At 36.2% G+C, this 72089-nt stretch overlaps 1 protein-coding gene across 1 annotated transcript; it reads left to right on the forward strand.

Annotated features, from left to right (window-relative positions):
• The first annotated feature begins 9027 nt into the window (after positions 1 to 9027).
• On the forward strand, positions 9028 to 36324 carry GPR37 (G protein-coupled receptor 37). The gene is made up of 2 exons (XM_074193790.1): positions 9028 to 10516; positions 35018 to 36324. The coding sequence occupies exons 1-2, from the start codon at positions 9494 to 9496 to the stop codon at positions 35834 to 35836; spliced, it is 1842 nt and encodes a 613-aa protein (XP_074049891.1). The 5' UTR covers positions 9028 to 9493; the 3' UTR covers positions 35837 to 36324.
• The last annotated feature ends 35765 nt before the right edge of the window (positions 36325 to 72089 follow it).

Raw genomic sequence — 72089 nt, forward strand, 5'->3', positions numbered from 1 at the left:
GATTAGTCAGAAGTCATTAGCAGAATAGCAGAGTATCCCTTAGCTGACTAATATGATAAAAATATCATTTTAGGAACGACTATTCCTCATTTCAAAATTTTCATTGAAACATAACATATTATGCATGACAATGAACAACAAAGTAGTTTTTAATCTGCATTTTCTTTAAGATTCCTTACCTACACTGTGTCTTTCAAATAAGATCTAAAATCATTAAATAAGTAGTTATTGTCTTCCTTCCTGTTTTAGTGACAATAAATCATTATGGGAATTCCTCATAGAACCAAGGTCTAAGGGTTTTCAGCTTTTCCATGTCCTAGGGAAAATAGTTTTCTATCAATTGGAAAACCCAGAATGCTAATCATTTGAAATTTTCTAATTAATGATTAAGTTAATGATAAAGTCAGTTCTTTCCCCTACATCATGTTGCTTTATTTGGCTCTTGCCATGATTAATGATAATGATCCACATGGAAGATGATCTATGGTAGGTTAGGAATAATAGTAATAATAATAATAATAACATTAATATCATTTATATATCTTTTTAAAGTTTGCAGATTGCTTTATAAAGATTATCTCATTTGATCCTCACAACAACCCTGGGAGTTAAGTATTATTATTAATCTCATTTCACAGATGAGGGATCTTAGGTAAGCAGTTAAAAAGATTTGCTCAGGGTCACATAGAGAGGAAGTGTGTATGGCAGAATTTGAACTTAGGTCTTCCTGACTACAAATTCAATCCTCTAACCATTTTATCTACTCTTAAACTCACACATTTCCAGATGTCTTAAGAATAGTTTCTATTAATAAAGTGAACTTGCTCCAATTTCTTCACAATCAGTTCTGGGACAGAAAATCAAGCTGCTTTTATTCAATGAAAAAAATTGTCTTGTCCATTAAACTTCTTCAAATGCCACTCCAGATTAAATGAAAAAAAAATCAACATTTTCCCAACACTTTCTTAAATTTAGACCATCAATAAAACAATAAATCAAGTCCTAATTTGTAGCATTTGCTAACTTCTGAGATATTAATACGAATGCTGAAATTTTAATAGTTAGCTTCCTTGAACTGGTTCAAGCTGGCTCCCACATACTCTTGCATAGAACTCTAAGGTATAAAAGAAGATTAGATAGATTTCTTCAATTCTATGCACAAAGTTCAATGATTGGACACTGTGCTAAGCATTGGGGATATAAGGATTAAAAAAGAAAAAACAATAGACCCTACCATCATTAATTATATTAATTAATTACATTAATAAAATAATAGTAACTCAAATTAAAAAAAATTATTAGTTTTTGTTTAGAACATTTTATAATTAATAGGCAAGTAAGATAAATTCTCACATTGTCCCTGGCTAAGAATATATATCTCATTCTACATCTTGAATTTATCCACCTCTCTATCAGAAGGTGATAGCATTGTTCATCATCATTCCTCCATGGTTGCCTCTTTGCAAAGTTGCTATTATTTATCATTATAATTTTTCTGGTTCTGTTCATATAACTCTTCATCAGTCCATACAAGTTTCCCAGTTTTTTTTTTCTGAAACTATCCCTTTCATTATCTCCCTATTCAGTAAAATCCAGTGGCTACCTATCACCTCTAGGATCAAAAGGAAATCTTCCTTTTGTCATTCAAAGACCTTCAAGAAGTTGCCCCAACCTAACTTTTCCAGTCCTCTTACCTCAAGTCATTTCTCCCCTGTCTTCCATTATTCTGAGATCCACATTTTTCCTGTCAAAAACTGGAATAAGACACTCCATTTCCTGGCTCACTGCATTAAACTGACTGTCCATTATGCCACCATTCTTTCTCCTCACCTCTGCCTACTGGCTGTTCTGGCTTCCTTCATGTTCCAGATAAAATCCAGATTAAAAAAGATAAGCATATGACTATGGAACTAATTAAGCAACCATAATTTTGAAAAGTCAGTTTTGCAAAAGATATTTTATTTTATATCCAAACATTCTCATATGAGAAAGTATATGGTGTACATGATGCAGAATAAACACAATATGGGAATTCCCTTTACCAAAGCAGAGATATGATTCTGGAACTTAGAATCTTAGAAAGTTGCCTGAAAAACTGAGATATTAAACAACTTTCCCATGATGACAAAGTTGACCAGAATTTGAAGAAACAGAATCTGAATCCATATTTCCACATTATTCCAAGGTTGGGCCTTCATTCACAATACCATACTGGTCTCTCATCAATTAAAAAATAATAATAATGATATGAGGAAACTGAAGCAAACAGGGTTAGGTGACTTGTCTAGGGTCATATGTTTCTGAGGCAGAACTTGAACTCAGGTCCATCCTCTTGACTCCAGGCCCAGTGCTCTATCTACTGTACCACCTAGCTGCTCTAGAGTCTGAAAGGACAGAATTCAAATTTGACCTCAGATCTTTACTAGCTATGTGATCTTTGACAAGTCCCTTAAGCCCTTCTGCCTCAGTTTTCTTATCTGTAGATGATAGCACCTACCTCCCAGGATTGTTGTAAGGATCATATTTATAAAGCTCTCTGAAAGCCTTAAAACATTATAAAAAATGCTAGTTATTAACTACCTCTTTATTTGTTCATTATTATTATTAGTTACCCTCACAAAGCTGATCAGGTCAACTAAAAGGGGTTTGTAGGATGATGGTTCACTAAGTTACCCCACCTTATAAAAATATTCAACAGTTTAGGTCAGAAAACAAACATAAACTTTTTCCTATATTGTAGCATGTATTAAACAGAGAAAGGTTGAGATGAAAACTAAAAGCAGCTAATCTTCAGGAGTTAGGATGATTATTCTGGATAAGCTTTTGTTGACTCTTTTGTTAACCATCCTTGGGGTAGAGTTTCACAGCTCTCATAAATCATTCCTTGTTTGGGCATCACTCAATCTTCAACTACTAATCAAAGGAATATTTCCAAAAAGTAAAGAAGACAAAGCTCAGATTTGTAGATCTAATTGATTTCCTTACTGTAGCCAAAAAATTAATAGGTCACCGAGAGAGCAAAATCAATGTTGCATTCCCATCTATAAAAACACTAACTGTTTTAGCTTCTTATTTCTTATATAGGAATACACTTTCATTTTTTATGGACACCAGAAGCTAAAATACACTCTAATCAATTTGATAATGATAGCTATATCTCTTTTAGCTAGATAGTGATAGCTATATATAATTTCATATTTTTTCACAAAAAAATGAACCTTTCTGTGTTGCAACTTGATTTACATCTGCTCTGATGGATTGTTTGTAGCAAATCATTCTTCTTTAAATATTTCATTTATTTATTTTTCCAACTATGAGCAAAGTTAGTTTTCAACAATCATCACTTTTTGCAAGACCCTAGTTTCACATTTTTCTCCCTCCCCTCTCTCCTCTCTCCCCCTGACAGAAAGCAATCTAATATAGGTTATACATGTCTAACTATGTTAAATATAAATCCATATTAATTATATTGTGAAAGAAGAATCAAACTGAAACAGTAAAAAAAAATTAGAGAGAAAAACCGTAATAGATAGGACAACTTGTTAAAAACTCAAGATAATAAGCTCTGGTCCAAATTTAAACTCCATAATTCCTTCTCTGGACATGGCTGGTATTTTCCATTACAAGTCCTTTAGAATTAGGACAAATCATTTTTAAAAGAACTGTTTTAAAACCTAGGTGTTTTGGTTAAAAGGTAAAACAATATTAGAAACAAGAGAGTAATTTTAGATGACTCTAAGAACTTTATTTATAGCATATTTGTAATTTGTTTCAAAATTTAAGAGAAGCAATTCTTACTTAGGCTTTGAAATATGCCCATATGATGAATATCTGAATCAATGAGAAAGCTTCATTTAAAAATGTCTTTTACTGGGATATGGTCTTCTTCTGGAGGATGTAGAGTGCTGAACTTGGAATCAGAAAAATCTGGATTCAAATCCTGATTGAGAAACTTGAAGTATATCTGTATGTCCATGCATGTCATTTGATTTCTGGATGTCTCAGACATCAGGCAATAGAAGCCATCTCCTAAATGGATGGAATTCTGACATCAACATCAGAAGTGTTTGACACTATTGACTTTTTGATGACTCATAGGGTTCTAGTTGCTTGAAAGTATCAAAGCTAATCCTTGACACTTGAAAATCCCAATGCTTTTTTTCTTAATGGATCTAAATCAAGAAACAAGTATATTTAATAAATTTGTTTGCTAAAGCAATACTTCTGCCATCTTCTTTTGGTAGATGGAGCTCCCAAAATGACTTACTTCAGGAATTCACTTGAGGTACCTTAAGAATTCCTTATGTGATACTTTATGCTTGCTGAACATTTTCACATTGTGCCATGTAATCCTCATAAGACTTCCCATAAGTGAAATTATTGGTATCACTGTTTTATTGGTGAACAAACTAATTTGTTAATATCACATGGTGAGCAAGTGGCAAAGCCTAGAATTTTACCCAGATCTTCTGACTAAAAGTTTGGGATTCCTTCCAAAATACTATGTCTCCTGAATGTGGAAAAGGTAACTTTCAGATAGTTTGTGAATGAATCTTCTTATACTAATATTGATTGTATGACAATGACTATGTTTTCTTCTGGCGTGAAATAGCAATTTACTTATGATATTTAATTAAAAAAAACAGATATCACCACTTTGATGTCTTTTCCAAAGCACTGACAGTTTTCCCATTAATTCAAATTAATTGTTTTGTTTTGTTTTCTCCACTGTGGTCACAAGCAGCATCATAACCTGGGGCAAATAGCATAAAATTTTCTTTGTGCAGTTGGCAAAATATATACACCTCATCCAGTTCTGTAACATCTGTAAGGCTATCGACAGGGGAGTTGTTGCAGGTGGAGATGCAAGTGGGATTAAGGACACTCCATCTAGTACTTTCCTATTTTAACTAATTACTTTCTAAATGATAAATCCAATTATTCCTGTGCTGCTGATATTCTTCAAGCATTGTTTATTTTTTAAATTCAAGGACCTTGAGGCAAAACTCCAATTACCCTAACCCAGTTAAGGAAGAAAAGAAACAAGTATTTTATGAATATCATCTTACTTGAATTTCACAATATCCTTGAGAATTAGGTGCTTTCATTATCCCTGTTTTAGAATTAACTGAGACAGAGATTAAATAATTTGCCCAGTGTCACACAACTAGTAAGTGTCCAAGGCTGAATTTGAACTCAGGTCTTCTCAATTTTAGGTTCAAAATTTTATCCACTGTGCCACCTGCCTGCCTTACAAGGATAGATGCTTAACACTTTGTTCCTGTTAAATAGCAATCTGTGAACTAAAAATGATTAAGAACAATAAAAACAAAGGCATAAAATGGAATATAAAAAACAGATAAATTCTTTCTAGAAACCCAATTTTAAAATTCTAATAAAAAATTGTGTCGTTGCTTGCATAGTCATTTTTCTTAGCTATATGAACTGGTGCAGTAGATAGAGCACTGGCCCTGTAGACAGGAGGATGGGAGTTTGAATCCAGCCTCAGATATTTACTAGCTGTGTGACCTTAGGCAAATCATTTATGCCGGATTGCCTCAAATCTGGAGTCATCTCCAGTCATCCTGATTCCTATCTGGCCATTGGAACCCAGATGATTCTGGAGGAGAAAGTGGGGCTTGTGACTTAGCATAGAACCTCCCTAACTCAAATCCAATTTATGTGCTTGTCATGGCATTACATCCCCTGACATGTTCTTCTTTGAGAACAATCATTATTATTGGCTATATAACTTAGATATTCTTTGAAAAATCAATGAATGGAATTAAAATATTTTTTAGGGAATCCACGTGTGAAGAAGACACTATTTTGGAAAAGAAGTCTGATTGCATTCACTCAAACCAAATTAATAGTCTCAAATTCCAATGTGATGACTTCTGTTCTTTAATATTATATTTCCTCTTCATCACAACAAATACTGAATGAGATATAATGAACTACATAGAAATACCAAGAAAGGTCATTATTTATATATGCTTTTTGTGTGTAGAATTCAATATTATGTATTACAAGCTCAATGAAATGCTGACATAGCTGAATTCATGTTCAAATCAGTCCTTATATTACGGATAAATGATGCTGATACAAATCAGACAGTGATTAGTCATATCCTTTTCTGATCCATATTTTTACAGAGGCACTCAAAGTAAGTAGAATGGGTATTGAATTTTATTTCCCCCATTTATGAGATAATGGTGAATCTATTCAATATATATGCCCACCATTAGGAGAAGCAATTTTTGATTATTTTTCAAGCTTAAATAAAATGTTTGATGTTATGTCTTTATTTGAAATAAGTTTACCAATTGGACCAAATTTTATCTCTTACTTTTCAAATATGATTTTCTATGATGTTCATACTCTTGGAAGTGCTTATATTTTATTTTTTGACAATTCTATGATTGCTTGGCAGACCAAAGCTCCAAACAGTGAATTGGAGAGTGTACCTGCCAATAGTCATGGAGATTTCCATTTTCTATTGTTTTTTTTTCAAGTTTGGGGAAATTCTCCCTCAAAATGCATGGACCCATCAAATCTCTAAGACATACAGTTGGGGACTATTTTCTGTGTCAATAAAAACAAAAAAGATAAAAGGGAATACAAATGACTCAAATCAATTGTCTAGGTAATTTTAAAATCCCAATAGAGGGGGAGGCTAGGTGGTGCAGTGGATAGAGCACTGGTCCTGGAGTCAGGAGTACCTGAGTTCAAATCTGGCCTCAGTCACTTAATAATTATCTAGCTGTGTGGTCTTGGGCAAGCCACTAAACCCCATTGCCTTCCAAAAAAAAAAAACCCTAAAAAAATAAAATCCCAACAGAGAAATGATGCACCATTTTGTGCAGATTTATACAGATTGCTGTGGAAGAAGCTAGTTCTGTAAGAATCAATGGGGATTTATTAAGTGCTTACTATTTTCCAGGTGGGCAGTCAGGTTGTATAGTGAATAGAGCACTGGACCTGGAGACAGGAAAATCTAAGTTCAAATCTGATTTCATATACTTTCTGACTATATGACCCTGGAAAAGTCATTTAACTGTTTGCCTCAGTTTCCTCATATGTAAAATGAGCTGGAGAAGGAAATGAGAAACCATCTCAATATCTTTGCCAAAAATACCCCCAAAAGTATCACAAAGAGTCAATCATAACACAAGAACAAGAAAATTGCCAGACACTTTCAGTTCATTATGTTTCTAGAATAATAGGATTCAGAGCTGGATTATATATGGATTTTGCATCATTTAAGCTATTCCCTTTTTTTCAGATGAATAAATGAAGGTCTAAACAGGTAAAAATTACTTGTTTAAAGTTCCCTAAGTAGTAAATAATTGAATATAGGTTCAGCCTTCAAATTCAGCCCCTCCTTCACTTTAATAACCTGTTTTTCTATGTCATAATATTAGAAAAGTGTTGCAGTTAAACAGTTGCCTAATTGTGAAGCTCTTCTCAAACCAGATGTGTTTAGTTAGGATAGAGAATGGAAAAGAGAGGATTTCCTTCCACCCCTTCCCCACCCCCATCTTGGCTTCAAGCATGAGAATAAGTATTCTATAATTAGAAAGACTAAAATTTGTACTTGTATGTGTAATAATTGTGTAATAATCTTGGGAGTGCCCTGCTTGCTGTTATTTTCACAGCTTTTCTTCAAATTCTGTCGCTTTGAGCATCTCTGCCTTCCTAGTTCACCTTCATTTCTTCTCTCTTTCCCTCCTTTGCCCAAAGACCAACCCATCGGATGCCTGTTCTATATGAGGTACGTAAGGGCACGTTCAGCATTGGAGAGAGAGAGAGAGGATCAGGGTGGGTAGGGAGAGAATTTGGCCAAAGTTTCCCCCTCCCCCACTTCCTATCCTCCGGTCTTAGTGGCTCATTTACTTCATTTGCTTCTTTCATCTAAGAATCTGTCATGTCTCATCTTTCTAATTACTGGGAAATTGAGGATCCAATAACAAAGGTTTTCTAAGGTGAACCAATTAACGGGGTTGTTTTCTATAGTCCCTACTTAGGGCAGCCCCAAGACATTTTCTTTGTAACTTTGTGGTCCTTCAAGCTCTTCTTTCAGTTGGGTGTCAAAGCGGGCAATGGAAACGTCAGATCCCGGTTCTTCCATCTTAAAGCAGAGACTGGCACGGGCTCGGATAATACAGGGCTGTGTGAATTTAGGATTGCTCGTGTATTATTGTTATTATTGCTGGCATCTGCTGGTCTGTTATTCGGGCCTGATGATTCCCTGAAGCCGCCTTGCTGAATAGACCGGGGCTGTTGCGTGGAGAGGCGGAGAACAGGGTGTGGGGAGGGAAGACTTTCCTGCAGAGCCTGGGGAAAGGAAAGCTTAGGAGCCTGGGGCGGCCTCTCTTTGGGGTCAAGGTAGCATCCCTTCTTCGAACAAGGACGCCGAACCCCCCCCCCCATTTTGCCCACGCGCGGCGGGGGGACGGGGCGGGGCTCCTCTCTCCCCACTGTCCACGAACAGATCCTCCTCGGAGCCCTCTTTGTGCGTCTCTCCGGCCCCCCGCCGCCGAGACTTTCCCCATTGTCCTTCTCGCTCCCGGGAGCCGGAGCCCCCTCCTCCGCGGCTTCCTTCAGCTCCGGGGAGAACCTGGGGCAGCGCGAGCCGCACCTTGCCCCTGGCGGCGGCGGGGCCTGGGCATGCTCAGTGGCCACGCCGGCCCGGGGCCGCTCGCCCGCGGGCACCTGGCTGCCGCCTCCCGCCGCTGGACAGCTCACCTGGCCCAGTCCTAGCCCCTGAACCCACCTTGGCATCTCCCCCTCCCCCACCAGCCACGCCGCGCCCGCCCCCCGAAAGTGGAAGCAGCCACAAAGGGTTGGATGTAGAGTGCGGACTCGGAGAGCCCCAAAGCGCGGGGGGCCGTGTGCGCTCTCACAGACACGCGCGGCGGCGGCGAGAGCGCGGCCCCCCTCCTCTCCTGCTCCCCCGGCCACGCACCGCCCCGGGCGGCCGGGGGTTCAGGCAGGGTCCCGCCGCCCCGCGCCGCCCCCCCACCCCGGCCAACTTGGGGCAACTTTGAGTCGGGCCGCGGGCCGCCCCGCGCCGGCACCCCCGGGCGGGCGGAGCTTCGCGGGCGGCTCCGCGCAGCCCGGCTCCCGGGAGAGGAAGGTGTCTGGGGGAGGGGGCCCGCTGTGCCCGGTCTCCCGAGAGCTCCGCTTGCCGGCGGGTAAAGCTCCGCCGTGAGGACGTAAATAGGCGGCGGGAGCCGGAGCAACTGTTACCAAGAAGGCGGTCACCCGGGAGGGAGGAGGGAAAGGGGAGGAGCGTGGGGGGCCGGGGCGGGGGGCTGGTGCCTCGCGCTCGGAGCATCGATGCTGGCAGCGGGCAGAGGCGGGCGGCGCAACTTTCCGGAGGTCGCCGCCTGTTGGCTTCGCCCCCCGCCCCCGGCCCGGGGATGAGCAGAAGCCGGACGCAGTAGCGTCGGGGGGTCGCAGCCTTCTCCCGCTGGGGGCCCGCGGGGACATGCGCCTGGCCCTCGGCGGGCGGCAGGTGCCGGTCCTGAGGAGCCCCGCCATGCGGCCCCCGGGCGCGCCCCTGGCCTGCGCCCCGCGCCTCCTGCTGCTGCTGCAGCTGGCGGCGGCCCCGGCCCTGGCCCTGGGGAACCGGAGCGGGCCGGGCGCGCCGGCCTTGCCCGAGCTGACCCCGGAGCCGCGCGGCTGGCAAGTTTGGGGGTCGGGAGACGCGTGGCAGAAAGTGTGGTCCAGCCACCCCGGGGGAGCAGCCGGCGCCAAAGCGCCCCGAGGGGAGGAGGAGGAGGAAGAGGAGGAGGAGGAAGAGGGGGATGCGTTCCTGGAGCCTTTCGGGGAGCCGCCCGGGGCGCGCGGGGCTGCCCCGCAGAGGCGGCCTGGCCTCTGGCTGGTCCCCCTCAGGGCGGCGCTGATTAAGCTGCCAGTGGCCCTGAGGCTCTCCTTGGAGGCGGGGGCAGAGAAGCGCGTGGAGCCGGGGGGCCGCCCCGAGCGGAGGGTCCCCGGAACCCCGGAGCCCTTTTCCAGGTGGAGGAGAGCGGGGAAGCCCCACGGTGAGCCCCTGAGCAGCCCCCCAGTCCCGGGGAGCGAGGCGCGGGCGCGGGCGCCGGAGCGGGAGCCGGAGCCGGGGCCGCCGGCGGCCGGGCAGCCTCTGCCCCTCAACGGCTCCTCCGGAGAGGCGCTCCAGGAGCGGAGCGGCCCCCGCGCGGGGAACGGCACCGGCCGGCGGCCCAAGCTCAAGAACCCCTTCTACCCGCTGACCCGAGAGTCCTACGGCGCCTACGCCGTCATGTGCCTGTCCGTGGTGATCTTCGGCACCGGCATCATCGGCAACCTGGCGGTGATGTGCATCGTGTGCCACAACTACTACATGCGGAGCATCTCCAACTCGCTCCTGGCCAACCTGGCCTTCTGGGATTTCCTCATCATCTTCTTCTGCCTGCCGCTGGTCATCTTCCACGAGCTCACCAAGAAGTGGCTGCTGGAGGACTTCTCCTGCAAGATCGTGCCCTATCTCGAGGTAACGGAGCCCCGTACGCCCCCCTCCCTCCCCTCTCTCTGCCTCACCTTCCCGCCTCTGCCTGCTCACGCACACCTTTGAACGCGCTTGCGGGGGGGGGGGGGGCTGCTGATAGCAGGTCTAGACCACCCTGCCTGGTACTTGTGTCCGCCCCTCGGAGCCGCTCCGCTGTGCAGCACTGGGCTCGGCGCCTGTGACAGCGAACACCTGCATTGGCGGCGACCGCAAGCTGCCTCTCCAGCCAGGTGGCTTGGACCATCTGAACCCAGCAGGACGAGGAAAGAAACTTTTGTCTCTATCCAGGTCCCCACCCCCTTATTTCCACAGAGAAAATGTGGAAAGATCTATTGTGTGACAATCGGAATCAACTGCTTCTTTCCAGTCCTTCTTAAGAACTAGAGTTGAGGCAAATGTTTTCTACAAAGGTAGAAATTGCTTTCATGTTAAAAACTTAAATCGATCTCCCGGTCTCCCGGGTCACCTAAGATGCTCTGCCTTCCTCCCCAAGGTGATGGAAGCTGCCCCTCTCTCTCTCTCTCTCTCACTTTCTTCCCTCTCCCCTCAATTTCACAGCCTTTTTTTTTGTGTGTGCCTTTAAGGAAACTAAGCTTAAAAGGAGACCTGGGTCACTGTGAGACAAGATACTTAGTAGAGTTTATGTCCAACTCTGCTACATGTAACATTGCGCTCCACACTGATGTTAAGGGCTAATTTGCTTTAAAAAAAATTCTTTGTAGCTGACAATTTATAACTGTGGCGATTTCAAAGTGGAAAACTTTGGGCATCTAAGCAGGAACATAACCACCAAAATAGAACAACAACAACAACAAAAACCCAAACCAAATCAAATCCCACAAAACTTTTCTTCCTTCTGCAGTTACTGTCTTGAATGTGATGGTTGGAATTTGCTTTAAAAATGGCCTCTCACTTAAACAACAGCCATTGGAAAGTGCCCAAGTGCTCCTCTGCCAGTTGTGCTCCCAGCCAGCTGGCCCCTGCTTTGCTCCATTCAGATTGTCCAATTCACTTAAGGAAGCTGAAGAATTGAAACCTGTAAATATTACAGTAGCCCGGGATTCTTGCTAGTAGCAGTGTCAGGATCCCCTTGGTACATTATTCCTCTTCCTAAGATAGAAGAGAAGTTTCCTCCTGTTTAAAAGAACTAAAAACAGGAGGCAGTAAATCGCATGCTCTATAAGTCTGACCAAAACAGATAAGAGTTGCACTCCATGCCTGTTAAATTAATTGTCAACCTTTCTTTACCTAAGGTCCAGGATTTCAGTTGTTGCCAGGGGGCAATTAGCTTAGAAGTACATGATTTATCTGGGAGATAGTTCATTTCTGAATTGTGATCAACTTGGATTAATTTAAAGCAGTTAGATATATGAGGAGGTTTGCTGGTTAACTTGTCAGGGTCCATTCTATGTCATGATTTCTCTAATTTTCTCTAGAATCAATATGGGCCTTATTGATTAAAAAGTAACCTGTTGAGTCAACAGAATAGTCCAAAAGTGAGGGAGGAACCTATTGGCCTGTCTTGGGCTAAACATTAAAGACTGGCATAAAACTAGAAACTGGTATGAACTGGGGAGAAAATTAGAAAAATGGAAAATAAAAACCTATAAAGGTAAAAGGGACACAACACAACCACCTAGTTAAGAATGGAGCTTTCAAAATAAAACAGGAGAAAACAAAACTCAAGGTTACAGAAAATAAGTCATAAGAGAATCATTTAGTCACTGGTGAAATTCTATTCTCCTATATTGTATATTTTAATCCACCATGTGAAAGGCACACATAGTAGATATCTATGCTTGTCTCTGGGACACTTTAAGAAACACAAGATAGTGTAGTGAATAGATAATTGGACTTCAAAAAGCTCCACACTGGAATTCTAATGGAAATAGTTATTAGCTAAATGACCCTGGGCAATTCACTTAACTTTTCTGACCTCATAGTTTCCTTGGCTTTAAACTGAGGATTTTGGACTCGATGATCTCTAATATCCATAATCCTATGATTATAGGATAGCATAACATAGTTCATAGCATTTGTGAGTATATTTTCACTTTACTCTTATTGAGCTTCTTTTGATTTCTAAATGTCTTCTTGGAGAAAGTGGGACTTTTAGAATCTGCTGCCAGTGTCTACTCTTCTGCCTCCTACAATGCTCTGTTTTTTATTTTTTCTCTCTCTCTTAAACAAAAATTGTTTCTTTTATCTCTTCAAGGAAATTAGACTGGAAGGAATCCTTAGTTCATTCTCAGATTTTTATAGTAAATATTATAATAATTCATGCTTCTATAGTTTCTGGGGAAACTGAGATCCAGAGAGAACATGGGTACTTAGTTTCATAGTTGGGATTCAAACTTCAGTCCTTTTGTATTTTGGTTTTATTTTATTTTATTTTATGTTTGTGTCTTTTCATTCTTTTGGTTTTCAATTGGTGATTTATCTTTCTCTTTGTTCCTCAAGGATCTTTTCTGTATGCAAGGTATTCCTGATTGCTACGCAGTCTTTACTCTTGACTAAAGATTTCTAAAATACATTTAATAGCAAGATTTTAAAATACTAAACTCTCTGAAGTTTTATTGAAATTCCTATAAGCAAGTGCAAGCAGTAGAATTACAACTCTTGAATGTCAGAGGAAGGTGCAATTCTGCCTCTAGGAGACACTAACATCTTCCCCTGAGATGATTTTTCTAACTTGTGGGATTCCTTTTATTGACTGATAAAAATCAAAAGTCTATATAGTAAAAGTTGTATCCAATATTTCTCATTTTTTTAACCTTCTCCCCCTCTTTCCCTTCTCTTTTCTAAGAATTGGAAAATTCTATAACACTGAAGAACATGACCCACTTAATCATAACAACTTCCTTGTAATCCACTGTTAAGTGTTTAGTCCACTAGTCCTCTAGTCTAATGGTTTTCGTTGTACTTCTCATAAACTGACAGAAATTAAGAAATGATCAATTCAGTAAAGCTCAGTGATTTGTATTGGTAATCTCCATTTCATTAATTTTTTAAATCAGTAAATGTTCAATCTCTTTAAATTATACTCTTCAATTTATCATAAAAATGAATTTATGAACAAACCAAGCCAGACAGTCTTGACTTTAGTTACTGGAATAGAGCATTTAGTTCAGTCAAACGCCCATTTGAAGTTTTCTTGAAGTGGTTTACCATTGTCTTCTCTAGTTCTTTTTAGAGATGAGGAAACTGAAGCAAATAAGGTTTAGTGCCTTCCTCAGGGCCATACAGCTAGTAAATGTCTGAAGTCAGATATGAACTTGGAAAGATGAGTCTTTCCTGACTCCAGGCTGGATACACTATCCAGTTTGCCACCTAGGTTCTCCTAGAATAGAACATTAGAGAAATAATTAATAGACCTTTCAAAAAGGAACATTATTAAGAGCCAGTAATATCAATATTTTTATCAATAACAGGTTATGCCAGACTATTTTTATATCCTTTTCTGATAAAGTTACTAAGCTAATACATTGGGGAAATGCTGTAGATACAGTTTACCTAGATTTTAGCAAAGTATTTAATAAGGTATCAAACTATTGTGACGAAAAACATAGATAATAATACCACTACATTTATTAAGAACTTGTTGAATGACTGAACACATAAGTGCTATAAAGTCAGCCTAGTAAGGACAGTGGATTTCTCAGGGATCAGTTGTTGACCTCTGGTTGTTCAACCTTTTTTAGTAATGACTTGACCGAAGGCATAGATGGCTTGACTTTAAGCATACTCACTACATTTGTAAATGATATAAGGCTGGAAAAAATGGCTAATGAATTGGGGAAGAGCATCAGGTTCCAAAAAGATCTAGACAGGTTAGTATACTGAATAGGTCTAATCGACTAAAATGAGATTCATTAAGGGTAAATATGCAATCTTATCTTTGGATTAGAATAAGGGAAGCATAGTTTGTAGGAATAATGAGGTGATAATTTCTCTATACTATGACCACTTAGAGTAAATCTGGATTAATAGTTCATTTCTGGATATCATAAAGGACTCTGGCAACCTGAAGAGTGTCCAGGGGAAGGCAATCTGGGGTGGGGGTCATTGAAGGACACTGAATTCATGTCTAATCCTGGAAAAGAGAAAGTTCAAGTAACTGAAGTAGCTGATTTCAAGTATTTGAAAGGCTACCACATTAGAAGAGAGATTAGATTTGTTCTTTTTGGTCCCAGAAATTTTGGTTATAAGTGACAAAAACGCAGATTTAAGTTTGAAGACAGGACAAATTCACAATTGGAACTATCCCAAAAGTGTTTTTTTTTTTAAATTTACTTCTGTAAGTAGTATATTTCACTTCTTACCTAGACTTTATTCACTGAATGGGTGTTGTTTCAGACAAACTGAGATCTTGGGAAAGACCTTAGCTTAAAAACATCTCCTACTGTATCCAGGGTCATCTCCAGTTGTTCTGACCTATGTCTTACCATTAGACTCTGATGACTCTGGAGGATAAAGTGAGGATGATGACTTTACACAGCTCTGCCTAACTTAAATTCAGTCAAGACATCACCTTATTGATGTCATTGGTTGTCTTTGAGAATGAAGGACAACCAACAGTAAAATAGAGACTGGCTTGTCAGGTGGGTTCTTGTGGGAATTATTTTTCAGGCATGGGTTTCCAAATGACCACTGAGATTCCTTCCAATTCTGAAATTCAGTGATTCTATGATAATCCATTTTGTATATTCCTAAACTATCAACATTACTTTAGATCTTTAAAGGGAACTAAAAATTATTTATAGCCTTTCCTCTGATATTTTCCCATGACTTTTTGTTCTACCTGCCATAGCTTAAAAATACCCAGAAATTGTAGAAGTCTTATTCATATTTTCACCTTCTATGTTTCACCTTTAATCAGCTAATTTGCTTTTTCTCGCTTGCATAAGTTTTGTCATTTGTATTATTTTCTGCTATATTTCCCTTGCCTGTTGCTTTTCTATTCTTAGTTCCTTTTTAGCATGTATTTCTCTTTTAGCTTTTCTGTCCAAGCATTTCCTAAATTTACTTTGTGTGTTTGTGTGTGTGTGTGTGTGTGTGTGTGATGCCTATAACCAAAAAATAGAGTATCTTGGAGAGGACTAACGAATTAATAGAATCCAAATTTTACTTAGACCATGTGCCCCTGGGAGTCTAAAGTCTAAAAAGCAATACTCCTCCACACTACTTCAACACTTTCTGGAATATTGGCTTTCAAAATCTCCTAAGATTGCTCTTGTATTTTTGGACAACTAATTATTAGGAAGTTTTTCCCTATGTTGTTACCATATTCTTCTTTATAACTCTCCCAGGTGTTTAATCCTACTCTTGGGAGCCAACCAGAATAATTGGCATTCATCTTATACCTAATGGCCCTTCAAATATTTGAAGACAGTGTTCAGGTTCCTCCTGTCTATTCTTTTCAAGGCCACTGTGTATCATGATTTTCGCATGTTTTATTATCCTTATAACCTTAGATATTCTCTAGTTTATCTTTATGCTTCCTAAAATGTGGCACATAGAACTGAAAATGGTATTACAGAAATGGTCGGTCTAGGTCACAATGCAATATTTTGATTTTTTTTCCTCTTCCAATTTACAAGTTAAAGTTTATTTATATAAATAGTGACCTCACTACATGATAACCTCTTGATTTTTTTATAAGTACCACATATCAAAATTCACTTTAGCTTGTCAAACCCTATTGTAACATCATTCATTTATAACTATCTACTGCTCCCATAAGGATGTTTTATCTGGGGTCTTGTGCAGCCAATTTAGTGGAGAATACCATTCCTTTCCCTCTTAGGGTATTTTTCATAAAATTACAGATTTAGAGCTAGATTTGGAATAGGAGCCATAGATTCCTCCCCTGAGGATTTATCTCTCTATATAGCATCTATATATCTCTCTATATATAGCATCTCTAAGAAGTCATTTAATCTAATCCATATATAAACCATAGAGATGAAGTGACTAAAATCACTAGGATTTTAACGTCTTTTAACTTTCAGTCTCATACGTTACAAAATTTGCAATATAACTTGACTTCTTTCTTCATAGTCTCCACTATATATAACTTGTGTATGCTTTTGCCACTCCTTTCCCTGGCTTCTGTAAACTCCTTAAAGATAGAGATTGCATCTGATGACTTATTTTGTTCTTTTTGGAAGCTAATTTCCTATGTAGTACAACACAGATATTCAGGTGACTAGGCGAGAATGGAAGCATTATCTAGCCTCCCCTCCATTTTTAAACCTATGATTATATGATCATTATCTAATGGATTAAAGAGAAAACCATCTAGTCCAAATGATAACTGATCAGAAATCTTCTCTAAAAGATCTCTAAAAGCTTAGATGTAGGGCTAGATGGAACTGCAGGCATCATCTAGAACATTTCCTTCATTAAAGCAAGAAAAAATAAATCTGGAGAGAATACACATGAGAGTAAGCCCTAAAGCTGAAATTTAATCCAAGATTTTTGACATCAAATTCACTTCTTCTAATGCTCTCATAGATGTTCAACTCCAAACATAATTTACCATGCTCATGGAGTTATATATTTAAAACTGGAATGAAAGTTTAGTCCAATTCAATTTTCTGAGTTAATAGATGAGAAGACTATGGGAGGAAATATGTATGTATTTATTTTTAATCGATTTATTATTATTTTATTCCATAGAACAATTAATTTAGTTGAGTGACCAGTGAACCACAAATATTATGGTTACTTTTGGAAACAGATTCATATTATTTTATAACCAGATCTTGAGCAGCAAGTAATATATAAAGTGAAATTGCCTTTGTTGTGTTGAGTATGATAATTTGTAAATATTTTAAGTTTTCAATTTAATCATATTATTACTTATCTATTTAGAATCCTTTTCATTTTTAGTGTACCAGTGAAAATGTGCTATTTTAACTTAATGAGTCAACATTTATTTTTGTGTATAAGATATAACTAAAATCCAAACAAGCTGCTAGCTAATACTCATAGTCAGCAGAGAAGAGTAATTAGCAAATGGATTCATTATACATCTGTTTACACTACTATTAACAACATCAATTAATTATAATTACCCTCTTGCTTATATTTTAATTATGAGCATTGCAAAAATTTTAATTTGAATTCTATAAACTTTATATTTCCCAGTGGAGTCTCTTCTCACCGGAAGTACTCAAACAGAGATTCTATGATTACTTGTTTGTGATCTTTTAGAGAAGATTTCTGATCAGTTATCATTTGGACTAGATGGTTTTCTCTTTAATCCATTAGATAATGATCATATAATCATAGGTTTAAAAATGGAGGGGAGGCTATTGAATGTAACCCCCTTTTACAAATGGGGATGCTTACTTAGAATAGCACAGCTAGCAAATGATTGAGGTGAGAGTCAAACCTAGGCTTTCTTTACTTCAAGTCTTGCTTTTTAATCCATTAAATAGTATTGCCTCATAGATTCTATGATTCTAGAACTTTTTGCCTTAATTTAAATTGTATACAGACCTCTTAATCTCTCAGATGAAATGGAAACAGGAATACAACTCTTCTAATTATTCTTCCCTGCTGTAGATATTAATTTTCAATTTTTAGTTCTAATACATTCTCACATACATACACACACACAAACACACACACACACACACACACACACACACACATATATATATTTATATGTGAATATTATGTGAAGTTGCAGTTGAATCATGTCTGACTCTATGAACTAATTTGGGGTTTCCTTAGAATAGATATTGGAGTGGTTTGCCATTTCCAGTTAATTTTAGAGATGAGGAAGTTGAGGCAAGCAAGGTTAAGTGGCTTGCTCAGGGTCATACAATTAGTAAGTCTCTGAAGCCAGATTTGGACTCAGGAAGAGATCTATTATGGTCTATCTACTTTATTACATATGTTTTATATATATTATGTGTGTATGCATTTGTAGAAATACACATATTTCATATTTAGATCTATACTTATTTATAAATTATCTCTATATAGCATCTATAAATATGTACTACGCCAAGCTAAAATGACATTGTAATATAAATAGATTATTATTAACAAACTTTGTAGATAATTTAAATGGTTTAAATACTCTCAATGCTGATATTACATTGAGAGAGGGAAAGGGAGGGAGAGAGAGAGAGAGAGAGAGAGAGAGAGAGAGAGAGAGAGAGAGAGAGAGAGAGAAATGAACATTGGCCATAAAATAAATCTGGATTTTGGCAAAAAAATTCAGGCATTCATTTGAATAAAACTATTATTTTTCAGCTTACCATTTTTGCCCTGCATTTATATACATTTATAGTAGTTTTCAATTGCTTGACATTGACTGTTTTACTTGTAGGACCTGGTTAGATTTTTATTTTTAGCTAAAACTTTAAGAACTAGAGATTAAATTTTGTACTCTGTAGTTTTATCATATAGAATCTGAAAGTAAGTCAGTGATCTTTATAGCCTACATATGTGTAGAGGAGATTATTTTATGACCCTGATTCATAAAATGTTCTTTATCTCTTCCCAGGTTCTTTGCACTTAGAATACTAGAGATTCAGTGATAAAATGGTGCATTAAAGGAAGCTTTAACTACAGGACTGTGCACCAGGCCATTAAAGAGGTTCTGTGTCCCTGGGTAGCAAACAATCTCACATTAAGATTGACTGCATGATGTTTATTGCAGAAATATTTGGCTATGTGTTGACTCAGTTTTTGCCAAATTAATATTTTTAATGTAATTGATTCACTGGCTAGATTCACATTTAAGACCTTGACCTTTCTGTTAATCTTTCTTACTGCAATTTAGAGCACATAACCATACAGATAGGTGATTAATAGTAGAGAATGGTCAACTGAGAAACCTGGGCTCAGGGAGAAATCTATGGCTTCTATTCCAAACATCCCATTCCACTCAAACTTTCAGGGTTTTGGGAAGTGATAATGATGGAAGAAGTAAAAGTTAGTCTAGGGGTCATTGGTCTTGGAAAAATATGCCAAGGCTGTCTTGAAACTATCTCACATTATCTCTTATAGGTATGGAGAAGGAATGAAAATAAGAAAGGACTAACCATGTTAGGGCAGACTTCAGGGGAATTCCAAATGAAAGTAATAGATTATAGTGCTAGTTTCCCCCCTCCCAGATTCTAGGAAGCTAGCTCATCAGGGATTTTGGCTTCCACTTATTGAAATTATGTGAATTATATAATGATAAGGAAAGAAGTAGAGCTGAGGCTGAAGCCTGCTCTCGAACTCATGCTGAGAGAATCAGTGGCATCACCAAAACCTTTAGAAATCTCCTCTCTTTTGGTGTAAAATGTTCCAATTATGAAATTCTTTGGAGAACTATTTTCTTGTTATCATTTAACTTACCTGTAAGTGGGAGTTGGTTCAACTATTTTAAGAAGTTTGAGGGAGTTTGAAATTTTCAAAAGTATATTTTATTTTGATTACTAAAGTTTATATACCCACCTTTGAAATAGCCAGAGAAGTCATGCATTAATTCATTAAGAACACAGTTGTTGAATCCCTACTAGGTCAGAGTACTAGAGTAGGTGTTGGGGTATGAAAATGCAAAGAAGACTAAGACACAGTTCAGTCTCTCATGGAACTATGCCTAATAGAAGGACAATTACTTCAGTAAGTAAAATACAAAGATGTTGGTTGATGAGTGCACAAGGCAGAGCTATGGTGTTATGTTAGACCATTCAGATGAGAGAAAAATTTACTTCTGTATGGTTTAAAGCAGACTAGGGTGGATTGAACATGAGACCTAGAGGTCAGGAAGTTCCAGTCTAGCCTCTGATATACATTGTGTAACCCTGGTCAAGACAGCCTCACAATGTCTCTTTAACACTCAAAGTTGGAGGACAATTCCCTTAGTATCTGCCTTGATAAAGGAGTTTCCTCAATGGAGATTCCCTGTACCAGTGAAATCACAGGTCCAATCAAAAAATCAATGGGCCAAACACTATACTAGGTAATGGTAATATAGTTTTTGTCCTTAAGAAGCTTATTTTTTTAATATGTGTGTGCATGTGTGTGTTTGTGTGTGTGTATACATATATATGTATATATATATATATATATATATATATAAAATCTATCTATCTATCCATATATGGATGTAGATATAGACATGTTCAAATATATTATTCCAGTTATTGATCTAAAAAAACCTTTAAATCTAGGGATGGAAGGGAATCACGAGATCTAGTTCAACCATTTTCATTTTAGGTGAATAGAGTAAGGTCTAGAGAAGGTCAATGATGAGAATGTTGAAGTTGAGATTTGAATGCAGCTATAGATCCTGAGATCTTTTGCTTACTCTATATCACACCAGAGATATTTACTCCTTTTTTAGAGGGAAAAACTGAGTCTCATATAGATGGCCCATATTCCAAAACTGTCTTTAGATTTAGACAAATTGTCATGATCTCTAAGGGTCTTAACCTACTAAGAAGTTCCCATGCTGCCTTAATGATCTGGGTAAGGGGGAAGGGATTGCAAAAGTAACTTCATCAGATTGTGCTAAGAAGATCCAAGGTTCACATCAAGAATCTGCTGCTATCAGCAAGAAGGGGTAAAACAGCCCCCTCCACTTTTCCACATGACTGTTTGTTCTATCCTTAGTCTACATATTGTCCTTTGTCCAGCTCAGGGCTATTCTTCATGTTCCTACCAATCTGCTGTCACCTTTGAAAAAAATGTTAGGGAGAAGGATATAGAGACACAGTGTGATTTGGAACAAGCCCAGCACCCCTCCTAGGAATGGCCCTGACTCTCTCTGAAGTTTACTGTCAAGGTTTCACAGGTAGTAATTGAATTACGGCCATTCTGTTCTCTTGACTAGGCTAGTTATCTCTCTATATCAGAATAATTACATTCAATGAAAACAATTTGGTCCTTAGATTTTGATAAGTTTTTTTTTAAAAATATTAAACATTAAAATTCATTCTTTCTGTTTTGGTAAGAGAACAAAGGTATTTTCTGTGAAAACTTTCCAAAAGGTTTTTAATGTATGGTGACGGTCTGCATAGGGTAAAATCACAAATGAGATTTAATCTTAAATGGTCTAGAAGAAGCATTTCTTTAGTTCATTAATAGTGTTTGTTGTGTCATGAATTCTGATAGGTAGATCATAGTCCTAATAAGACTGAGGCCCCCAGTTTAATTCTTGTTTGAGGAGATAAACTTCAGTGTGTTCTGTGTTCCATAGTCAGATTCTAGAGTCCTAGGAAATACTGGGAAACAGATGAAATTTAATTTTGACACTCCTTGTTTTCTCTTTTTGGAGTATTTAACATTTTAATTTCATTTCAGAGTCCCTACTTTCCATGTTCTTCTGCCCACTGCTGTTTTATCCTTCATTCCTCCAAGGCATTCTTGATGTCTCAGGTCTAGCTTGTATTGGGTAAAGAGTCTGCAAACTTAATTCACATGATAGATTTAGGGCTGAAAGGGACCTTAGAGGTTATCTAGTTCAACCCCTTCTCTTTACAGATGAAGAAAATGAAGATCTAAAAGGTTAATTGAGCTCATATTGTTTGGGATTTGAACCAAAGTCCTCTTGTTATAAATTCAGGACTCAGATATCAGAGATTTAAAGACATTATGTCTTCTGGACCACATGGAGAGGAATATGGCCTTGCACTTTTAAACATAAATGGAACTCTTTTTGGGGAAGTCTCTCTATAACCCTCTTCCAGTTTCTAGGTCCCTCCCCTTCTCAAAATTACATTGTAGACACACACACACATGCACATATACATTCAGACTATTTCTGACTGCTATTTTCACAGACTTGTAGCTGGAAGAAAGAGATCTTCTTGCTTGACCACATAGGTTATCTGTTCAGTTAGCAAAAAGATTTTTTTTGATTTGCAGTCATGTCAAGACTGTCACATATGCATCAAGACTTCATTCTCTGGTTGAACTTAAGGCTAGGATTAACAAAAGCAATCTTTTCATTCACTCAGCAGCAGCTGATGTTTTTAAAAAGCTTTAAAACTGACTAGAGCAACAGATAGTACAGATGGTTGTTATATTGCATTTTAATAAGAAATATATTAATATTTAAAATTTAAATGATAACCTTTTAAAGTTCTTTGTAAGTTTGCAACATTTATATTTCTGAAGTTATTAAAATATCACACCAAGATATGTTAGGGGGATGCCATGTGTGTGTGTGTGTGTGTGTGTGTGTGTAGCTTACTTATACAGTGTACAAGTTGTTTCCTCCAAACAGGATAGAAGCTCCTTGATGGCAGAGATTTTTTATTTTTTTACTTTAATATTCATAGTGTCTGGCTTATACTAGGTGTTTAATAAACATTTGTTGAATTGAGGGAGGCTTACAGTCATCTCTAAAATTACACTCTGGACAGCAAACAATATATGTCATCCCTGACAGGGAGGAGCATTTGAGAAAATGTTAATGAGTCAGTGAAAATATATTAGCACCCTTGGAAAAAAAATCCAAGCACATATGTTTCTGGTAGTGGAACAGGAGTATCATCATTGGATTCCTTAGAAGAGACCGTAGATCTTAGGGAGAATTTAGTTTTGCTTTATTTTAGCAAAGGTGTTTTGTTTTGAAATCCTTTGCTAATTATTCACAAAATATGAACTATTGAATATTTGAGTTATTTCCTATGAATTAAATTCCTGTTGGTGGCACAGTTTAAGACAAAGGAAAATATTTCTTTTATGTATTTTTCAGGATAAAGTATCATTGCTGATAGAGTTGTAACAGTGAGAAGCCCTCAGTAAACACCTCAGTGAGATAACTAAATTTGTACAAACTAGACATACTATGCCATTGATACTATGATTGGTGAAATGTTTTGACTGTGGTACTCTGTAATCATGAAGGGGAAAATAAAAACCCTCATGTATCCTGGATCACCTCTTTAGAACTAAAGTGCTCATAGAAACCATCCAGAACATCTCATTTTATTCATGAAAACTGAAGCTAAATGAGATTACGGGTCTTGCCTAATGTCACACAGATAGTTAGTGGAAGAATTGAAATCTGAACACAGTTCCTCTCACTCCAAATTTTTTCTTTCTTTGTGTACTATGCTGCTTCCATGGTTCTCTCTAAAATGGTGACCGGTGAAGGTGATTAGAATTATTTTAAAGTTTATTACAGAGAGTTAATAGGTTGGAAGAAAGAGGAGAATAAAAAAATGGAGCAATTATGCCAGCCTATTCCTTTTCTTCATAGACTCTTTCTTCACATGAATTTAAGGCTGTAATTATGTAGTGAAATAGGCTTTGTCCAAATGATCTGACATGATTTTAATGCTGTGGTGAGTATGCATGTGTGTCAAAGAAAACCACAATGATATTAAAAAAGAAAGGAAAAAAGTCCTCCTTTACTGTGCCTGGCTGGCCATGAAACCTTTCCCCCAGAGAGGTATATAATTGTGGAGATGAGACAATCTCTTCCATTCTGTCCCAACTTTGATTTAATTAACCCATTTTAAGTGTTCATTGTCAATGTCACTGCTTGTATTCACTCAAAAGCGCAAACTTTTCATAAAAGGTTATCAAATCACAGAAGTCTGATAGAGAGGTAGGCACCATTTTTTTGAGTCACACAAAAAAGAGAAACAGAATCTCCCCTGTGGTGTTTGAGGTCTCTTTGGAAAAGAAATGTCAATTCAGTCCTGAAAAATGTAGAAAGATTATGTTGTTCAGTCATTTTCAGTTGTGTACTGCTCTTTGGGATCCTATTTAGGGTTTTATTGAAAAAGTCCCTGGAATGATTTGCCATTTCCTTCTCCAGCTCTGTTTACAGATGAGGAAACTGAGGCAAAAGGGGTTTAAGTGTCTTGTCCACAGTCACACATCTAGTGATGTCTAAGGCCAGATTTGAACTCAGGATAATGAGCCTTACTGACTCCAGGTTTGTCACTGTGTCCAGTGCGCCATCTATTAAACCAAATCACTAGAATACAAACTAAAATCATATTGGCTATGACACTGTAGAATAGTCTACATTTAGTAGATTATTTAGTTAGAGGACTTAAATGCAGATACTTTTTCCTCTACTTACTATGTCACTTTAGAAAATGCAAAGTCTAGGAGCTTCAAGTTTTATTATCAGTGAACGGAGGGAGTTATTAGACTAGATATGTTGTTTCTAGAATTTTAAGAAAACTATCCTCAGTATACATCCTCTTTTCTCCTATTAGACCCATTAAAATAACTTATAATAGAAACCATATATCTTCAATACTTTAATACTTTTATTATGTCAGTATGGGCACTCTGTTAGCTTTCATGGATCTTGATTATTTCAATTTAATAAATATTTTCATGAGTTGCTGTAGCAAAAAAGAAGAAAATGGAGAAGAAAGGAAGGAAAAGAGAGAATGAAAGGAAAGAAAGAAGGGAAGAAGGAAAGGAAGAAATAAAGAGAGAAGGGTAGGGAAAAGGTGAGGAAAGGGGGAGAGAGAGAGAGAATTCTCTAATTTTATCAGTCTGGGTGGTCACTTCACTGATGAAAATCTCAACACTTCTTCACCTTACCTTTTTGAATTTCTATAGCTTATAGAATTTGGGTAGCCAAGTTGTAGTGATACAGTTTTCTGGATTTAAGTAAATTAAATCTCAGGTAATAGATTTATAATCTTTTTGTGTAGCTGAAGTCTTTCTAGTTTGGTGGGACCTGCCAACATGGAATAGTGATGTAATGTTAGACTTTGAGTCAGGAGATACATATATATATATATATATATATATATATATATATATATATATATATATATTTAAATTCTGACTCATACACTTACTACTCTGATAGTGATCATAAGTCACTTAATCTTTTAGAATCTCAAATTCCTCCTCTATAAAATGGGGGTAGTAAGTTACACCATTTACTTCACAGTATTACTGTTTGCAAAACTTAAGGTTCCTTTTAAGTGTGAGCTATTCATTATTCCTTTCTAGCATGTTAGGAACATCTTGATTCAGATCCCATTATGGCCCTTATGCTATGACCATGAGCAAGACACTTAACCTCTTTCTGTTGGCCTGCCTTCAGTTTATAATCAGGCAATGAACATGACTGATGGAGGAAATACTATCCCATTACATTAGCTAAAAATAAAGTTTTCTTATTAATACTTTTATTTTAGAGCAGATGTTCTTAAACTGAGGTTCCTAAACTTTCCCCCCTTTGGACACCTGTGTTTTAGTACAATTCATTTCTCTTTGTAAGCCTATGTATTTCCTTTTATTCACTTAACAACATTATTCTGAGAAGGAATCCATAGATTCACTAGCCTGACAAAGGGGTCTAGGACATTCCCCCTCAAAAAAAAGTTAAGTACTTTATCTTATCTTAGATCCTCACTTTGTACACAAAGAATGGTACCAAGGGCTGTATACTTCAATATATTTCCAAAGCATAATACAATTTGTTCTGGAACCAAATGAACATGATCTTGGATTTAAAGAAATTTCATTTGTACTAAAAAAGAATATTTTCATCTCTTTATAAACTTTACTTTTGATTAAATTTTTTCAGGGAATTCAAGCTTACAATTAAGTTGTCCTTCAAAAATAGGGATTTATCTCAATATGCTCATTGTGTATTCTTCCTTTTGATATTGAGATAGAATTATTGATTTGTGCTAGAAGGCTTCCAAAAGACTTTGCTTGTTTTTCAACAGTGGAACCTTTATTTAGTCTGCATTGTCTCTTTCAACAGTATCATTTTCACAGTTGGCTTACTCTTGCTCCTGATTGTTTTCCCTTCCCCTGTTTTGTTTGCATTAAAACTCTCCACAGTGGATCAATTTCTATGGCAGGATCCCAGCAGATTACTCTTTTCCCAAAGAATACTTTTTCGTTTCCCCAGTACCCATTGATTGAGAGGAATTTAATGTAATATTGCTACCACAACAAAACAAAATGCAATGGGTCAAATTCTTCCTATTTGTGCAAGTCACTCCCTGCTATTAAGTTGGATAAATAGTCTGAGGTTATCAAATACCCATTCCCCCACCAAGGAGATAAAAGAGCTTCATATATAAGTGTGCTTTTGTGAAAACTTAAAAAATTGCTGGTTTTGAAATCCCTAATGGTGAATAGATTATTACAGTTTTCTTCCTGTATGAAGACAAATAATGATAATGATGATGATAGCAACAAAGACAATGATAATAATAGCTATTATTTATATAATACCTGGACAGCTAGGTGGCACAATAGATATAGCACTGGGCTTGGAAACAGGAAGACTTACCTTTATGAGTCCCACTAAGGCCTCAGACACTTACTAGTTGTATGACCCTTGGCAAGGCACTTGACCCTGTTTGCTGACTCATTATCTATTAAATCAACTGGGGAAAGAAATGATTATCTTTACCAAGAAAAAAAACCTTCATTATTTTCATTATCTTTACTAAGAAAAAAATCTAAAATGGGTCACAATGAATGGTACACAAAAATACACAGCTGAACAACAATATAGCTTATAATGTATCAGAAACCATTATAAATATTCTCTCATTTTATCCTTATAACCATCTTGAAAGAGAGCTGTTATTATTCTCATTTTCAGAAACTGAGAGAAGTAGAGGTTAAACCACTTGCCCAGGATCACAGATCATCCTGACTCCAACAACACCTTAGCCACTACACCACCTAGTACTAGTCAGGTGGCGACATTTTTATTTTGGACATAGGGCATTTTTTTTATCCATGACAGAACACTCTTGGATGATCTCTCTCTCTTGTTCGTATTAACAAGTTATTGCTAAGAATTAAAGAGATCAGAAAAAGCTGGACATGACCAAACAGCATTTTAATAAACCTGGAAATATAGACTGGGGCCAGGTGGTAAAAGATTTTGAATAAGAGGAATTGGGTATTTGAGCCTAGGGGAATAATGAATTACCAGAGCTTCTCGAGCAGGTGAATGACATGTTTAGAGGTAAGAGGATACCTCTGCAGAGGATAAAAAATAAATATCAGTATGTCTTTTATTTCTTTATACTGGTGTTGTACCACATTTGGGAAGTCAAACCTAGGAATAGCCTGCAAAAATTTTCCACTGGCTTTAAAAAAATGTGTGTAATTAGCCATGTAGGACCTCATCTTTTTCATTAATTCAATAAGCATTTATCAAAGTCCTACTTACTATGTGTCAGATACTACGCTAGATGCCATGGATACAAAGGTAAATATAAAATGGCCTCTGTCCTCAAGAAATTTAAGTGTCTGCAGGTAAATATTTGCAAAATAAATTTAGATGGGGTGGGGATAAGAACAAATATCTTGTGAGAGGTGGTACTTGAGTTGAGCCTTGATGATTTCTGTGATGCAGAGGTGAAGAAGAAATACATTCCAGATTTGAAGACAGCCTGAACAAAAAAATAAGAACCAAGAAATGGAGTGTCACACACATGGGAAGAAGCAAGTAAGTTGAAAGGTAGAGAGGGCTTAAAGGAAAGGCATTTCAATAATGCAGTGGTCAGGTTGCTGAACCTGCAGTCAGGAAGACTTTTTTACCCTTTTTCAAATTTTGCCTCAGACACTGACTAGTTGTGTGACCTTGGTCAAGTGACTTAACCCTCTTTGCCTCAGTTTTTTTCATCTGTAAAATGAGCTGGAGAAGGAAATGGTAAACTACTTCAGGATCCTTGTCAAGAAAATCCCAACTGAGTCATGAAGAGTTGGACATGACTGAACAACATTTCAGTAAGCTTGGAAATATAGACTGGAGTTAGGTGATAAGACTTTAAATAAGAGGAATTGGTTCTTGATCCTAGAGATAATTGTGAATTCCTAGAACTTCTTGTCTATGACATGTTTAAACTTCTACTTTAGGAATATGAATTCATCAGAAGGCAGATTAGAGATGGGAAGAGAAAGATTGAAGATCAGTTAGGAAGCAATCGCAGTAGTCCAAGCAAGAGAGCATAAGAAGCCAGATTAATGGTGGCCATGACAATGGTGGAAAGAGGATGGATAGAAAGGATATTGCTGAAAAAGAAGTGAATGAAACTTGACAACCAACTGGATATGTGAAGGGGGGGCAAGGATGACTTAAAGGTAGCAAAGCCTGGTGATTGGTAGGGTGGTGGTACCCTTCACAAGAAATTAGGAGAAGGGAGAGTTATTTTTGGTTTTGTTTGGGTGGGAGGGAGGATAATGAATTCTACTTATTAAATACTTTTGTAATCTTGCCTATAGTAGAAATAAATGATAGACCTTAGATTCTAGTACAGAAGCAAAAAGGGGAAATGAAGACCAACAGAAAGAAAAAGTGAAATTAAAATGATTACTATAGTAGGAGAAGAGTACGGAAAGTGGAAGAGAGACAAAGAAGGTGCAAAGAACTGAGTCATCCATAATTACCAGTAGTCACATTTTGTAGAACCAAAGCATGGCTTGTTTCTTCTGGTTTGGTTTTTTTTTGAGTTTAAAGATTTTCTTTGAGTTCTACAATTTTTCTCCTAATCTTACTTCCCTCCCCCACCCCCCACAAGGCAATTTTCCAGTCTTTACATTGTTTCCATGGTATACATTGATCCAGATTGAATGTGATGAGAGAGAAATCATATCCTTAAGGAAGAAGCATAAAGTAAAAGAGATAGCAAGATCAGACAATAAGATATCAGATTTTTTTCCCCCTAAATTAAAGGTAATAGTCCTTGGTCTTTGTTCAAACTCCACAGTTCTTTCCTCTGGATACAGATGGTATTCTCCATCACAGACAACCCCAAATTGTCCCTGATTGTTTCACTGATGGAACGAGCAGGTCCATCAAGGTTGATCATCACCCCGATGTTGCTGTTAGGGTGTACAATGTTTTTCTGGTTCTGCTCATCTCACTCAGCATCAGTTCACTCAGTAAATCCCTCCAGGCTTCCCTGATTTCCCATCCCTCCTGGTTTCTAATAGAACAATCATGTTCCATGACATACATATACCACAGTTTGCTAAGCCACTCCTCAATTGAAGGACATTTACTTGATTTCAAATTCTTTGCCAACACAAACAGGGCTGCTTTGAATATTTTTGTACAAGTGATGTTTGTACCCTTTTTCATCATCTCTTCAGGTTATAGGCTTAGTAGTGGTATTGCTGGATCAAAGGGTATGCACATTTTTGTTGCCCTTTGGGCATAGTTTCAGAGTGCTCTCCAGAAAGGTTGGATGAGTTCACAGTTCCACTGACAATGTATTAGTATGCCAGATTTCCCACAACCCTTCCAATAATGATCATTATCCTCTCTTCTAAGTACTATTCTGGAGTAAAACCAGAGCAAGGTAGAGGGGATGACTGGGTTCATAAAGGACAGCTCCTTAGGATGTATATTCAACATCTCACTCTTATCTTCTCTACAGTCAGACAAAAAGGGATATCTTTTCCCATACTCATATAAATCAAAACCTAAAATTTTTCTTCTGAGTGTCCTGTACAACAAAAACAATTGTTTAGGCAGAAGGTGAAAAGAGATGTGCTTTTAGCTTTCCTTTATAACATAGAAGGATAAAAAATGACTTAATTTTTAATTAGCATTTTAAAATTTGGTAACCTTGCTTTTCTGCTTGGGTGCCACTCCCTATAAAATTTTCAATATGTCCCCAAAATTGAATTCTAATTTTCTAATTACATCTAATTTTTTTTACTATACATTTTTCTCTGATCTTGAAAATTCACTAAATTAATACTCTAACCTATTAAAATGTTTACATATCTGTTTTTGTCACTATTAATTATTTCTTCTGTTGAAGTTTAATTAATATGAGATTGCATCTTACTCATATCATTTCTCTCAGGACTGCTTCCAAGAAAGACATAACATTTTGTGGTGACACTGAAATTCATCAATCAGACATGGTTATTAAATACTGAAGATTCAGTATTCATGATAATTTTATAATTGTCTATAATTGTGCCATTCATCTTGGAGGAATTTTTAATGAACTGTTCATAAACAAATGCATTTCAAAATTATGGCAGAAATCATTGTGTTGCCCATTTTATAAAGGAAGTTAAATATGTCAGGTCATCTCAAGTTTGGATAAGCACAATTTATATAGCACCAACCAATATCCAAATGATTTTATAAGTTAACTAATGAGTCATGCAATTTATTCATTATAAATGTTTCTAAATTATAAATGATTTGGAGAAACACTGAGATCACTTTAATAGAATTCATAATCATTCCATGACATCTGAAATATAAGTGAATTTAGGGAGAAAAATAAACTATCAGAAAAGGAAAACTACATTCATGTCCCTCCTTAATTATAATAGAAAATTTAGCATAAAACCTCATTATATTATTGTAAGGTTCAAGTAGTACAATATATGTAAAATACCTATGACCTTAAAGCATGTAATTCTTATAAACTTTTTTTTTATAGCTAACAGCCTTTCATCATATATATACTCTTTTATAAATTAATAAAAAACAAGATGGAAAATATTTTTGACAGGAGTACTCTGCCATAGCATAACTCCTCATATATTCATAAATTATTTCCCCAATTCTATGTCAAATAATTCAGTATGAAGTGGTAGAAAGGAAATGAGATTGGGAATCCAAAGACTTACTTCAGGACCTGGCTCTTCCAAGTCATTTTAGATCTCTAGACCTCAGACTTCCCAGGTAAAATGTCAGGGTTGAGTTCTGTTTTCTCTTTCATTTCCATATTTCCATTCTGCTTTGAATCAGTTTTTTTTTTGGTTTCTACCACAGAGTACTGTTTGTTTTGACACCATTAAAGATGGTGACCATTGATGTGACACCATTAAAGATAGAAAAAAAAATTAATGTGCTATGGAGGCTGTAGATTTTGAAGGAGTTCTAGAATGTTTAACCTCTCCTCACTCAATCATTGGTCCCTTTTATCTTCAATCCACTAGATGCTTGATTGTAAAATGAGGTCCTTCATTCCATCAATTAACCCATAGATTATATGTTAAAACCTTGCTGGTAAGAGAAAATGCCTTCAAACAAAGGTGAGATGTAAATTTCTGCTATGAATTGTGTTCCACAGTTGTCTTATTTCCCCTCATATTTAGACTGTTTGGATCAGTTTGTCTGAAATATTCTTTGAAACTCTGCAAATCCATCAAAAACATGGTTGGTACCAATTAAACTTTGATAATATTATAGTACTCAGAATATTGTGTTTCTCACCACTGGTTCTGGAGTCAGAAGATCTGGTCTCAGTTTTGATGTTTACTATTCGAGGGACCTTGGACAAGTCACACTTAAACCCATTTGGGGCATCTACAAAATAAGAGAATTGAATGTGATGCCTTAGAGAATCCTACCATGCTTTTAGTGAATTACACTGTAAAATCTTATATAAAGGGGAGTTTCATGGTATGGTGAGAAGAACCCTAAAGAAGGAACTAGTTATTGTTTAATCATTTTCCACTGGTGTCCAACTTTTTGTGATCCCAGATAGGGTTTTCTTAGCAAAAACACTGGAGTGGTTTTGCCATTTCCTTCTCCAAATTACTTTACAGATGAGGAAACAGAGGCAAACAGGATTAAGTGACTTGCCTAAGGTCACACACGACCAGTAAGTGACTGAGATTAGATTTGAACTCAGTTCTTCCTGATACCAAGCCTGGTACTCTTTCCATTGTACCTTTTGAGTTCCAGTTGACTCTGACTTTGGAGAAGCTGCTAAACTCTTCTAAGGTTTTTATCTGGAAAATAAGGGGATTTTACTGGATGATCTCTAAGGTCTTTTCCAGATCCATCAGCATGCTCTATAATAATGTTCTTATTGGGACATCCAGGCAGTGCCAAGTCTGGATTCAGGAAGACTTGTTTTCCTAAATTCCTAAGCTAGAGAAGGAAATGGCAAACCATACCAGTATTTTGCCAAGAAAACCCCAAATGGGGTCAAGAAAAATGGAACATGTCTGAACCACAGTAACAAGAACTTTTTTGTTGGAGCCTTTTAATGACCTTACTTTCTCTATTTTAAAATTTTTTAAAAATAATTTATTTTATATTTATATTTTATAATTTCCAATTTCTAAGTTAAATGATCATAAAATAATTTATTCTAAAATTATCCCATTTCATCCACGAAATAATAGGATCTATACTTGTGAAACAAAATGTGCTTCTCAACCTGCATCTTACTATGCTTCATTATGGTGAAGAGATGACTTGATGCTCTAGAATAGTGCTTTATCCTGCCTAGTAGAGGCTGAGGAGGTTAAAAGCTGACTCCAAGGGATTTGTAATCAAAAAAAATCAGAGGGAGGAGGGCCAGACACATATCCCCTTTCACCCTTTCTATCTAATTATGAGGCTTCAACACATCTGTCTAAAACAAATAGCACTATTTGAACTCTCTATCCCTTCCCATTCCCTTCCTTATAGGGCAAATCATCTACTTAGAGTAGTTATAACCTAATTGTAATTTGAGTACTTATAATAGGAGCTACAGGTTTAGGTGCCACTGGCAAAATTACTCAGCCATTCATTCCTGAGAGTGAATTCTGTACTCTGGAACAATGACCAGTGAGCATCAATCTCCCCACTCCACTTTCCATTATCAGTGGGATAGAATGAGCAGATATGGATGGATTGTGATTTCCACCATAGATCCCATTACATTTTCTTTCCCCAAATACACCCCCCTACTAAACTTCCCACTTCCTATTAAAGGTATTACTGTCCTTACAGCTATTTAAATTCTTAATGTTGGTGCCATCCTTGATTCTAATGTTTTGTTATTCACAATCAGTTGCCAAACATTGTCTTTTCTATCTTCAGCATCTGTTGTAATATCTAGATCTATTTTTCCTCCATTCACAAGACCACCAGCCTAATTCATTAACATCATCATAATTTCTTACCTAAGATTATTCCATTAGCCTCTGAAATTTCTCCTTTATTTACATAGCTAAAATGATTATTTTTCTAAAGTACAAATCTGAACACATTATTTCCCCTTTTAAACAAACTTTAGGGGGCTCCCTATTGACTCTAGGTTCAAATATTGTCATTTTTGTCATTTATATTTCTATGCAGACTTTATAATATGCATAAATATTACAACAGATTCATTTCTCTAATCCATACATGGGTAGCTAGATGGTGCAAATGAGGTATTTAGGAGGAGCTGAGTTCAAATCCAATCTCAGATATTTACTAGCTGGGTGATCTTGGGCAAGTCACTTAACCCTGATTCCTCACATCCAGGGCCATTTCTAGTCATCCTCACTCATATCTAGCTACTGGACGCAGATGGCTCCAGAGGAAAAAGTGAGGTGACTTAGCATAACACCCCCCCATTTAAATCCAATTCACTTGAATGTCATGACATCACTTCCCTGATGTCATGGTCTTCTTTGGAAATGAAGGGCAAACATAGTAATTCATAAATAAGTAAACATATGCATATGTACATACCCATACATACAATATACATATACTCCCCTACAAAGGGGGAGGTGTACTCATAAATGTTTATTGATAAGGACGAATGATCAAAATTGGACACCACTGCTCTGGGAGGCCATGCCATCAGAATGCAATCTCTATCTACAACATTGGAAAAATCTATGAAAATTGGATTGGTCTTACCTTGACCCTGGAAAAGAATTGAGAAAATTTACCCTTCCCTACCTCTTTTCAGAAGTTTGAGTTGAATGGATGAAATTTTGCAAATCACACAGTTGATATAGTGGTTTGTTTTACTGAACTAGTTTTTCTCTTTTTTTAAAATAATCTTTGTTATAAGGGATGGATAACTGGGTAGGGAGAAGCAGAGGGAGATATTCAGATATGAAGGTAATCAAAAAGTAAAAGATCAGTAAAAATAATAGTAGCCCATAAACAAAGAAAATGAGTTTGATGCTGGACTATATGTTTCTTGTCTAAGGATCAACCTAGTAAAGTTTAGAAAAGTTTATCACCAGACATTTGGCCATGAAGTGTTCAACATCCCCCTCCCCACCAGCTACAGCAACAATTTATGCAGATAGTCTGTTTGAACAGAAAAATTGTAAATTTTTATCAGTGTTAGGAATCCCCATGGCAAGTAAAGCATGTTTTCTCAAAGTATTGACATAACATAATGAATTTCCCTGAACCATCCATATATTTTTATCTGGGAACCCAATGGCATACATTTCCAAGATGGATACCTAGAATTAAAGTTATAACTTTAATTGTGGCCATGGATCAAAATAAAAACTATTATCAGGTAACTGTAATGGAGATTCTTTTGGGGGGCTATTATTTGGATTCAATGGCTTCTGATGTTTCTTTGAATTCTAATATTTTATGATTCAGATTCTGTGCATATCAGAACTATTTAAGTGGATGAGATGGGGAAATTAAAGATTTTTTCCTAATGAAAAGGAAAGAAGCAATAGGTTCTGGCTTCCTTTTTTGAATTAATGACCAACTTATGTTCCATTTTTTTTTTGTATTTTGGGCATTCGCAATGGATTAAAATGTGTTTCCCTTCCCTTTCACAGGTTGCTTCACTAGGAGTCACTACATTCACCTTATGCGCTCTGTGTATAGACCGTTTCCGGGCTGCCACTAATGTTCAGATGTACTATGAGATGATTGAAAACTGCAGTTCCACCACTGCCAAGCTAGCTGTTATTTGGGTTGGGGCTTTACTCTTAGCACTCCCAGAAGTTGTCTTGCGGCAGCTCAGCAAGGAAGACTTGGGTTTTAGCGACAGAGTTCCAGCGGAAAGGTGCATCATCAAGATTTCACCTGACCTCCCAGATACCATCTATGTCTTAGCTCTCACCTATGACAGTGCAAGACTCTGGTGGTACTTTGGCTGCTATTTTTGCTTGCCTACACTTTTCACTATCACCTGCTCCCTTGTGACTGCAAGGAAAATCCGAAAAGCTGAGAAGGCTTGCACCAGGGGGAACAAGAGACAGATTCAGCTTGAAAGCCAGATGAACTGCACCGTAGTCGCCTTGACCATTTTATATGGATTTTGCATCATTCCTGAGAATATCTGCAACATTGTCACAGCCTACATGGCCACTGGGGTCTCAGAGCAGACGATGGACCTTCTCCATATCATTAGTCAGTTTCTTCTGTTTTTCAAGTCTTGTGTCACCCCTGTCCTCCTTTTCTGTCTTTGTAAACCTTTCAGTCGGGCCTTCATGGAATGTTGCTGCTGCTGCTGTGATGAGTGTATTCAAAAGTCTTCAACAGTGACCAGTGATGACAATGATAATGAGTACACTACAGAACTAGAGCTTTCTCCTTTTAGTACCATACGTCGGGAAATGTCAACTTTTGCATCTGTTGGGAGCCACTGTTGAGTGACTCCTTATTTTTAATTTTATGAAGATTTTTACTTCCTTTTTCCTTACTGGAAAAAATTGCAAAAAAAAATAAATAAAAATAAAATTATATATAGTAGACTGATTTTGCATATTAACACATATGCTTTATTGAGGGGAAAAGAGTGATGTTTAGTTATTTAAGAAAAAAGAGCAAACCAACCAATAGTTTTAGATCATTTTTATTCAGTATGGTGCTAATATTTTATTTGAAAAACAAATTATTGCACCTTAATTTAAGTATTCATTAGTTTTTTATAAATATAATCATTGTCCATTGAGTATAGTTATGTGATTTTATAAGACGTTTTATGTAAAGATGTGGTTGAAAGTATTGTGTATTATATTGTGAGATGATGGAGTTAAAAATTCTCAAAGTAGCATAAAATAAATTGCATTTTATTATTTAATTTCATTGTCAACCTACTTTTAACAAAGACCCAATAAATTTCTTTCAATTTCCTTAATCAGAGATTATTTATTTTATATAAAAAATGTAGATTGACCTATTTAATCTTTCATTAATTTTCATTCCTTTTGAGGTAAGCACCTAGTTTGTTATAGAGATGTATTTCCCATGATGCTTGCTTTACCAGGATGTTTTTTTAAATATATATTATTCTCTAAATATAATGATAATAATAATAATAATGATAATAATAATAACAGCTAACCTAAGTGCTTACCATGATCCAAGGACATAAATACTTTATAATGATTAACTTTATGATCCTCACAGAATTGTGAGAGGTAGATGCTGCTAGTATACCCATTTTAGAGAGGAGGATACTAATGCTAATCCATAACAGAGATCACCTAACTCTTACTAAATTAAAAATTATATTTTTAACATGTGAGTGAAGAGCATAATAAATATTCCATAATACCTCAGAAATGCAGTTTAACTAGGTAGAAGGTTAGGCAGGAAGTACATTTCTGAGTTTCCAATGTTCACCTCCTCAAATAGCACCTCTAATTGCCATAATTTCACATAATGAATTATGGGTAGGGTAAGGGACATTATAGAAAGACTATCACAGTGGTACTCTGACTTCTTTTTTATGAAGTAAATCCATGCTAATACTGCTTCTACATTTTTACACATGAATTTGAACATGTTCTTGCAACCCACTTTCATCTTGTTGGAAGAAAAGTAATTAAAGGGAAAATTCTATTAATTATTTACTGCATTCTAGGGTAGTATATTAAATCCTGTAGAGCAAAGTGTTAAACATACCTTGGTGATAATTCTCACTATATGATAATTGATCATAAAGTGATGAGCTTATTTTTATTTATTATTTTGTTTTTTTAGTTTTTGCAAGGGTTAAGTGGCTTGCCCAAGGCCACACAGCTAGGTAATTATTAAATGTCTGAGGCTGGATTTGAACTCAGGTACTCCTGACTCCAAGGCTAGTGCTTTATCCACTGAACCACCTAGCTGCCCTATTGAGCTTATTTTTAAAATCTCCATTGATAAATGAGGATAAGGAGACAAGTGAGGAGAATTCCTTTTTTAAGGCACTTGAATTTCTTGCCCTAATTACAACCACCACAGTTGTTCAGAATGACAGGGCAATGTAATATATGTACAATCAGCAAACTGACAATGAAGAGTCACTGATAAGTGCATCTTGACTCTAATTGTTTTCTGTAAACTCTGTCTCTAGGTTGAGCCTCTGTTAAAGATATTGAATATCTTTTGCACAAACAAGTAACCAAGATAAAAAAAAATCTAGTAAATTGGGAAACAACTTTTACAACTTAGTGTTTCTGACAAAAGACTCAGTTCTAAAATATTTAGAGAACTGAGTCAAATTTATAAAAAAAAAAAGCCATTCCCCAATTGACAAATGGTCAAAGGCTATGGAAAGGCAATTTGCAGATGAGGAAATCAATCATATGAACAATTGCTCTAAATCATTACTGATTAGATAAATGCAAATGAAAGCATCTCTGAGGTACCACCTCAGACCTCTCAGACTGGCCAATATGACCAGAAGGCACAATGATCAACGTTGGAGGGGATGTGGGAAACCTGGGACACTAATGCATTGTTGTGGAGCTGTGAACTCATCCAACCTTTTTGGAGAGCAGTTTGGAATTACGCTCAAAGGGTAATAAAAATGTGCGTACCCTTTGATCCAACAATAACACTACTCGGTCTATACCCTGAAGAGATCATGGAAAAAGGTAAAAACATCACTCGTACAAAAATATTCATAGCAACCCTGTTTGTGGTGGCAAAGAATTAGATATCAAGGGGATGTCCATCAATTGGGGAATGGCTGAACAAAAAAGATATTGTTTGGAAAAGGTAATTTCTCATTCAAGGCACCCCTATGCTTTCTTTCTTTGCTTCAAATCTGTGACCATTATTACAGCCCAAGGCTGTGCCTTCATCTTTTTAGAGGGCAACTTAATTGAAGCTACTGAAATACTTCAGAAGAGTCTTTCCCATGTCCTTACCCCTTGGGAGTTGAGGGACACATAGAAAGGTAGAAATGAGGGTACCTCGCTTTTTGCAAACTTGTACAAACAAATAGAATAATTTATTCCTAAGATTGGAAGAAATCTTGAAAGGTCATTTGGTCTAGCCTTAATATAAGATTGGCCAATAGCTAAACCATCTAAGACAGATAATTATTATCTGTCCTCCTTCTAAAGGTCTCTAGGGAGGATGATTTCTTAGTGTCCCTTGGCAACCATTACCAGAGGTTAATCACCCTTCTATGCAAAAAAAGACTTTCTTTACACTTAACTCATTATTGTGGCAATTGAAGCTGGATTTCTCTCTTCTTAGAGAATGACAATTCAAAGTAACTTTATAGACATGAAGATACTTGAAATGCTTCCCTTTTTAAGAAGAAATCGCCAACTATTGTAATTTATTATTACATGCTTCCTTTTATCTTTTCCAGACTTTTTTCAGTTTCTTCACATCCTTCTTTAAAACAAGACCATCCCTTAACACGATAGCTTTTAAGGCAGCTAATCAGATCTTTGGGTTTGATTCTTTTGTTCTCTGGTTTGTTTTCCTATAACATTATATTAAATACAGTTCAATCTTCAGAATTTTTTGGCACCTGAAGTTTATCATCATCCTTTTTAGTTTTTATTCTAACTTTTATAGATATGGGTAGTATAGGGTAGAGGATCTTAACCTTTGAGTATGATGTCTTTTGTCAAAAAATGGAGCAGATTGCAACTTGAGAGTATTAGTATCTATTATCTGAGAAAATATAAAATATCAAAAAAATTAAATAGTGCTTGAAATTGATTTGGTATTTATTATAATAATATCTCTGTGCATTTGAAAAATAGCCATCACTTATATGTAGCACATATTATTTATTCAACTTATAGAAGATAAGTTATCTATGAGTTGACATGGGCCTTAATAGACTTCTTGAAAAAAATCTCTAGAGTTCTCTGTGACCTGTATTTTAGCCACCAATGACATAGAACATCAGGATAAATTTATACATACATATATATATATATATGTATATATATGTACTATATATATATATAAATGTTAGAAGATGGTTTTATGAATAAATCTCTGACATGAGGCATTTTGTTATGTTATACCTCTTACTCCTAAAAGTGAAAGAAGGAAAAAAAATGGAGCTTTGAAGTGGGACACAGATTATAGTTAGTTAGGTTTCAGTTTTGGGAGTGTTTAGGGTCCTCTAAACAAATTTTTGATCAACCTTGAGTTTAAGATGGTCTGTTCATGGTTCTTCTATTTGTTAATTTTATATAAACTTTAATTCTATTTCTATAACATTTCAAATGAGAACATCATAGTTTGCCATATTGATTCATCTTCAACTCTTATCTATTCAGCTGACAACAACCATGCAATGGTTTCTATTAATTTCACTAAGTAGATTTGGGTCTGTTTCTTCATCTGTCAAATTAGGTTTTTTAGATTGAACACATGATCTTTAAATTCACTTCCAGATCTAAAATTGTATGATTCTTCTAAATTCTTTGTTGTTTAGTCATGTCTGAGCCCATTTGGGGTTTTCTTGGCAAAGATCTTGAAGTGATTTGTTATTTCCTTCTCCAGTTCATTTTAGAGATCTGAGGAAACAGTTAAGTGACTAGCCCATGGTCACACAGCTAGGGCAGACTATATCCAGTGTGCCACTTAACTACCCCCCTAACCAAAGGTTGGTTCACTTAACCAAAGTTTTTAAAGCTTTTATGGTCAAGGAACTATGCTAGGAGCTGGGCATTGAAAAAAAAAACAAAAAACAAAATGAAATCATCTTTGTGTTCCCTAACCTAAAAGAACTGAAACTCTATTGGGATATGGTATAATGGAGGTGAGTAGCAAGGGCAGAATATAACACATACTTAAGTGAGAAAGTGCATGGTAATTTGAGAGAGAAACCACTATCTCCTAAGGGAATCAGGAAAGGCTTTACATAGGAGATGGTACCTGACCTGAACTGACTGGTAAAGGAAGCTAAAAAACCCAAGGGTCCAAAGGTGAGAGGAAATACATTCTGGGTATGAGCAGCTATCTATGCAAAGGCTCTGGTAAGGGACTTGAAATGTCAGGAAACAGCAGGCAGGGCAATTTGAGTATAAAACAGGATATTAGGAAAGTATTGAGTAAGAAACCTGGAAAGGTAGGTTGAAGTCAAGTTGTAAAGAGCTTTAAATGTCAAACAAAGAAGTTAATATTATACACTAGAACTAGAAGCAATAGGGAGCCACTAATATTTATGAAAAAGAGAGTTACAGGATATTTTAAAAATTTATTTATTTATTTTTAATTTTACAGTTCCCCCCCATCTCGATTCCCTCCCCCCACCCCCCCACAGAAGGAAGTCTGTTAGTCTTTACAGTGTGTCCATGGTATACATTGATCTAAGTTGAATGTGATGAGAGAGAAATCGTTAAGGGAAAAAAATAAAATATAAGAGATAGTTAAATTACATAGTAAAATAATGTGTTTTTTTCAAATTAAAGGTAATACAATTTGATCTTTGTTCAATCTCCACAATTCTTTCTCTGGATACAGATGGTATTTTCCATTGGAGATATCCCAAAATTGTCCCTGATGCGCTGTTGAAATGAGCAAGTCCATTAAGTTTGATCATCACCCCCATGTTGCTGGTAGGGTATACAGTGTTCTTCTGGTTCTGTTCATCTTGCTCAGCATACAAATCCCTCCAAGCTTCCCTGAATTCCCATCCCTCCTTGTTTCTAATAGAACAATAGTGTTCCATGACATACATATACCACTTTTGAAAGCCATTCTCCAACTGAGGGACATTCACTTAATTTCTAATTTTTTGCCACCACAAACAGGGCTGCTATAAATATTTTTGTACAAGTGATGTTTTTATCCTTTTTTATCATCTCTTTAGGGTATAGACCCAGTAGTGGTATTGCTGGATCAAAGGCTATACACATTTTTGTTTCCCTTTGGGCATAACTCCAAATTGCTCTCCAGAACAGGATATTCTTTAGGAAGATGAATTTTGGCAAGTGTTTGGAGATGGGATTACAGAGAAAGAATAATATAATCTGCAAGATCAATTAGGTGACTTGCTATAGTCTGTTATGAGAGATGATGAGTGCTTGAACTATGTGATCATGGAGAAGGGAGAAATGTTAAGAGATGCTGGAAGGGCTATTCCCCAGCTGAATCCATGGAAGCTAATGAGGTCACAAAGAAAGACTATGAAGAAGACAAAGAGGCCATATAGGATAGAGCCCTGCAGATTATGGGACCTTAGTGGGCAGGAGATGGATAATGATGTAGCCAAAAAACTGAAAAGAAACTAGGGAAGGAGGGTGGGTCGGAGGAGATGTGGGAGAAGGTGATACCCCAAAAGCTGTTTTAAAGAAAGTCTGATAGAACACTGACCCTGGAGTCAGGAATACCTGAGTTCAACTCCGGCCTCAGACATTTAATAATTACCTAGCTGTGTGGCCTTGGTCAAGCCACTTAACCCCATTGCCTTGTAAAAAATCTAAAAAAAAAATCCTGAGATTTTAAGGAGCAGAGACAAAGGGGGAGTTCATCCAGACTTAGGGGATAGCCAATACAAAGACATTTTTGCCAGGAGATGGAATGTCATATGAGAGGAACCACAAGTAGGATAATGAATACTCTAAGGCCCAAAGATCACTAGATGTATCAGCTGATAGAATACTAGTAACCTTCCCAAATTAGTTTGTTAGACTTAGACATATTATTTCCATGTCACAGAGAAGTTCTAATAAAGAAAAGTCTTCTACCTACTCTCAAAATTATATTCTTAGAGGGAATTAGATGGAGTGGTGGTTAAAACACTGGCTCTAAAGTCAGGAAGATCTGAGCTCAAATGTGGCCTCAGACAATTGTTAGCTATGTGACCCTGGGCAAGTTCACTTAACCCTTATTGCTTCTGGAGAAAGAGAGAAATGAAGAAAGAAAATTATATTCTTATAGACTTATTTGAAGTCTAGTTAAGTCATTTCCTAAATTCACAAAGTATTTGGCAGAGGTGGACTTGTATTCATCTTCCTGGTTCAAGATTTGATTTACAGTTTCTAAAGCACATTGCAAAGGAATTTTATCTGAGCCTCACAATAATGATGTTCTATAGGTGTGGTTTATTCCCATTATCCAAAGAAGGAAATTGAGGCTTAAAGAGGTTAAATGAATTGCCTCCAGTCATGCAGCACTTACTAAATTTTAGCTGCAACATTGGATGAACCTCACCATACTATCTCTCTCCTTAGCCACAGGGAAAGAATAGTTTCATCTAGGAGGTTTGGTCAAAAGCCAAATTGTATGGGCTTGAGCAGTGGATAGGAAGTGAAAGTTGAGGCTATGAATATATGTGAATGTTTTTCTGAGTTTGGATGAACACTTTCAAAGGATGAAAAGTTTCTATATGTGGCAGAAAAGGGGCTAATAGATAAGGAAAGATTGAAAATGAGAGAAGGGGATGAGGGGGCAAGATTTAAGGGAACAAGATCCTAGTGGAAACAAGGGAAAATGGGACCAAGGACATATCTTTTTAAAAATTATTTTAATAGTTTATTTTTCCAACTAATTGAAAGGGCAGTTTTCAACAATCATCTATTTGCAAGATTTTGAGTTAAATTTTTCTCCCTTTCTCACTTCCATTCCCCCTCCTCCTGACAGCAATCTAATATAGGCTATACATGTATAACCATGCTAAACATAAATCCATATTAATCATGTTATGAAAGAAGAATCAAATCCAAACAGAAAAAAATTAGAGAAGAAAAAATCATAATACATAAGAAAACTTTTAAAAATTGAACTTTGGAAAGAGACATACCTTTTTGACAAAGCTAGTTCAGTCCTCAGAGAATAGGACAAAGGAGATGAGAATGAGGAGTGATGTAGAGAGCTTTGGTTATATAGTACTTTGATTTTTTTTCAATTCATTAGTGGGGACTTCTGTGAAGATGGAAAAGGAATGAGTGTTATAGGACATGAGGGAAGAGGAGGTATGGAACAGCTTCAGAGGGGAATGGGATTGGCAAATCACAGTGAAGATCCAATAGAGACTAGGTAGCATAAATTGGTCCTGAACCCAGCCATAGTGGTTGCCTGATGCCCTTTAAAGGCATCAAGAGTATACAAGTAGCAAAGAAGGGAGATGTTCCGAAGAAGAAGCCAGATTTGGGTATTGGTAAGGTGGGAACATCAAATACACAATAGAATATAATGCTAGGTTGAAATGGCCAACTGTAGGGTTCAGATAGCGAAGGAAAGAAAGACCAGAGTAATGTGATAGACTGAGAAAAAAGGAAGAATGTTTCTGTTTCTTCATCCTCTATATTGGATATCAGAGCATAGTTCGAATTTTCTTTGTGGTATTCTATTTTCTGTGACTCCTTATGAGCGCTGAAAGTTGAGGTGATCCAGTATTCCATGAAATAATGTTTTTTTTCTCATTTCATTTTTGGGGGACCTTGGAACACATAATAAAATTATCTCCTCCAGCTTCCTGGGAGAATCTATGAGCTATGTTTCTATTTAGTTGTAACTTCTTTACTTCTCTTGCTTTCATTTCTCGTGAAAATATCACCATAGATGAAGTCTTACACATAGGAGGTGCTTAATAAATTCTTACTGAATTGAACTGGTTGTTCTTTTTCAGAAATTGATTATAATTTTATCAGTAGAAATAACATTCAAGAGGCATTCAAGACATCTACTCTGCCCCTGCACCCTAAAAAATAGGACCTTTCCCTCTCACAGCTGTAGCATTCCATTTTTGTTTTCTCTCACACTAGAATGAAAACTCCTGGATAACAGAATCTACCTTACTTTTCTATTCATATCACCAACATAGAGTTCAAAACTTTACAAAGTAAGCACCTAATACGTGTTTTATTAATTCATGCTTTCATTCAATAATTTAGAGATAACATAATCCTTAATATATTTACTTTTTCTTGTTATTTTGTCATCATCACGGCCAAAGCAGAAGGGGACTACAACATGGAAGGCTAGTTATTTGCTTGCTTTATATGTTGTAATGGAAAAATAAAAATCACCTGAGGAGCAATCTCCTGCCATTGGCTTGAGAGCCATGGTTTACTAATGACCCTGAACTCACACCATCTCTACCTTGTTAGAACCTTCAAGGTTCTAACCTTGTTTTCTTCTACCACAGTCTCCAGAGCTCAGGGTCACCTCCACTAATTGACTCTAATATACAATATTCAATGATGTAGAAGTAATGCTGGCTTCTCTTAAAGGCTATGCGCATAAGACATAACCTTTGACAGACTCTTCCAAGTTGGAAAGGCTTCAAATACATGGCTGTCAATAGGCCATATAGCTACTGTCATAGGACTGGCCTAGCTAAATACAGAAAAGTACATCATCAGATGATTGGCCACAAGATGATAAATTCTTTTTGGCCTATCATATATGGAAATTAAATGAGGCTGTATGACTTGCTCTTCACAAAGGTATATTGCTTCCTAATATTATGTGCCTTCAAGTTGACTGCAAATTGATTGGGTTATGATTATTTTCTAATATCTTTTGAGCATTTGCCTGCTGTCACAGGACAATTTGATGGCACTAAACCATCTATATTGCCTAGACATTAGTCATATTCCATAACTATATACCAGCAGGCTGTCAATGCTCAATAAATACCTTTGGGAGTGTAAGTGCTCTGGACAGTACTTAAAACCTCAGAGTGGCATCAGGTTCTCTACTTTTCCATTGCACATTCTTTTTATCTGATCAGAGTTAACCTTTTTTTTCTTTTCATAAAGACAGAGGATGGGGAAAGGCACTAAAAGTTCTGGCTCTTCCCAGCATCTATTATGATTTCTCCTTGCCCTTCCCTGTCTTTGGATGAAAGATAATTTGGAATAGGCGGATTTGTGTAACTTTTTGACTCCCTTTTTCATATCTTAAATTTTTTTCCACCTTTGACTTTTCTAATCATAAATTAATTTGCATTTGTGGCTCATTTGAAGCAAGAAGTATTCATAGATATTCTTATTCCTTGCTCTGAGTGCCTGATCCCTAAGTGAACAGGGAACTGTACTAGAGATACTTTTGTCTTAACTGCTTCATGATGTATATTGAATGGAAATGAAAAAGTCCAAATTAAGTGAATCAGAATGAACTTTATGTTAAAGTTAGTGACTCAATGATATACTAGTGTTTTTCAAGCTTAGTTTTTCAAGGACCCAAGAAAAATTGTAAGCAATGCGTTAGCAGTATGATATAGTAGAAATGATTCAGATTTCTATGTTTCAGAAGATTTAGACCTAATGGAATCTTTGAGAGCATCTACTCTATTCCAGCCTCATTTTTTTTAACATATGAGGAAGAAGAGGTCACAGAAGTTAAATGACTCTTCTGAAGTCAAAATAGTAGTAAGTTGGAGCTCCAGAGTTCAAACCTAAGTTTTTGACTCTCAGTTCAGTGCTGTTTCTGCTATATCACATTTAATAGCAGAAACTGTATTTATATAACCCTTACTATATAAGTTCTAAGTGTGTTAGTTATTTTCTATTTTGATTCTCACACAACCCTAGGAGGTAGATGCATTTATTACTCCCATTTTATAGATGAGGAAAATGAGGCAAGCAAAGTTAAATGACTTGCCCAGGATTTCACAGCTAGTAAGTGTTTGAAGCCAGATTTGAATTTGGAAAGATGAGTCTTCCTGACATCTTATCTGGCACTCTATCCACTGTGCCACCTCACTGCCCTTAGAGTTAGAAATTTGAACTGTTAAAGGATAAATGAGAGTTTAAGTTAATCGAGTATTAAATTACTAAAATCAATGGATATAATTCACTGTTCTATCCCTTTGTCCCTCTCTCAGTTTCCTGATCTATAAAATGGGAATCACTGGACTAACTACTTCATAGAATCCTTTTGAGGAAAACCCATTCTAAACTAAAAAAATTATTTATTATTATTATTAATATTAATCCACAAAGAGAAGAACCTTGATATATATAGGATGAGATTTCTATGTAACATAAGGTAAAAAAATAGTTTATGACAATTAGCACTGAAAACAGAATGAAATAACTAGTGAAGTAGTGAGTTCCTCATGATGAGGGCCTTCATATAAATTCTTGCAGGTTCTGAAGACAAGATTAGAATACATGATCTCGTAGGTCCCTTCCAAATAGTCTTTGATTGTTAGTCTCAAAGCACATGAGAAAACAGAAGAGTTGTCAGTTAACTTGTGATTATTCCTGTTTTATAACTCTTTTGTGATTGCTATTTTAGAAACATAGAAATGATTTTGAACCATTCTCACTTTCTTCTACTGTTCCTTATGTCACCAAGGTTTTTCCTCTTATGGAGAAAACTCAAGTACTTAAACACAGCAAAGAGGTTCAGGATTCTCCCGTGGACACAGACTAAGACTTGATAAAAGAATGAGGGAATGAGAAAGGATTATATGACTTTCCTTTTAGATTTGCAAAGTATGAAGCATACATTTGATAAGGATCTGGTGAAAGAATGAATGAAATGCAATTAAATAGGTTTGTTGTCTTCCTCGATCCTTCCATTATTTCTGTGAAAAGAGAAGGCAATGAATACTTAAAGAAGAAATTATATTATGATAATATTTTAAATATAAATATTTAAGTAGGAGAATTTTGTGATTTTTTGAAGGATCAACAGAAACTTCCATTTCTAATTCTATAATCCTATGAAATGCTTAGTGGTCAATCCACTGAGTATACTCCTTAAAGATCTGCAGGAGGACATGGACATGAATCATCCAGAATGTGGATATATATACAACTTGTGATCTGTACTATTAGAGAAAGAACATTGTTGATCCAAACAAGAATCAAAGTATAAAGCCAATAATCTTTAAGATATTAAAGGATCTAACTTCCTAAATGCATCATTATGTTTTATGGTACATAAATAACAAAAAAAAGTACTTGACATTATTGCTGGTGGATCTGGATCAGGAGTCAGGAATACCTAGTTCAAATCTGACCTCTGCCACTTACTAACTATGGGTAAGTCACTTAACCTCTGTCTCAGTTTCTGAATCTGTAAAATGAGACTAATAATATCATCTACTTCCTGGGATGCTGTAATGATAAAATGAGATATTTGTGACATATTTTGAAAACCTTAAAGTGCTATATGAGCTAGATAAAATGATAGGGGATATGATGGAAGTGATGGATGCAGTAGTAATTGTAAAACTAACTTGCTGTCCATGATGACCCATGCCTTTGTTCTTTGCTACTGAGAAGGCTATGCCTATTGGATTGTTTGAGTTTGGAATTCTAGAATTGTATTAAGTTTTTCTGGGAGATGTACATGATAGACCATTTCATGATGGGTACAATCCTTTTAGAAGAGGGCAACTACTGCCCCAGAAAGTCCAGTGGAATATTTGTCTTTAAGAGAAAGACTAGAATGGACCATGGGAAATAAATATGGAAGCATATCCTACTGCATAGGAAGTCTACCCTCCTAGATTATTTGAGAACTGGGAGGAAGATTAAAGGTTCTCATGTACAGCCACCTTATTTTATATGGAGGCTACTGAGGCTGAGATAGGTTAAATGACAGAATTTGAGACACAATTCCAGCTCAGATTCTCCAGCCTCCTAAGTTCAGTGCTCTGTCCACTGAGCCATCGGGTTCTAAATCACATTTGCTTCATGCTAATTACATCTATGCCAGTTCTACAGTCTAGCTCCAGTGTTTTTCTTTAATTGAATGAACTATGTCATTCATATGTAATATTCTACCAGGAAAACCTAGAAGAAAATGTGTTTTTCTTAACATGTTGAGAGAATCAAGTATTTAATGAAAATAAATAAAGTCTGTGAAAACATTTTATTTATGCCTATTTTCTCTTCCAAGTTTTGGAAAAAATCTTGTGAATATTGCTGACTTAAATATTCAATTAGATATTTATAAAATTCTAGTAGAGTAGAAGGCAATTGAAATAGGATTACACCTCCACTAAAAATCTATTCTGATGACTCATCAGAGGAATGGAAGTGACTCAGGTTTCTTCAAGCCTATGCCAACAGAACAAAGGCTCTGTCACATCCTACCAAATCAGTAAGGATGAGGATAAGTTCAGTGGTGGCTGAAATCTAAGCAATGGCCTAATTGAGTTCTGGATGGCCCAGACTAGGTTCAATTAGAAGGAGGATATATATGTGTATATGTGTATATATATATATATATATATATATATATATACACAAATATATATTTGCATGATAACTCTTAAAGAGTGTCTTCTAGGGCATGAACAAGTCATTATAACCTATGTCAGTGCCCTCTAGCTCAATAATCCATGAAGTAAATAGCTTTAATATGCTTGACATTATTCCCCTTAAGTTCTGCTATGATTTTTATTCTCCATACGTACAGGGTTTCATAAAAATCCTTGCTTGCTTTAAATTTTAATAACCTTGGTTTGCAGGTATGATAAAAGGAATCCCTAAATTGCATTTAAAAACAGCTTTATTAAAGCTTCATGGAGCTATATCACACAATTGTGCAGCTGGAATTCTTATTTTGTATCCTCTGACAAATAAAAGCTCCATTGGATAAGGAAGCACACTGCAATTTCTGGCTAGGATAACTGAAGTGCCCACTAGCTAAAAGCAGAAAATTCATTGCTTATTACTGGTACAATCAATTACAGAGAAATTATATTTTTAACTGTTTGAAGAAATTAAAAAAAAGTGAATTCCCTGTGCGAGATGCATTTTTTGGAGATACATGAAATCAGTGAGGAAACTGACAAGTATAAAAGCATTTCAAAAGAATCTACCAAAATTACCTAAGTGAATTTTCTGATTCTAAGATCTTTCAACAAAATGGAGACTCTGTCATGATGCTTAGGATACATGAGCGCTCCCCAGTGAAAATCATCAGTGTCATTCCGTTTTCAAAGAAGTGGAAAGTTCAACTAAGCATTCGTTCATGATCAGTGACAATACTATAGTTAGGCTGTACTCTACGGGTGAAAGAAGAATTTAAATGAGCTTCTTTTAAAATGCTTATAGACTTTTTTAAAATCTATCATAGCTACAAACTTAATTTATCTAAGGCATAGAGATTTAAAATTTTAAAACTGTAAAACTTGATTTTGTGCATGCTCATTCTTAAAATATCAGATTACATGAAGGAAATCTTAATGATGAAGGAATTCTTCCAGCTATTATTGCAAAAGACAATATGATACAATGGGAAAAGTTCTAGATTTGGGATTAAAAGACATCCTTTCAAATCTCATTTACTCTAAGTGTCTCTTCTCTTTGGGTGCCATTTCCTTATTTGTTAAATGAGTGAATTGAATTTCATGACTTTGGGATCTCTTCCAGCTCTCTATGTAGGATCCTCTTGAAATTAATTTGTATATATTTAAATCTATGTGCTTTCTCCTTGCCTCTATATATAAACTCTTTGGGGGGCAAACATCTTCTCTTTGTTCTTTTCTAATCTTGCCCCAGAATCTAGCCCAGGCTCTTTACAGTGTCTTGTATATAGTAGGCATTTAATAAATACTTGATGAATTTAATTAATTCAAAAATAAATGGGTGAGATCTGACAAGTGAAAAACCCTTGAAGCCTGTGAAATTGTTTTCACATAAGGCATTCTTTTATGAGGATGTGGTGGAATTAAGACCATAAAGTTTAATCTTGTTCTTACTACTCTCAAACTGAACATTTTTTGGGTTGTTTCGGTCCCCTGCCTCTCTCAGCCCTGGTAGCTGGGCACTAGGGGCACCATTTTATACGCATTCTTTCTCATTTGCATTTCAAATTGATTGAACTATTCCCCCATTAAGGAGCTGGCATTGTTCTGAAGGCAGAATGCAGCAATTGTGAGAAAAGTGTGACTTCAAAGTCCACATAGGATGTCAAGTGGGTAAATGGCCTTTTGTTTGCTTAGGGAGCTGACATTTTTTTTCCTTCTCATCCTTGGATAGAAATTTGTTATTTTTTTTTTGTTTGCTTGGCAAGAAATTAAAAAAGACAAACTTTAGTTCTGTACTACTTTATTTTTGATTTTATTTTCCTTCTTTGAAATTCTTTTGGTGGGGATTTGGAGGGTGTTGGCTTTACCATGAACAGTAAGAGTGCCCTAGACCTTATCAATCCCTGCTTATAGAGTCCAAAGATTGAATGTGAAACTCTAGTTTTTTTTCCTCTGAATGTCAAAGCTCCTCTAAAAAGGAATCTCAGTCCAGAGTTCCAGGACCTGGCCGACAGGGTCTGAGCTGCTCAGCTGCTCCTTGAATAGTAATGACCCTGGGTAAGCCCTGAGGCTGGCACTGACCTATGTGGCAAATCCGTTTAGAACTTAGGGTTTGTACATTAACAAAGGAAAATGTAGAACACTGGGCTTTTTGCATGAATGTGATGAATGATTTAAGAAAGTACAGATACATTAGAAGTTCCCCCAAGAGTTGACTTTAATACGGGTGCTGTTATCCATCCATAGCAGGGGAACTCAATACTATTGCATGGACAAAGGAAATCTTCCTGAACTGGGGAATTATAGAGCCAGAAAGGGTCTCAGGGATCATCTCCAGTGGTTCTTAATCTGGGGTTCATAAACCGTTTAAAATATTTCAATAATGGGATTTCAATGAAATTTATTTCCTCCATAATCCTGTGCATTTTATTTTAGGCATCTGACAACATTATTTTGAGAAGGGTCCGTAGACTTCACTAGATTGCCACCAGGGTCTATAACCCACAAAAATGGTTAAGAACCCCTTCCTTTTCTAAATCTTTCATTTTTAAAGATGGGCAAATCAAGACCCAGGGATAGTAAGTAACTTATCCAAAGTGCTATAAAAATTATGTATCAGAAGCAGGAATCTAGCTTCTCTGACTCCACTGTCATAATTTTGGTCCTGAGTCTTCAAACTGAAATATCTGGTTAGTTATTTATATGGATAAAATGAACCACTAACCAAATTTTCCCTTTTTTGCTATATAGATATGCTCCACAGAATCCTTCAGATGTTGGCAAATTTTCTTTAACCTAACACATGTGTCACATAAGAATACAGCAGAAATGGGAAAGGATATTGGTCATTCTGGCACTTTGTAGTCCTTATCATTTTGGAAATGCATTTGCAATATCATGCCTTTTGATTTTAAATATCATAAAGAGATGTTTTTTTAATAATCTGTCTCTGTAAAGTGCACTGTTAGGGGTAGTATAAAGAAGGGTATCCTTGAAGCCAGGAAGATGTGGGTACAGCTGTCCTATGTCATTTTAGCCTCATTAGCCTGGGCAAGTCACAACTCTCAGTACAAAAGACTATTAAGATTGTAGAGAAGTTGCTACTTTGATAGAGGGTGTTTCCTTACCTGGGAGTTCCTTACACAGATGAAATCATAGGTCTTGTCTCTGTCCTTGGCACTGATACCTGGCATCATTTTTGAATGGGAATAGTCTGATCAATTAATTATTCTATTTAATAAGCAAGCATAAATATCTCTTGGATATGATTCACCATATTCTTTTTTTCCAGATTTAATATTTTATTTAGAGCTCCTATTTTTATATCTTTTATAACCTCTCCCCTACACCATTTGTATACTTTTTGTCCAAAAAAGTTAAGTAAAACCATATCTGATTACATGTCTACATTCATAGTTTCCTACCCTTCCACTAAGAGAAAGAGTAGGGAAGTTTTATCAGCCAGTTTCCAGGGTTGAGATTGATTATTGCAATTAATTAGCATTCTACAGCTTTTTATTATATTTTTATTTGCATTATTGTAATTATTCTGCACATTGTTCAAATCATTCTTTTTTTTCATTCTTCATATAAGTACTTTGGTATTTTCTGAATTTGTAATCTTTGCCTTTTTTTAATGGCACAATCATTTGCATACAGTGGTTTGTTCAGTCATTACCCATTTGGTAGGTAACCTTTTTTTCTGTCACAAAAAAGAGTTGCCACAAATATTTTGGCACATATAAGCATATCTCAGAGATATTAAAGGTTCAGTTCCAGACTACTGTAATAAAGCAAATATTGCATTAAAGTGTGTCACATGATTTTTTTGTTTCCCAGTGCATATAAAATTATGTTCATGCTATACTACATTCTATTAAGTTTGTAACAGTATTATGTCTAAAAAACATATACACACTTTACTCTAAAAATACTTTATTGCTAAAAATGCTAGCCATCATCTAAACCTTCAGTGACTCATAATATTTTTTTGCTGTTAGAAGGTCTCACCTTGATATTGATGGGCGCTGATTGATCATGTTGGAAGTTGCTGAAGGCTGGGGTAGTTGTAGTAGTTTCCTAAAATAGCAGAACAATGAAATTTGTCTCATCTATCAAGTCTTCTTTTCACTTGAATGATTAGTGGTCATCATAGGGTTAATAACTAGTCTAATTTTGATATTATCATGTCTCAAGGATTAGGCAGTTCAACATGAGAGAGTATGAGAACAGCTAGTTGGTGGAATAGTCAGAACACATTTATTGACTAAGTTCATTGTCTTATAGGGGTGCAGTTCATAGCACCCCAAAACAATTGTAATAGTAACATCAGATATGTTGATGATGGAAAAGTCTGCAATGTGGTGAGAATAACCAAAATGTGACACAGAGACTCGATGTGAACACATTCTATTGAGAAAATGTGCCAATTTAGGGTTACCACAAACTGTATTTGTAAAAAAAAATGCATTATCTGTGAAGCACAATAAAGTGAAATTCAGTAAAACAAGATATGAATGCTCCAGAATAGTTGGAATAATCCACAGTTCCACCAATTATAGTAATTATCTTATATTCTGACAGCCTATATGACATTGACAATTTTCATTTTTTATTATGTTTTGTCTCTTTGAAGGATTGAGACTTTAACCTAAGAGATGTTTTGATTTGGATTATTTTTAATGAACTATTTGCAGTAAGCATGTGGCTGTTGATAATCAAATCAAGTCAAGTCAACTATGGTTAAGTACCTATTATGTATTAGACACTATATTTAATATTAGGGATTAAAAGAAAGGCAAAAGCAGTCCCTGTTCTCAACGAATTCCCTATCTTCTGATCATTTTTCTATTTTACTATGCACTTTTGAAAGAACTAGAATCCACGAAGGTGTTCAACAATAAAACTATAAAGCAAAAATACAGTTTACAATGAAGATGTAGTTCAATGGTTCCAATAATTCAAGCTCATTGCCTAAAACTTAGAAACAAAGCTATGAATGGATTTGACTCCAGACTTGCCCAGGGAAATCTATTCACCCCAGAATGTAGATGATTTAGCTAATGGGGATTTTTTTCTCCACAACTATAAAAGTAATTATTAAACATTTCAGAACTATATAATAATTTAAGAACTTAGTCTATCTTGCTATTTAACAATTTATAGGAACTATAACAGCATTTCATATTCATATTAAGTTTGACAGAGGCAGTGTGGTGTAATGGATGAAGAACTAGCCTCAAAGTGAGGAAGAACTGGGTCAATGTCTTGCCTTCTTCAACTACCATCTGTGTGACCTTGAGTAAGACATTCAGTCTTTCGGTGTTCTAGGAAAGTAACTAAGTGGCAGAACATGTCCCAAAATACAGTGTACTAGGAGTTTCCTCAACCCTAGAATTCTTCATACGAATGAAATCATAGGTCCCATTCCAATCTCCTTTACAGCTTACAAGTGCTTGCTTCATAAAATCCATAGAATGTGGATAAAGCAAGCATTACTATCCTCTTGATCTTTCAGTAGAGGAAAGGGAACCTTAAAGAGGTGCTCCTCAGAAAGGAGCATCTGATTAAGAGATCTCAGGTTGTTTAACTTCTAACCATGCGACCAAAGGTCTTTACATTTGACCAGACTTGTTTGTCCATTGTACTAGAATTCTATTTTAGATACATTGCGAATCTAATAGGGTTTTTAGTACTGGAATAGAAATTTAATGACTAACTATAACATCATTTTTATGGTAAAATGTATTCTGTAGAAGACAGTTTTAAAGGAAATAGAAAAACTGTAGCATGGATACTTGATCCACTTTCTTTTCTTCAATATATAACTTTTCTATCCCCATTAAGCAGTGCTAGCAAAAACTGTCCAAACCATGATGAGACTGGAAGTGGGTAACATCATTGTTAAAAATACTCCTCTCTCTTACCAAAGGCATGACAAATGGCAAAGACACTAAAGTGGGTCACCATTTCCTTCTCCAACTCATTTCACAGATAAGGAAACTGAGGTAAACAGGGTTAAATGATTTGTCCAGGGTCACACAGCTAGTAAGAATCTGAGGCTGAATTTGATTGTAGTAAGAGAAGTAGGCCTGACTCAAGGCCTCTATCTACCCCACCACCCAGAGGCCCTTGGTAGAGTCTACTAGACTGAAAAGACTTCAAGTCTGGCCCAACAACAGACTAATATTTTGGGTTTTTTTTCACATTTATTAGCCTAATGCTTTGGTAAGGTTTATCACTACTAACCTGGACACTTTGTGTTGAATTATTTAGATGTGGCAAATGATAAATAGCTGTGCTCAAAACAATGTTTTCCTTCCTGTTGCTACAAAGAAACAATGAAAAACAAATCCCTTCTCTAGGAGCTCACGTTCCATGAAAATGTTTATGGAGTTGGGAAGTGGTTAGTATTTAACTCTCTTTTGACATTTCAAGAACTCATAGAACTTTACAATAATCACTGCAAAGATCATGTACTATTGTAATATCAATGTGTAGAAATTCTGATTAATTGTTAGGGTTTGTAGAATATTGGTTAACAGAAAGTTTGATTAAATCTGGAAAATAATACAAACCCATTCACATGAGAAATAGACAAAAGGAAGGGAAAATACTCTTCTGATTTATGAAGGAACCAAAAGCATCTAGAAGTTGGTACCTGAATTTGTGAATGGCTTTAAGTATATACCACATGGGGGGCGGCTAGGTGGCATAGTGGATAAAGCACCGGCCCAGGAGTACCTGGGTTCAAATCCGGTCTCAGACACTTAATAATTACCTAGCTGTGTGGCCTTGGGCAAGCCACTTAACCCTGTTGCCTTGCAAAAACCTAAAAAAAAAAAAGGATATACCACATGAAGATCAGTTAAATGGTTAACCTATAAGAAGTGAATGGGAGAGATGTCATAGTTGTCTTCAAGTCCTCAAAGGGCTATATTAAAAAGGGATTGGGTTTATGTTGTTTGACCCCAGAGGACATGCAATGGCTTCCCATTCCTTCAAATTATAAAGGACTAATAAAAAATAAAACTTCCCAATCATGAGAATTATAAAAAAAGTAGGATGATTGAGTTCAGGAGGTAATGGAATTCTCTCCTGTTGAAGGTGCTCAAGCAAAGACTGGATTGGTATATTGTAATGAGGATTCTTTTTAATAGGAATGGTTTGGATGGACTAAATAGTCATGGAAATTCCTTGCAACTCTGCATTCTGTAATTCTGGGCAATAAAAACATCATGACAGTCCTAAATAGTCCCTAGAATTGCCTACCACATGACTGCTATTTTTTTTTAGGTTTTTGCAAGGCAAATGGGGTTAAGTGGCTTGCCCAAGGCCACACAGCTCGGTAAATTAAGTGTCTGAGACCGGATTTGAACAGAGGTACTCCTGACTCCAGGGCAGGTGCTTTATCCACTACGCCACCTAGCCGCCCCTACGACTACTATTTTCTTGCATGAATTTAAGATCCTCTGCTTCTCTTTAGGAGGTTCAGTTGATAGAGAGGTCAGGAAGCCCTCAGTACAAATCTATCCTCAGACACCTATTAATTGTGTGACCATGGGAAGGTCATCTACCTACTATTGCATCATTTCCTCATTTATTAAATGAGGATACTTAAAGAGCCCACTTTCCAGGGTTGTTGTGAGAATCAATGACATAATAATTGCAAAGTGCTTATGGTGCCTAACAACCTTATATCAATATTAGCTTCTATTATTGTTAACATGAATTATGGTTAGTAATAATTACTCATTTGGCCATGTTTATGTGTATGTGTGTGTATGTATGTGTATGTGTCTGTATATCTGTGTATGCATTGTATTCATTCTCTCCTTAGTTAAGCTTAGACAGAAAAGGATCCAAGTATTAAGTATTTTTTACCTCATTCTCCGACAGGTCACATTGATAAATCACAGCTTCTCAAGTCATTAAATACACATTGATCAAGGAAAGTGGTACAGTATGGGAGAAAAATGACTCCATATTCTTCTTGGAGAAAATGAAGAGATGAATTTTCTGAATAATCCTTGCAGCCTTTCCACTAGACTGCTAATTGGGCAACAGGATTCTCTAAACTTATCACAGCATTCTTAGTTTGCTTTTTCAGAGAGCTCTGCCTTCTGTCTTCAGCAGAGGAACCCTTGAGTTCATTCCTGAACCTTTGTTCCTATACATTGCTATGAGTTCATTTTTGTGGATAGAAGGTTGGATTTGGAGGAGTCAATACTGAGTTCAATTCCATCTCAGTCATTGATTTAGCCTTTGTTACTTAACCTCTGTAGCGCAATTTCCCCCACCTTTAAAATGGGAGTGATGATGATGATGATGATGACAATAATAACACTTACCTCAATGAATTGCCATGAGCATTAAATGAGATTATTAAAGGGATTTTCAAACCTTAAAGAGCTCTATAAGTGCCAGACAGTGAGGTGACTGCTAGGTGTCAGCTCTGGAGTCAGGAACTCTTTCTGAGTTAAAAATCTGACTGCAGATACTTGCTGTGTGATCCTGAGCAAGTCACTTAATCCTTTTTTTCCCTCCATTTCCTTGTCAATAAAATCAGCTGGAGAAGAAAATGGCAAGTCATTTAAATATCTTTGCCCAAATAGGGACACAAAGAGTCAAGCACAACTGAGCAACAGAATAACAGCAAAATACTATAGGAAAGGTGATTTATGAATTATAGATAAAATTAGTCATATTTGAGTTATATAGGAAGTCAAGTTCTCAGGAAGATCCTCTTTCCTCTTGTAACCTACCACACACATTACTAAAACTCCTCTAAGAAAATAATATTTTATTCCATAATAAGAGAAAAGTACCAATATACAAACACACCAAATGAGAGGTACCATTGTGAATAGAAAGTTTGACTTTAGAGTCTGGAAGACTTGGGTTCAAGTTTTTCTTTGACATATAATAGTGGGTAAGCATGAATAAATCACTTAACCTCATTTTGCTCCAAAGGAACATCAAGTTATATTATCTCAAGTTGACTAAATTCAGATGAGTTACTAAACATCATTAATGAAGAGGTTCCACATTTAGAAATCAAGGATGAAATCACAACATAGAACTCCTCCCTTTCCTTCAAAAATAAAACAAAACAAAAAAATTCAACTCTGACAAGAATCCAGGTAAAAAGGTAATATTTGGGAGCTTAATATCTGGATTTCTATATGTTGAATGACCTGCAATGTTGTCAGTATAGTCATTCCTTGGCCCCTTTCAAAACAAGTGCAAAATACATCTCATCTTAATATCTTACAGTTTTCCATAACCAAATAACTGATTCCCTTATGGCCAATTTTCTGATAATGAGGCTGCATCTAGCTAACTTTTTCTCCAGTGAAGGACACCCAGTCTCTCACTGGATTGGTACCTGAATCTTTCTAAATTCATTAGTAAATTTGTGTTCTACTAGTAAAGCCTTTGAGAAAAATCTGTCACTTCTACATTCTGAGGGAGCACTGGAGTGGGATTTTATCAAAGGTACTTCTGTGAATCTTGTAACTTTCCTCTACCTTTGTACTTTAGTTTAAGTGGGTCTAAAGTATGATACTTTACTTCTAAAGTTCTACTCATATTGAGGTAGAAATGATTTATTCTTTTCTAAAGCAGGTTTGACAAGAGCAATTGATAAAAGAGTATTGAATCCCTGAAGTTAGGGGTGGAGGACATTTCTGAGTTTAGAGGAATGACAGAGAGAGTGGCTCCCAGATGCTGGCAGCAGTGGGGAGAAGCCCAGCTTTGCAGATTTGAGGGAATCTGGAAAGCTTATCTGTTCTCATTCAACCAGTCATAAAAATCATATATTTATACACAGGAAACCAAGTGCCACAAATTTTATTGAGCATTGTGTGGAAATCACACCTCCTTTTGCTTTCCTGAGATAAGACACTTTTATCTTGTTTATTTATTGCATTTCTTTTCCTTCTATTCCAGCCTTCTAGCTGTGACTTTTCTTGCTCTTGAATACTACAGACAACTCCATAGGAGATGCAGGAAGCTGGTTGAAGAACTAGAAAGAGCCCAACTCCAATGCTATTTCATCCTCAAAACCATTTCTAAACCCCATTCCCATTTGTCAATAACTTGAACTTGTCCCTTCCCTCCTCCTCCATGACTTGCATTTTCCATACGTATTTATCATAAAGTATTTGCTTTTTATGGTTATTTGCTGGAGGTCAGGGCCACCAACTTATCTAAACTTTCTAGTCCATGTAGCACAGCCAACTTTGGACATAGCAGGTCTTAGGGTGAAGAAGAACTGGGTTCAAGTGCTGCCTCTGACTGGTTGTGTTAACATATCCATGTTATCTAAACTTAGCTCTCTGTGCAACTATCTAAGGCCGTTCATTACAGATGAGTCACTGAACTCTGTCACTGGAGGAAATTTCCACACTATGAGTTCTTCCCACCAATGAAATTATAGTTTCATAATGAAAATATATTGGCTCAATTATATATCAATTTTGAGTCAATTTCTTTTAACACTAAATAGTATAATAGACAAGGTTATAAAAATTTGCTAACCCTAAATTAGGTCATTTATTTTCTTTCTGTTTGAAAGCAACAAAAATTAGTTAATTCTTTCTTTCTACCAAATCCTGACAACTAATGGGGATTTAATTTTTTTAAACAACATCCATTACCAATCCGGTAATAAAAGTAGTATGAATGTGTAATGAGGAGAAAACATTACTTAGGAATAGAAGAGATCATCACAAACAATGGGAAGCATTGATTTCCAGTTCTTTAAAGGAAAATCAAGCTGAAACAAAATAAATCAGTGGGAACAAAAAGAAATATAATAGTAACTATTTTAAAAATAAACCTCATATGATACACCAAATTTGTATTTTTTTCCATTCCTAGTCTCTCTAGATTACTTTATCTATCCACTCCCCAATGCATTTCTTTTGACTGTGACTTCAAATATTTTCTTTAACTACTGTTACCAAACAATGGCACAGACTCTTCTTTTTTCTTATTTTTTCCTGAGCTAGAAGAATTTATATACAATTTATATACAAATTTTCTAAAAGTTCAGCTGCCAAGCTCTCCAAATAAAATGGTAACTTTATCATTTGCCTCAAGAGAAAATTTTCCTCCCAAAATATTATAGATTTTTTTAAATACATAGTTTATTTGCATGTTATCTATAGGAGGGAGAAAATGTGTTTGTTGTAGAAGGTCCTTTTTAAAAAAAATCAGTTATATTTTGAATTTTTCATTAGTCTTATCAATAATAACAATGCCATTGATAGTTCTTAGAAAGGTATATCTCTGGGGTGGCTAGGTGGTAGTGGATAAAGCACCGGCCCTGGAGCCAGGAGTACCTGGGTTCAAATCCGGTCTCAGACACTTAATAATTACCTAGCTGTGTGGCCTTGGGCAAGCCACTTAACCCCATTTGTCTTGCAAAAACTTAAAAAAAATTCTGTCTTAAATTAGTTGCATAATAGTAATTCCATATTGATCAGCATTGTTAACAAAAGAGAGATGAATTAAATGAACTCTCTGGAGTACCAAGTGGAGCAGTGATATAGCACCAGACCCAGAGTCAGGAAGACTTGAACAAATCTGGTCTCATATATTTACTAGCTGTGACCTGTACAGGTCACTTTTTGCCTCAGTTTCTCATCTATAAAATGATCTGGAGAAGGAGATGGCAAATCCCCTAATATTTTTTCCAAGAAAACCGAAATTGGTAATGAAGAGTTGGGTCAACTGAGTCGACTGAAAAACAACAATAACAAAACCTGGAATAAACATTTTATAAATGCTTGCTGCTACAAAATATGCCACCCCATTCATACTCATACCATCGTTCCCATTGCAACCACAGCAGAACCCTGCTTGCTGTGGCCTTTAGTTTGTTGTTCTTTACATAATACATGTTGTCATAATTAAGACTCACTCCTAAAAACTCTCTTTTTGATATTAATAGGAACATTGAATTTGGAGTAAGTTTAAATGTGGCCTCTTACTGTCATTTGCTACATTTGACCGTGGACAGCTAACTTTGGACTTTACTGTCCTCATCTAAAAAATAAGGGAGTTAGATTTTAGATAATACCTAAAATACCTTCCAGCTCTAAATATACACTCCTGTGTACTGACATTTATATATTGCTTTATGGTTTGCCAAGGGTCTCAATCAATTTAAACCTGTTAAAGACCTTAGCTTAAAAAGCCCAACCAGGGAAAACTTTATTTGTCCTGATTCATATCTGGTCACTAGATGCAGATGTTTAAATTAAAATTTTTTGCACAAACAAAACCAATGTAACCAAGATTAGAAAGGATGCAGAAAGCTGGGAAACAATTTTTACAGCCAGTATTTCTGATTAAGACACAATTTCCAAAATATATAGAGAATTGAGTTAAATTCATAAGAATGCAAGTTATTCCCCAGTTCATAAGGAAATGAAGAGGCAGTTTTCAGATGAAGGAATCAAAAGCTATCTAAAGTCAAATGAAAAAATGTTCTATAGCTTTATTGATGTGAAAAAATGCAAATTAAAAGAATTCTGAAGTAGCTTCTCATATATATCAAATTCACTAATATGACAGGAAAAGAAAATAATAAATTTTGGAGGGGATGTGGGAAAACTGGAACACTAATGCTCTATTGGTGCAGTTATGAAATTGGAGAGCAATTTGGAACTATGACAAAGGGATATAAGACTGTGGGTACCCTTTGATCTAGCAATGCCACTACTAGGTCTGTTTTCCAAAGGCATAATAAAAAGGGGAAAAGGATCCACATATACAAAGAAATTTATAGCAGTTCTTTTTGTGGTGGCAAAAAAAAATTGGAAGTAGAGGGAATATCCATGAATTGGGAACTGGTCATGGTGTATGAATATAATGGAATATTATTGTTCTATAAGAAATAATGAGTACATGGATTTCAGAAAAATTTGGAAAGACATATTAACTGATGCTGAATGAAGTGAGTAGAATTATGTGGGCAGAACCCATAGAAAGACTGATTGAAACAACTTCCCAGTCTAAGACAATTTAGAAGATCTCTGGGACAGGTCTGTTCCACCAGGATTGGGGCGGGGGGGGGGTGTTGGAAAAAGCTACAGTGCAGTTGCAGAGCAGCACAGCTGACCTGGATGCCTAGGGGTTCATGGCAGCTGGAAGGGGTGATGAGAGAACTCTGTTGCACCAGAGTGAGTGCAGGACCTCAGAGCAGCCCTGCCTTAAGAACCTGCAGCAGACTCAACAGAGCCACCCAGCACATCCAAAGTTCTCAGCCCTTATGCTAAGGGGGGTCAGGGGAGACTGCAGAAATCTCTTTGCTTTCCCTGGGGCAGAACTCAGCTGTTTGCCCACACTCAGATCCAAATTGCAGTTTGGGCTTCCATACTACCATAGCTGAGCAGGGACCATCCTCACAGCTCCAGGACAGAGAGGAGGAGGACCTGAAGCCTCTCATAAGACCTTAGAGAAATTAAGATCCCTGTGGTTTGTCTCCAAATCCTCCCAAAGTCTTGGAAGTATAGTAAATCAGTCATAAGCTGGGGAAGTGAGCAAACAACAGAAAAAGAACAATCTGATTGTAGAAAATTACTTTGGTTTCATGGAGGATCAAAATCCATACTCAGATGCTGACAAAGTCGAAGTTTCTGTATCCAAAACCTCCAAGAGAAATAGAAAATAGGCTCAGGCTATGGATGAGCTCACAAAAGAGTTTGAAAAAATTAAGGGAGGTAGAGGAAAAATTGGGAGGAGAAATGAGAGGGATGCAGATAAAACATGAAAACCAAGTCAGCAACTTCATGAAAGAAATACCAAAAATGCAGATGAAAATAACATGTTAAAAACCAGTTTAGGCCAAAAATAAAAATTAACACAAAAGGCAAATGAGGAGAAGAATGCCTTAAAAAGCAAGACTCAGATGAAGAAAAGAGAGGGTGGATGAGAAGGACTAACTATGAGGAACTTAATGATGTTGATCTGTTTGTATTCCTGCATGGGAAGAAGGTACTGATAACTCATGAACTTTCTCAATTATAAGAGCAGTTAGAAGGAGCATATATAGACAAGGAACAGGAAGGAGCTGAATATAATTGTATAATATAATAAAAAAGATGGAGTCAGTGGGTGATAAAGAAAAGTGCTGAGAGGAAGAGAAAGGAGAGGAAGAAGGGGCTAAGATATTGCACATAGAAGCCAAGAGGAAGCTTTTACAATGGAGTGGAATGGGGAAGGCAAGAAGAAATGAGTGAGCCTTCATTCTCATCAGAAATGGCTCAGAAAGGAAATAATAAATACAATAGGGTATAGAAATTATCTTACTCTAGAGAAAAATGAGAGGAAAGGGATGGGGTAAGGGGGAAAAGGTGGAGGGAAAGGGGAATAGGTGATGGAAGAGAGGGAAGATTGTGGGAGAGGGTACTCAGATACAACTTACTTCTGAGCAGGGACAAGGTAAAAGGAGAGAAAGAATATAAAAAATGAGAGTGGGAAGGAACAAGGTGGAAGGAAATACAGCTAGTAATAGCAATTGTGGGAAAAAATATTGAAGCAACTTCTTTAGTGGATTTATAATAAAAGGAAACTCATTCCAGAGACAGAACCATTGGAATCTGAACACAGATTGAAGTACATTTTTTCCTCCCTCACTATTCTTGAGGTTTCTCATCCTTTTTGGGGGGAAGGAGTGCTTTATGATTGCTCTCACAACAAGATTATTGTAATAATATAAAATAAAAAACCTTCTTATATAGCGAATCCTCTCATATTCTGCTGTGTACATGGCAATATTTTTTCTAATTTTGTATTTAAGTTTAAAATAAATTTTAAGAACATGTTTAAAAATTAATGTTGGAAATTATTTTTACATGCAATTGAAGAAACAAAATATTATTAAGGTGACTTTGCAAAGTCCTCCCTCACCCAAATCCATTTCACCTGCCTATCATGATATTACCTCCCCAATGTCTTAAACCTCTTCAAGAACAAAGTACAAAAAGCAACAACAATGAAATTATCTACCCTCTGATGCAGCATATGAGATTATGGTAGGATGGGGCAAAGAAGAGTATTTCATTCTTATTAAAATGGAATAAGTTCAACATTAAGAGTTTTACACAGAAATTCAGATTACATTTTTCACATGAGCACTATTACAATAGAAAAGGCAATAAAGTGAAATGGAACACTATAATCATAATGACCATTGAAGAGTTTAGAAAATGCCTCCCTCCTTTCATTACAGAGGTACAGCTAAGCATGTGGAATACTATAATTACTGCCAGATGCAATCAATATGTCTGTTGATTTTACTAAATCACTTCCTACCCTCTCCTTTCTTCTTAAAATCTTTGTTATAAAGTTATTGAATATGGGGGAAGGGAGAAATATATTTGGAAATTGTGATACAAAAAAAGATATCCATGAAAAGAAGCAAATTACAGATGATTATTTCATAGGTTATTCACAAAAACCTGCATGAACAATTTAAATAATATATCTTGTTTACAAAGTCCCAAATACCTATATAATAATCAAGCTCATAGTCAATCTCAAACCAATGATGATCAAGAAACAAAAATATATATATATGAAGATTCAATATTTATACTACTTGGCTTGAAAGAACTATGTACTACTCTTTAGAACATTGAAGGAGACAAAGTGTCATCAAATGTGGAATGGGAATAAGTCGCATTTAACAATGGAAAATGAATAAGGTAACAGATACGGACATGGACCATCAATATTTCTATTAGCAGTTTAACCAATGCAAAGCAATTACTAAAACAAGCAAACCAATTAGTAAAGTTGTTGCATACAGAGAAGACTGTCTGTTGCAGACCATACCCTATCATTTCCAGATGGTTAAAGTCTGCCAGAACTTGTACCCCACATTCATAGTCATTAAGAACTCATTTTTTCTTAATGACCAATAGTGGGACAGATTAGGTCAACAGTGTAAGGAAACAACCACTGTGGCTAAATGTCTGATTAAATCTAAAGACCTCAATCACTGGAGTAAAAACTAACTATTCAACATCTTGGAAAACTGGAAAGCAATCTGGCAAAAATTAAATATAGACCATCTCATACAATATACTAAAATAAGCTCCAAAGGAATAAATGACTTGAATATAAAGGATACCATCATAAAAATAGAGGAAAGAAATCACCTTTCAATTTTACAGATTGGGGAGGGGCATTAAGTCTACTATGTCTACTATGAGCATGTATTAAACACCTCCTATTGTGCCTACTCAGAGCTAAATATTTTACAAATATTAATTCTTTGAATCCTCGCAAGGACTTGGAAGATATTTGCTCCCCATTTTACAGTTGAAAAACTGAGGCAGACAAGGTGACACAACTAATAATGATCTGAGATTGGATTACTTCAGACTTCTACTGTGTACTTAAGCAACTAGGTGATACAATGGAATGAATTGGGGGGCATTTCATGACCCCTAAATGATAGAAAGGATCACAGAAGAGAAAATTAATAAATTTATATAATATAAATTTTATTAAAAATAAAAGCATTATAAGTAGAATTGAATCTAAAACAGAATATTGGAAGAAAAAATTCTTTGCTATAAGTTTCTTTGTTAAAATCTCATTTCAGAGCAATATACAGATTCAGATTTATAAGAATTTAGAGTCATTCTCCATTTGATAAGTAGATGTTCATGTATAAGTCATTCTCCACTTGATATGTAGATGTAAATTCATATCACCCAAAGAATGTAAACAGGCAATTTCCTAATTTCTCAATTGTCATTTTAAAGAATGCTCCAAATCACTAATATTTGGAGAATTGCAAATTAAAACCCCATGTGAAGCTCTACCTCATAAATTGGAACAGATGACATACCTATTAGATTGGGAAAGATGACAAAAAAAGAAAATGCCAAATGTTGGAGGGAACTGTGGGAAAAGAGACACTTTAAGGTATTGCTGGTGGAACTGTAAATTGGCATAGTCATTCTGTGAAGCAATTTGGTACTCAGTCCCCAAACCTACTAAAATGTGCATATCTTTTGAGTGATACTGCTACTAGGTTTTATCCCAAAGAGATCTAAGAAAGAAAAAAATGAACCTACATGTACAAAAATAATTATAGGAGCTTTTTTCTGGTGACAGAGAATAAGATTCCAGGAAACCAAAATCTTTAGTTTCCAGGAGGAGTATAGTTGCAGAGATGAATAGAACAGACCATCATAAGGCAGGTTAGAGTACTTTCACCCTGCTAATAAAGATTTGTTACCTAGTACAAGGTGATCTGTGGTTCCATACATTAGGTTGTATCTGCTTCACCAAGGAACCAAAGGAGTGAGGTTACCATTTGTGGAACTAAGTCAAAACCCTATAAGTTAGATAATACCTCAGCATTATTTCTACTATATCAGGCCGCTGGGTTCTTATGGTTCTGGAAGAAATAGCGAGAATGATGTCTTTGCACAACACTCCCTCACTTTAATCCAAATAACATACATCATTTACTTGATATCATGATCTTCTTTGAGATCAAAAGCCAACATAGATAAATAATAAGATAGGTAGATTAGATAGATAGATGGAGAGATAGATAGATATTTTAAAATGTGACCAATTCATACCTCAAACCTATCTGGTTGGTTAAGATGACAAACAGGGAAAATGATCAATGTTGGAGAACTTGTGGGAAGATTGGGACATTTATGCATAGCTACTGGGGTTGTGAATGGATCTAACCATTCTGGAGAGCAACATGGAATTATGCCCAAAGAGCAATGAAAACGCATATTCCCTTTGACCCAGCAATTCCAATTATATGTCTATATCCAGAAGAAATCATAAAAATGGGAAAAGTCCCACATGTTCCAAAATATTCATAGCAGCTCTTTTTTGTAGTGGCAAAGAATTGGAAACCAAGGGGATGCCCATCAATAGGGGAATGCCTAAACAAGTTATGGTACATGAATACTATTTAAAGGATCTGGTGCTGAGCAAAGTGAGCAGAACCAGGAAAATAATCACACATTAACAACATTGTGGAATGATCAACCTTGATGGAAGCAGTTCCTCTCAGCAGTTCAGAGAACTAGGACAACTGGATTAGATTGACTATGGACAATGTTATCTCCATTCAGAGGAAGAAAACCAAACAAAATAAAACAAAAAATCCTTCAGCATCTGATGAACACTTTATACAAATTATCTCGTAAGTATCTCTTTCTCTTCATCCTAATTCCTTATTCTGAAAATGCTTAATCTGTAAACATGTTTATCAAAAATATGTTTGTACAGTGTTAACCTGACTGTTCGCCACTGAGGGGAAGAGAGTGGGAAGGGATGGCAGAAGGAAATTTTGTAACTTAAAATATACACATGCATATGAATGAATGTTGAAAAAATCTTCATAATATGTATTTGGAAAAATAGAATATCAATTAGAAATATGACCAATTCAGGAATTAGTTTCTCTTGACTATGTTTATTTGTTCAAAGGGTTTTGTTTCTGTTTTTCTTTTGTACAGTAGGGTAGTAGGAAGAAGAAAAAATAGATTTGGGTTCATTGAAAAAAAGCTAATTTGTAATTGATGATTCATTGAAGTAAGTTTTGGGAGGAATTTTCTTTTTCTATATGATTTGTAAGTAAATAATGAGCATATAGTAGTCAAAGTCATCAAAATTTTACTGACTCCATTTGGGTACTTGACCTACCTGTCCATCCACTTGAATAGATAACCTACTCATATAAATGAATTTCCATACTTTGTCCATACATACTCTTGGTATGTATGTACAATTTCCATACTTTGTCCATACATATTCTTGCAGATGTATATTCATATCACCCAAGGATACACATAAAATAAAAATATAACATCTATATATAGACAAGAGAATAGGCATGCATTCCATTCATTACATGATTCCTAAATTGTAATACAAATGAGAGAAAACTTTGGAGGCCTACCTATGAAGTTCAGAGTTATAGAATAAATATTTATAGAGAGGTTGATTTTTACCCTTTCTTTTTGTGTCCTGCTCCCCAATCAAAGGTCAATTCATTAGTCCACAAGAATTTATTGAGTAGGGTCTACACGAAACCTTATAACATTTTCAGAAGTAATTCCTTATCCTTACAAGGAGGTAAACATTTGTCAAAACCAGTTCAATGCCTTATTTTGAGTCTTGCAGCTAGCAACAAAAAGAACTTTTAAATCTAGGCAGCACTTAAACTGTTCTTCTTACCAGGTAACAGGCTTTAGAGAACATTAGTGTCAGTCAGCACTTATCAATAGCAACCCAATTCCACTTAAAGGAAAAGGACCACCTTTATTTTTTTTAATTGGTCCGTAGCCTCCTTTTAGTTTACTGGAGACTATGATTATTTATTTTGATTAAGGTATCTGGAGGAGGAAAAAAAGTATACCTCAGGGCTGAAGACAAACATCAAGAAATTAGGAATTTAATTCACTATCCGACTTTAGTTTGGTAATATATTTATGCCAAACATGGAAGCCATTTTGATTTCCAGTGACTTAGATGGGCTAGGGTAGGCAATTACTATGGGCCATTCTTTTTTCCCTGCCAGTATCAGAGAGTGGTGTTTTCTGCCTGTCCTTCAAGAGAATTACCACCTACAGATACATCCCTTTATAAAAGTTGATGCATTGATTGACACATTTCCACTCCACACAAACTGAATTCATCTGATTAATTCCCAGTTTTCTCTTTGCTTCATACTTCCTACTTACTATGCCCAGTCATATAAAAAAACTAGGGATTTGAACTATGATACTTGCACTATAAAAATATTTCACTCCCTAAAATAAGGTAATGTGAGTGTATATTTTGCTGTACTCAAACATCAAGTCGAATCAACTAGAACACATAGAAATAATTATAAAAATATTTGAATGTGAACATTGCAGTTTAAAAATCAGAATAATGAGGGCATAAGCATTATATCTTGACAGAGATAAAAATTACTTGAAGAGAATTCTGAAATGCAATTTGTACTAGCACAGTTTTTCTCCCATGAGAAAACAAGTCTGAAATGATAAAGGAAGTCAATGAGGAAACATGATTCATTAAAGAAGTAAATTCTTTATGTGCAATTTTGTTTTTGAGTGTGTATTTTAGGGACCCTTATAATGTACAGAAAAAAGACCAATATAAGTAATCATCAGAGTCTTTTCCTGAAATTTCTAATTAAATTCTTCTCTGCTTTCATTAGAAAATGATTTTGTAAAGTTGTAAGGGAGAGTTCCTCTGGTTCAAAGTTATAACTAACATTATTTCCCTGCCTATATGTTTTTTCCCTTTCCCCATTTTAAGGTAATTTATGCTAATAGTGCCTATTTATTCCTTTATGAGCTTATTACACTTATTGCTTCACTCAGAATGAAGCTTGTTGATAAGATGATAGACCTTTGGTTCAATCCTTTGGAAATCAAGGCAAATACAAAATACCCTCTTGGGAAACTAATTGAGCTAAATCCTTTCTAACTAGTCACCTCACCTGAGGCAAGTCACTCCAGGTCCTGGGCATGATTTTCCTCATCTGTAAAACGAGGAGATTGGACAGATTATCTTTTAGTAACTCTCCACCTGTACCATCCTGTGATTATGAGATTCTGACATCTTTCCAGGAAACTGAAAGGAATTATAAAAAAGGAAAGTAGATGAAAAAGAACAAGAATAAGAAAATCTCTTTCTTTGGATTTCAGGCAAAAGAGAAGACAAAAATAAGTTGTGATAGCTTTTCAGAAAAGGAAAACCTTTTCTCATGAATAGAACATTTTACCTAAGTAAGATAAATTCCTGGAATTGGAATCCTCTTTAAAGAAACTTCAGCACTTTTTTTTCAGCTGGGTAATCTTCATGAAATTAACTTTCTCCAGAGGTGCCTAAAACAAAATATAATTAATAAACCCTTAAAAGACATGAACTAGAATGACATGGACAAAAGTTGAGCAGAATGACAAGACTTGGAGGGATTGTGATTTACACTCATGCATATAGTTCCCTAACTTATGAGATCTCAGATCTATTGAATGCTGAGGTATCTAATTCAGTTCCTGATTAGTTTGAATAATGAATCTCATGAAGTGGTCATGTATATCTGAATTTGTACTATTCAACATTATAATTATAAAAAACAGATGCCAATTGGTTCCAGCTTGATGGAAATAACTACTGAAAGTTTGAATGATGCTACCATTTCACAGGATTCATTATTTAAACCAGTCTCGACCTAGTTCTATATGATCTAACCCAGCAGGGGAGAAACATGATTTAAAAAAGTAATAAATGCAATCATACTCTAGACTTATCTTGACAGGAGGCTATAGTCCTCCCTACCCTTACAGATGTAGGAACAAATTCTTTCCTTCCTCCCAGGTGATATAATCATAAGAAGTAATGATTAGATAGCACAGATATTAAAGGATTAATGTGTTAACAAGGTGTTAACATGTAGTGATCCCTTTAAGAAGTGTGAACATATTTCTCCATTGAATCAGAAAGGACAATGTAATTGGACTAGTAAAAAACCCAAAATAAATAAAACATGGTCACTTGGCCATCTGCTTTTCTGTTAAGAGTCACTGCTATAGATTTGCTATAGTTTCTGGGGCTTTAGTCCTTGTTTCCAAGTGAAGGGAGGAAGGCAGGCAGATGTTTCTCCAGTTAATGTTAAAAAAAGAAAAGTCTTATATAGACTAAAACCCCTCTTAGGATTATAGATTTTGTTCTGTCAAGGACGTTAGAGATTTAATTATAAATCTCAGGACAAGGATACCATGATAATATAGGTTGATCTCTTTCTACTCTAAACACTTCAATTTACAGATTTGGAAAATGTGATCTAATGAGGGTAAATTATCTAGGGTTACAAATGATTTGAGTCCAGGTCGTCCATCTGACTCTTTCCTTTATCCCTTTCCTCTATCCTTTATAAAAAAGGGTTTGTGCTTTCCTCTTCCCATCGATGTTCCTCAGGTTTCATCTTATGCTTTCTGCAATACATCTCTTCTTCAAAGCTTCCACAGATATTTCATGTAACTTTATTTTCTTTGGGTAAACATGACAAAAGTCTACCTTCCATTGAAGAATGTTGTTTCTAAAGTGATAGCAAGTTCTCTGATGTTATGACACAGAGTCATAGGATTGAGGAAGAGGTTGGCTTCTGCTTTTCTTGCTCATTTCATCACCATCACTAATCTTTATTTGTCTTTACAATTTTAGAGACATCTCCATCTGTAAAATGAAGGGACTGGATCAGATGACTTCTAATATCCCTTCCAGTTATGAATCTAGAAACAGCTATGATTCTGTGAGTTCCCTCACAACTTGTATAAAAGTACTAAAAATATTCCTTTTATAAGTCATTGTCTCTTGAAAAAACAATATAAATGGCATTCAACATATTAACATCATTACAGTCACCTTTTATAAGTTTTATAGATTGGCTAACAGTCAAATGCACAGTAAAAAGCTTAGAATATAATAGGCCCTTAATAAATGTTTGTTAAATTAGTTTAAATTAATAGAACCCTTCTTGAGTGGAAGAAGTTTAAGAAATAGAAAGGGTAATATGAATGAGATGGGAGAGGGATAAAATTGGAATGAAGATTGGGAACCCTGAGTGAAACTGTGAAAAAGAAAATGGAAGAAGATCTAAGACAAACTTCTGCACATTTCACAATTTTGCCACCCTCTCAATGCAATTTTGGCAGACTGGAGACTTGTAAAGAGAAGGTTGACTTTCTTTTTTTTTAAGGTTTTTGTAAGGCAATGGGGTTAAGTGGCTTGCCCAAGGCCACACAGCTAGGTAATTATTAAGTGTCTGAGACCGGATTTGAACCCAGGTACTCCTGACTCCAGGGCTGGTGCTTTATCCACTGTGCCACCTAGCCACCCCCAAAGGTTGATTTTCAAGGAGTAAAATGTGACAAATTATCTGGGGGAAAGAAGCTACAAATTATGTTGACCATCCTTTGGTTCTTGTTAAAACTCAGTTTATAGCCTTCATTTATTATGACCTTGGTGGATCCTTGGATTGAAATTCCTTTTTGGAACAGTCCAATTGCAAAGAGAGGGAGAATGGAAGATGTTTACTCAACCCTCCACAGGGTGATGGTTCACCTTTTGTGAGTAACTGGTCAGCCTTCTGAGTTCCTTGATTAAAAGGGGCATTGTCAACTTGGCAGAAATGAGGTTGTGTTTGTTGGGTCTAGTGCATTCTAATGGGAGCAAGGTATCGTAAGTGATTTTTTTTTAGAAATTATCAGTTTTATCAGAAAATTTGTCATGCCTCATTATTAATTAGGGATTAAATTATGTTCCCTCTGTTCTAAAACTATCTAACAGAGGATATTTAATAACCTCAGAAAGTATAGCAATAATTTTCTACTGTCATTCTCCCCCCCCTTCTCTCTCTCTCTCCACCTCCATTTGAATTTCCAACTCTAGTTTCTATCTGAGAAAGATGGACAGAA

The sequence above is a fragment of the Macrotis lagotis genome, chromosome 7 (genome assembly GCF_037893015.1).
Source record: "Macrotis lagotis isolate mMagLag1 chromosome 7, bilby.v1.9.chrom.fasta, whole genome shotgun sequence".
Taxonomy (NCBI): domain Eukaryota; kingdom Metazoa; phylum Chordata; class Mammalia; order Peramelemorphia; family Peramelidae; genus Macrotis; species Macrotis lagotis.

What these genes read in the sequence shown, in the direction of transcription:
- GPR37 (XM_074193790.1), top strand. Translation starts at nt 9,494, where the DNA reads ATGCGCCTGGCCCTCGGCGGGCGGCAGGTGCCGGTCCTGAGGAGCCCC. An exon ending in AGATCGTGCCCTATCTCGAG is followed by an intron (nt 10,517 to 35,017) that starts GTAACGGAGCCC and finishes TCCCTTTCACAG; the next exon opens with GTTGCTTCACTAGGAGTCAC.